This window comes from Homo sapiens, chromosome 1 (assembly GCF_000001405.40).
Source record: "Homo sapiens chromosome 1, GRCh38.p14 Primary Assembly".
Lineage (NCBI taxonomy): Eukaryota > Metazoa > Chordata > Mammalia > Primates > Hominidae > Homo > Homo sapiens.
The window spans coordinates 229,747,750-229,808,697 of record NC_000001.11 but is presented as its reverse complement, the minus strand read 5'-3'; the positions used below and the strand labels follow the sequence as shown (position 1 = coordinate 229,808,697).

Sequence of the window (60,948 nt, the reverse complement as noted above, 5' to 3'; positions counted from 1 at the left end):
AGAAGCCCAGGTGCCAGAGCAAAAACCCGTCTCAAAAAAAAGGGAGTTAGTTGTATGGTATGAAAATTATATCCCAATAAAGTTGTTTTTAAAAAGTAGTTTGCAAACTATAAAATAAAACACAAAAGTCAAATCTTTACTTATTATTAGTAAAACAGAATAAAAACATTAGGAATCATTTCAATTATTCTTAATAATTATTTATCATTCATTATTAATGATTAATTAATCATTATTTACATACAATTATTAATAATTATTATTTTACAATTATTTCTCAGCTGCTCTGAGAGGTTGCTGTTTAGAAACACAATTTCACAACAAAACCAGCTGCTCATTAGGAAGCTGCTTCAAACATTTTGGAGCTACCTAAACACGTAAACACTGTGATTGGGGTCAAGCTGATACTTTAGGATCACCTGTGTATGTAGTCCTCACACAAGGTCCTCTTGTTTGAACCAAATTTGATGTCTTCCATGGTCAAAGAAAACATTCTCTCGAATAGAACAGAGTTGCTTCACAACTCAGAAATCAAAGGCTCAACTTCCAATAAAAATGCTGTTCACAAAGCCACTTGACATTAAACTCTCAGCTCAATTTCCTGAAGAATCATCAGAGCCACAAGACGGAGAAAGTAATCACTCTTCTAGAGTCACTGCAATAATTGGCTAGAAACGTCTGCTGTTTTTAAATTGGCAAACATGAGCCCAAAAACATTCGGCAATTGAGTACCCACTTGCTGATTAGAATTTGATTATAAGCTTGAAGTGGGGTTGGGCAGAGGAAAGGAGAGGGCCCGGGTGTGGTGCCCTGAGGGGCCTCCTCCACTGCAACCTTATAGGAAATGCAGGTCAGCAAGACAAGAACATGGCCCCTTGCCTCATCCTTCTGATAACCACAGGTAACATCTGGTGCATATGCTTCCTGCAACACTGTGCGGTGTGTGTGTGTGTGTGTGTGTTGTGTGTGTGAAGTATTTATTTTACAAAAATGAAATAAGATTGTAAATACAGTTCTGTCACCTGTATTATTCACTTGGCAATATATTATGCAATCTATTAATATTTAAAATGAGTTTGGTAGTTGTCATGTATTCCATTGTATAATGTTACCTTAGGTTTACTCATCTCTTCTGGCTGGACATTTAAGATTTAAGTTTGGGTCATTTACTACAATAAACAAGTCTTCAGTGAAGCATTCTAATCTCTGTTCTGGATATATCTATGGCCTCTTCTGGCAGCTATTTTTACACTATAGGCTGAGGGGTACAAATTTTATAATTCTTAGCTGTGACAAAATTTTGTTCTGGAACCAGACATAGAAATATGAGCAGCTGATTGGTCAGGAATCTGGGCACGTGGTTTGAGAAATAGGCACCGGATAGCATTCTTTGAGAGCCAAGTATGTTTCAGATGTTTTCTAAGAGATAACATCCTAAATCCCCACATTACAGAAGAGGACACTGAGGCCAAGAGTACAGAGCAGAACTTATCTTGCTACCTCATAAAAAGAGGAAGAATGAAGTTGTGAGAGACTTGGGCAGGTGGGGATGGTTGAGGGGACTCAAGACCCAAGAACTAAGGGCCACAAGTGGCCGAGAAACATCCCCCATAGAAATGCCACCATATCCCACAGAGCACAGGCAGATTTCCTGAGGAGGTGGTGAATCCTAAGCGTCGGGCCCCTTCTGAGTGTGAAATAAAAATAAAATCTTGAGCCCTGCCAACAGAGCGAATGAACCCTGCTTGGCCAAGGATGCCCCAGAAAAAACTTGGAAAACTAAATTCCATGACAAGAAGGGAGGTCAGTGACACCTCAGTATACTTCCTTCCTTGTTAACTTATACTGGATTATTTCCTAAGAGTTAAACAGAAGCTAGCCCTGGAAAAACAAAAACAGAAGGTTTGCTCCATCGCTGACTTTAGCCAATCACCAGATGCCCCAGCCAGACTCCCGTCCCTTCTTGCAGCCTCGACATGGCAGCTCATCAGTTTCACAACACATTCTCCCTGATAAATAACCAGCGACCGTGGGCTGGTTCTGGCTGGTTTACAGAGGCTGCACACGAGATGCTTCTGTGTGCTTTGCTGCCCCTTTGATGTATAGAGCCTAACTTTAATGCATTTAAATGTTAAGTCTCCACCACAGAGTGATCATGGGGTATATGTAATATACATGTTTGCTTACCATGCATGTGTGCAACTTCCCCTCATGAATATGCATAGCTCCTCCTAAAACCTATTAAATATATATGTTTAGCCAACCCATTTGGCATAAATTCCTGTTCCATTCTTCCCTCCCTTAAAGTGCCTGCTTTCAGTCTCTGTTGGAGGTTCCACTTCTTAGCATGCAGAGTGGCCAGCCTGCAGGCCACAGTCCTGCTCTCCTCTCTAAATGTATGAATCTCACAATTTTTTTTTGACATGGAGTCTCGTTCTGTAACCCAGGCTGGAGTGCAGTGACGTGATCCTGGCTCACTGCAACCTCCATCTCCTGGGTTCAAGCGATTCTCCTGCCTCAACCTCCTGAGTCCCTGGGATTACAGGCATGCACCACCAAGCCCCACTAATTTTTGTATTTTCAGTAGAGACGAGGCTTCACCATGTTGGCCAGGCTGGTCTCAAACTCCTGACCTCAAGTGATTCACCCTCCTGGGCCTCCCAAAGTGCTGAGATTACAGGCATGAGCCACCACGCCCGGCCAAATCTCACAATTTTTTCAGTTGACACAAGGCTTCGGGATAAGCTCCTGCAATGTGTTTACATGGTTATATGCTTTGGTAAAATTTGCCAAAGTGAAATCACTTTTGTTCTTTTTCTTAAGGATGGCCCCATAAATGTATCTGCTTCATGCCCCACAAACCAGGGACTGATGATGCCAGAGGTCTGAGACAGAGCAAATGCAACTTTTCCCCTCCTCCCTCCAAGCACTTAGTTGGAGATATACAAAAAAGATTCCCAAGCTTGCTAAGTAAAGGAGTGAATGTGCAGAAAGCCAGATAAACTGAGGTGGCAGATGACACTTCATAGAGGAACTGGAGTCATATTCTTTACCCAATAGTGAGAGACCATGAGGCCCACAGGAGCTGGCAGGGCATGAAGAGGTCCTCTCAAAGAGGCAAGGTGTTCAAACCCTGCTCATCCACGTGGCAATCTTTGTACTTTAACAAAGGGCTAAAAACACCTTTGCAAAAATTATAGCAATGAGAAAATTATGACAGTGGAAGAGATCTGATCTAACCACCTCCATCTTGCCTGTAACCTCCAAACTGCACTGATCACTCCTGAGTGGACCAAACTAACTTAGGGAGAAACTTAGTTCATAGTTTAAACGATAATAGCCCTTTCCCAAAACTAAACCACATTAGTTAAACTAATGAAAGTCCACCAGGTTAGGAGAATGAGAGGGACCTGAATTCTGCTAAGATGTAGATGTAATTAAATGATAACAAGCCATAATTTTGGAGGTCACAAGATTTGCAACCTTCCTACTTCTGTAAATAACACCACTATTATGGAACCTAAGTTTGGCCTTTTGAGGTGTGTTTTCAGGCTTTTGCATTTCTGATGACCAGTGGCTCCACCTGGACCCGCAACTCTTGACTCAACCAGTCCTGTGGTCCCTACCCAGAAGTGGACTCAACACACAAGAACTGGTTTCCACACCCCTATGATTACCTCACCAACCAATCAGCAGCACCCATTCCCTAGCCCCCTGCAGGCCAAACTATCTTTGAAAACCCTTGCCTCCAAACATTCTGGAAGGATGATCTGAGTGATAATAAAACTCTGGTTTCCCATTTAGCCAGCTCTTTGTATATTAAACTCTTTCTCTGTTGCCACTCCCCTGTCTTGATAAATCAGCTTTATCTGGGCAGCTGGCAAGATGAACCCATTGGATGGTTACAGGGCTTTCACCAAACAATGCTGCTAACATTTATTTAGGTTCTGGCTTTTTATAGATTCTTTTTGTGATTCAGAACCAGATGTAAGGACAAATGACACATGCATTTAAAAAGAGCCCAAACTGCCACCACATCATATCTCCCAGAAGGACTGGGTCATTGTTCCTGCTTCTGAGTTCAATAACAAGTTATGACAGAGAAAAAGGTTGGGAGAGAAAAAAAAGTTATGTCACCAAAAGTCCAGCCTCCATGCTGTTGGGTGCTCGCAGGTAAAGTCAATTCAGGTGACCATCCCTGGGGGGGCTATTCTCCCTAGAGACACAGACATCTTGATAATATTCCTTAATTGGACATGACACAGTGGCTCTTTTAGCTTCCTGTAGCTGGAGGTTGTCATAGATTGTTTGAGAAAAGATTAAGCTGTGGTTAGGAAAGATTTCTGAGCCCAAATAAAAGTAATGATAATTGACCCTTTTGCAAACTTGGAGAGTTTATTTTTTAACCAAAAGTGCTTTCACTATATTTCAAGCCTGTTGGCTTCAATTGTAAAATTGCACCTACCTCTGACAATGACCCCTATTTCACCCCCATATTCCTGTTTGGCAAAGCAATATGGTTTAGTGTTCAAGAGCACTCTCCAAGCAAAGTTTTTCCCCTTACAGTTTTTGCAGCTTGCAGGCAGGTCTCAGTTGTAAGCACTTCTTGAATGTCACAGAGGCAAAGTGGCCCTGCCAGAAAAAAAAAAAAAAGTGTTTGTGAAAGGAGGAAGTCTGAGTCATCAGCTGCAGGTAGCTATTACCTATTGCAGCACAAGGATAATATCTTGGAGTCCAGGCAGACAAAACGAAGGCCTCATCCATCCTTGTCCTCTCATGGGACGTGGTGGCTGAACATAAGCCAGATAACTATGCACTGCATGAAGGCACAGCCTGGGAATGTCAGGGCCTTGGAGCTGAGCCACAGTCTACAGTAGGTTGTGCACCTGCTGTGGTCAGCAGAGGCAGGGCCATAGGGTCAGGCAGGCTGTGCATTGTAGCGATGGTGGTACTGAGAGGTGGCAGAGCAGGGTATCCCACCATGGGCCAAGAGAGGCATCTGGGATTCCAGGGTCAGGCAGAGCTGGTTGTTTATCCGGTGTGGTTGGCTTACAGCTGTTCTTACACATGAGGAAACTGAAGGTTCCAGAACTTGCTCCAGGTGACACAGCCAAGAAGTTGGCAGTCTAAGGGCTTCTACTATAATTGAGGCCACAAGGTAAATTTTCGTGAAGTGATGAGAGAACACTGAGGTCCACAAATGATGGGGCTAGGGGAAGGGAGAGCTGGGGCTGGAGCAGCCGTGGAAAGTTCCATCCACGAGAGTTTGAGTGAGCGGGAAAAACAGTGCCACAGATGCACCACAGCTGCAAGGGCACTGGCAGAATATGTTTGGTTTGATGTTTGGTGGCAAGAATAATAGACAGGAAGGAGAAGATTGTCAGCCTCTGTGTCTGAGTATGCTCAGGCTGCCATGACAAAGCACCACAGACCGAGAGGCTTAAACAGAAATGTATTTCCTCATGGTTCTGGAGGCTGGATGTCTGAGATCAAAATGTTGGCAGGGTTGGTTTCTCCTGAGGCCTCTCTCCTTGGCTGGCAGATGGCTGTCTTCTCCCTGTGTCCCCATGTGGTCTTCCTTCTGTGTGTGTCTGCGCCTTCATCTCCTCTTCTTATAAGGAGAGCAGTCCTTTGGATTAGGCCTCACCCTTACGACCTCATTTTAACTCAGTCACCTCTCTGAAGGCCTGTCTTCAAATACAGCCACATTCTGAGGTCCTGGGGGTTAGGATTTCAACATGTGAATTTAGGGAAGGGAGCAAGGGGGGACACACTTCAGCCCAAAACACTGACAGGGGACAAGTGAGCTCTGATAATGGCTGCCAAGTGCACAATTATGGCGGCCACCGTTGTGGTGGTTTCAAGGGCTGGAGCTCATCTCCTAATCCTTTCCTGCCAGGTTAGGAGGCATTTAAAGCTGTATCTTGTGTCCTGACCTCATGGGACTGTGTTGGGCAGCTTTGCAGAAGAAGCCTGGCCCTGGATGTAAACAACAGTGAGGTTTCATGTTCCAGCCCTTTCACACTCATCCCGACTCAGCCTTCACAGGCTCAGTTGGTGGCAGAGAAGTAACCTTGCCCTCAGTACACGGAGCATGGGCACTTCCAGCTGGACACACAGCAGACACTGTCTTCCATGAGAGCTGGTTTTCAAGGAGGTAGGAAGAAGTCCAGGCTTCCCGGGCCTCCAGCATGGTAGGTGTTTTCCCTCCAGTTTTCCCATTTGACCCCAAGCACAGCCCACAGTTAGAGATGACCCCTGTTTTTTTTTGTTTTTGTTTTGTTTTTTGTTGTTGTTGTTTGTTTTTTGTTTTTGTTTTTGTTTTTTTGAGACGGAGTCTTGCTCTTGTTTTTACAGATGGGCAAGCAAAGCTCAGTGAGGAAAATTAATGTCACAGAGCTTGCACATAACAGAGCAGAACTGTTCTGCTTTCTCTCTTTTAAAAAAAAAAAAATTTATTTCCATAGGTTATTGGGGGAACAGATGGTGTTTGGTTACCTGAGTAAGTTCTTTAGTGGTGATCTGTGAGATTTTGGTGCACCCATCACCAGAGCAGTGTACACTTTCATTAGCCCGACTATAACCCCATGTGTGCCCATTTGCCATGGAGTGAATGTTTTTGTCTACCCAAATTCCCATGCTGAATCCTAACCCCCAGTGTGATGGTGTTAGGAGCTGGCGCTGCTGAGGGTGATTAGGTCATGAGGGTAGAGCCTTCACGAATGGGGCTAGTGCCCTCATGAAGAAGCCTCAGAGAGCTCCTCCCCCTTCCACCATGTGGAGACTCAGCCAGAAGGTGCCACATATGAACCAGGAAGCAGGACCTCACCAGACACCAAATCTTCCTGTAACTTAATTTTAGACTTCCAAACTCTAGAACTGTAAGAAATAAATGTTTGTTGTTTATAAGCTACCCGGTCTATGGTATTTTGCATACAAACTAAAATGCCATTCTATTACAGCTACTTAGAGCAATTCCTCAAAAGATTTTATCGAATCTGACTTTTAGAATTTCCCCCTTCTCTTCCCCAAACACCAAGATCCACTCCCGCCCCCTGAGCTTCTCTCACCTTGCCTGCCATCCTGCACTTGACCTCGCCCCCCACCCCGTGCCCACTGTCCCTCCATCCACTCTGCCCCACCCCCCAACTCAACTCAGGCGCAGCCCCCTCATGAGGTTTCCCACACTCTGAGGGGTTTCCCCTCTTGTCCCGTGGCACCTGTTCCAGCTTCTTTGATGGCATTTATCACATTTTAATGAAACCTTTTGCTTATGACATCCTCACTACTAGACGGTTGTTTCTTAGGCTGACATGGAGTTTGGCTCCCTCTCAACCATCAGAGTATCAGCTCTCTAGCATCCAGCACATGGTCGGTGTTCACAGAGCTTCTAGAGTGAATGTTTGCACATAGGCTGCATGCCTTCCCAATTGTGGACCCCCTGCCTGATTTGACCCATAACCTTTCATGTCACCTGGCCTCGTATATGGTCTTGTAGAATTCCAAGCAATTCTCTCATAGCTCCATGCCCAGCCCACAACCCCAGACCTGCCATCTACCTTCTATCCCAGATGTGTCAGGCCATTCTTGTGTTGCTATAAAGGAATAACTGAGACTGGGTAATTTATAAAGAAAACAGGTGTAATTGGCTCATGGCTCTGCAGGCTGCACAAGCATGGTGCTGGCATCTGCCCAGCTTCTGAGGAGACTTCAGGGAGCTTTTACTCATGGCAGAAGGCAAAGTGGGAGCAGGCACATCACATGGCGAGAACAGGAGCAAGGGGCAGGGGGGGAGGTGCCACACCGTTTTAAACAACCAGATCTCACAAGAACTCACTCACTATGGCAAGGACAGCATCAAGCCAAGAGGGATCCACTGCCACAGCCCAAGGGCCTCCCAGCAGGTCCCACCTCCAGCAGTGGGGATTGCATTTCAACATGAGATTTGGAGGGGACACACATCCAAACCACATCATCAGGCTTGCCTTGATTTCACAGCCCCACTTCCCACTTTCGCCCTGTTCCTGCTGCCCCTCCAACTCCACCAGTCCAGAACTCATTGGATGGCTGGGAGAAACTGTGATTTCAGGTGTAGAAAGACGTCATGATTTGAGGCCTCCAAAGTAAACCTCCTTCCACAAGCTAAGCTCCAATAGCCACTGTATTAGAGAAACAATGAGGACTTTCCAGGTGGGCTTCCCTATCTGAGATGTCCAACAGAAAAATGCCGCACATCCAATACGTGATGCTGCGTAAGAATTCCATGGAAAGTGTTTATAATATAATGTTGTGATTAAAAAGTGGGTTACAATGAAGCATATGCAATATGATCCCATGTCCGTGCAGGCACACACACACATGTGTGCATGCCAGCACACACATACATACAATGATGGGAAAGCAACTACTAGAAAGTCTAATCACCATTACTTCTCAGTGTGGGATTTCTGTTCAGATTTAGCTTTTTAAAAACTTATCTGTGCTTCCTACATTTCCTACAGAAGACTGGTATTATTTTGCATTGAGTTGTAAAACAAACTTACTTTTTAAATCCCCAGATAAGATTATCTTAATGTATGCATTTTACAGATACTAAAATTTACTTACATGAGAAACTTGGTGTCACATTAGAACTTAAACAATCTGTCCAAACTCAATATTCCTATGACTCGACTTTAGATCTAGAAGGAGGAGGTGAAAGAAGTTAAAAGTTGACATGATTTGCATTGTTCTTCATCTGCTTTCTGATATTTCACTGGTTGCATAATGGAGAAGAGTAAAGGCGAGGTAAGTGTCTGGGCAGGTGCTGCGATAGACAATCTGGGGTGGCCCCTGCAGCTGGGGTTCGCACCGGCCCTGGGAGCCTCTTCATGGGCTCCAATGTCCAGCCATGTCGGCTCCTTGAAGTAACATTGGGCTTCCTCCCCCAGGAAAGAGAGCTGCACTGGCCTCAGCTTTCTAACTCTTCCAAGAGTCTACTCCTGGCCTTCTATCCTCCAGCCTCTTGGGGTAAGGACCTCTGCCCCGGCCAACAGCCCTCTGGCTGAGAGTATAGCAAAACAGCCTGGGCTCTGCCATGTTCTACAGTTTCCACTCAACCTGGGGGTGACAGATCCTGGCCACACTAGACTCAGCAAGCCAGCTGCCCCACAGCCATGCCCTCTCTCCTGCCATCCTTCTTTTCCAGCTCTCTTCTCCTCCACTCAAGCTGACCAACAAGCTCACTGCCTACACAAATGTCCAGCTGGCCATTCCAAGGCCTCCTGGGAGGTGGCCTTTAGCCCTGCACTTAGGAACAGGAGATGGTGCAAAGCACTGCCCTTTGGGACATGCTCATTGCTTTTACTAGGATCCCTTCAGACTTAGTTGCCCTGGGCTTGTATGCCCTTTAGGGAACACGCTGTCCTCTTCTCTTCTGACAGGAACCTCCAGCCTTGAGAAGTAACTCTGTTAAAGCCCCCTCATTTGGTTTCATGGGAAGAAGAGAATCACCTCTTAAACTGAGCACTGCACTTTCCACAGGGCACAGCCCCAGAGATCCTCTCCTGTCTGCTCTCCTCTTGGTCTTTTTCTTTGAGGTGGGGGGGTCCGTACTCTATTTTTTTTTAAATAATTTCAACTTTTATTTTAGATTGGGGGTTACGTGGGTATATTGTGTTATGCTAAGGTTTGGGGTATGACTGATCCGGTCACCCAGGTAGTTAGCATAGTTCCCAATAGGTAGTTTTGTAGCCCTTGCCTCCCTCCCACTCTCCCCTTTCTAGTAGTCCCTGGTGTCTACTGTTCCCGTCTTTATCACTACCCAGTGTTCAGCTCCCTTATGAGTAGAACATGCAGTCTTTGGTTTTCTGTTCCTGCACTAATTTACTTGGAAAAACAGCCTCCAGCTGCATCCATGTGCTGCAAAGGACATGATCGCATTCTTTTTCATGGCTGCATAGTATTCCACTGTGTATATGCAGCACATTTCCTTTATCCAGCCCACCTTTGATGGGTATGTAAGTCAATGCCCATATTGGTCTCTTCCTGTAGAAAGACAGGTGAGAAGTTGGCATGAGGGAGAGCCAGTGCTACTGCCCCTATTAAGCCCCGAGAGAGGTGCCCACCCAGGTTGTTGGCAGTCCCTGGCAGCTCTCTTGGGAATATGAGGCACTCTCAAGATTTGGCCCCTAGTTCCAGGACAAAAGGACACGGCCCAGCCCACAGTCTTGGGGAAATGGAGTGCTGCCTCTGGCAGGAAAGGCCAGGGAGGGACTGTGGGAAGACAACTGGGAGGAGGAAGTCCCTGAGTTCCCGCCCAGGGCAAGTGCAGGCAGCCATCTCCACAGAAAGGTTGGTGTCAGAGGGAAATGGAACACAAGGCTGTGGGTTTGTTTGTTTGTTTGTTTGTTTGTTTTGAGATGGAGTCTCGCTCTGTTGTCCAGGCTGGAGTGCAGTGGCGCAATCTTGGCTCACTGCAACCTCCACCTCCAGGGTTCAAGCGAGTCTCCTGCCTCAGCCTCCCGAGTAGCTGGGATTACAGGTGCCCACCACCACACCTGGCTAACTTTTGTATTTTTAGTAGAGATGGGGTTGGCCAGGCTGGTCTCGAGCTCCTGACCTCAAGTGATCCGCCTGCCTAGGCCTCCCAAATTGCTAGGATTACGGACATGGCCCACCGCGCCCGGCCCAAAGCCACGTTTTGTCTAGGGTCACACTGCAGGTGTCTCTCCGTGTCCCTCATCCTCTCTGTGTGTCTCGCCTACAGAAAGTGGCCCATCCACAGAGGCTCCATGGAGCGAGGGGAGGGTTGTCCTTCACGGATCAGGACAGGGCTGCTGAGGAAGCCGATTTCTGAGCCCAGGAACCCGCCCTCAACAGGAAAGGCAAATGGATGGTTTCAAAGCAGCAGCTCGAGCAGTCTGAGTTCTTGGCCCCTGCCCACCCCTCCAGCCCCACAGATAAGGGCAGCATCCAGAATGGCTGTAAATTGCTCTGAAAGTGCGAGGTGTGTATTAATAACCCTGCGGAGCTCTCTGGTGCTATATAAATGCTAAGTAGAACAGAAATTACTTTGGAGTGTTCTCGCACCTGAATGATCTCCCAGATATAACTGCTTTTGATCAGTCATCAACACAACTTTTAAAATAAAGCCGTCTCAGCCCTTTCAGTTCTGACCACAAGATGAAACATATCGAACCAAAGGTTAAACTCCAATTGATTAAGGTCTCTCTCCGGCTTTTTCCTCTTCTGGGTCCTCTTTATAGCAGTGAATCTAAGATTAGACACCAGGTTGCTTTTGTTGCTGTGGTTGCTGGTGCTGTTAGAACAGATATTCCCCTCCCCAGGTGAATAGACCAGAATTGGATTTTACATACATTATTTGAACTAAGGTGAACAAAATACATTTCTCACCCACTCAAGTTGCCCCTCATAATCTGAGGGACATGAAAGGTTTCAATCAGGTTTCCGGTGATCTTATTTTGATTAAATGTAAGAGTTTCATTTTCCCAGAGTTGCTTCAGGTTTTACTGTGTTTATATTGTAATTCTGTGTATTTAGAGATGGTTGTAGGCATGCATTTGACGTGGAGGGATTTCTATTTTCTTAGCCATCTTGATGTCTTGCCAAGCACTCCCACACACTTTTCATCTTTCTGTGGCCACAGGCAGAGCATGACAGGTGTCTGTATCAAACCCTCTAACCTCTAATCCTCCTAACACATCTCCCCCACCTTCATTTCCACCTTTAGGAATACTCCATCCTACATCTCATTCTCTGCATCTCATTCTCTGAGCCCTTCCTCTTATTCCGCTGTGGTTGTGTTTTGTTGCTGTTGTTGTTGTTTTAGAGACAGGGTCTTGCTCTGTTGCCCAGGCTGGAGTGTAGTGGCATGATCATAGCTCACTGCAGCCTTGAACTCCCGGCTCAAGCAATCCTCCCACCTCAGCATCCTGAGTAGCTAAGACTACAGGCGTGCAGGCGTGCGTGGAGTCACGCCTGACTCTACGAAGCCGTCTAACTCTGGGACTATGACTCCAAGGTATGCCTTATGTCTTGCTCTTCCTGCTCCTCATAAGCAGAACTGAGCCTTTTTAACATTTCTGCATTCTTACACTCATGTCGGACTCTGGGAAAAATGAGGTTTCCAGCTTATCTCTTTGTTTCCATCCATCTCTCTTTCTCTACTCTTCCCTACTTCCTATCCTGAATGGTAATATCATTAAACTGCATCAGCTTAAAAGAAGGACATTTGAAATCCCTTGGCTAATCTTGCTTGTGATTTAGTGTCTCAGGAAATTGAAGATGTACTTAGAAAAATTGCTATCAGAGGCCAAAATTTGACCAACAGAAAATAAAAAATGGATTGATGAAGTGGAAGTGGCAGGCATTTTTGGTCAAAATAGTGTCTTTATTGTTTGTATAAAATAAACGTCGAATCACTATTAAAAATCCAAACAATAAAGAAGAGAAGAAAATAACAAATTACTCAAAATCCTATCAGCGGTAACACTTGGTGACATCGCTCCAAACATCTTTCTTTGCCTACGTGTATAAAACATTTAGATGGATGGATTTAAAAATGGCTAGAAAATGCTGCTTCCAGGATGCTAGTTCTTGAAATATCCCATCATATTTAAGAAATAAGACTACAAGGCCAGGGGTGGTGGTTCATGCCTGTAATCCCAGCATTTTGGGAGGCTAAGGCGGGCGGATCACCTGAGGTCAGGAGTTCAAGACCAGCCTGGCTAACATGGTGAAACCCTGTCTCTACTAAAACTACAAAAAATTGGCTGGGCATGGTGGTGGGCACCTGTAATCCCAACTACTTGGGAGGCCAAGGCAGGAGGATCACTTGAACCTGAGAGGTGAGATTGCAGTGAGCTGAGATTGCACCACTGCACTCCAGCCTAGGTGAGAGTGAGACTCTGTTTCAGAAAAAGAAAGGAAAGGAAAGGAAGGGAAAGGAAAGGAGAGGAGAGGAAAGGAGGAAGAAAGAAAGGAAAGGAAAGGAAAGAAAGAAAGAAAGAAAGAAAGAAAGAAAGAAAGAAAGAAAGAAAGAAAGAAAGAAAGAACTACAAAAGTCATTGAAAAGTTGAAGTCATTTTTTAACTACATGTTTCAGCTTCCTTATTCTGACAATACTGATTACCTGCTCTGAAAGATGAGATATCTAGTATTCTTGAGACTTCCTTCAATACCCTCTTGTCCTGACTTCCCAATATTTTGTTCTGTGTATTATTATTACATTCAAAGGGTTCAAGATATTCATGTCCTATTGTGTGATTCTGACTCCCCAGTTGCTTAATCTTAATTCTGCAGTTAAATGAAGTCAATATTCAGTATCAGGGCTGGTTTCATAACCACAACTCAACTTTTCCATTCCTAAATTTTTTTTTTTTTTATACAAGGTCTCACTCTGTTGTCCAGGCTGGAGTGCAGGGCAGTGGCATGATCTCAGCTCACTGCAGCCTCTGCCTCCTGGGTTCAAGCAATTCTCCCACCTCAGCCTCCTGAATAGCTGGGGTTACAGGGGCATGCCACCACACCTGGTTGTTTAATTTTTTCATTTTTAGTGGAGACTAGGTTTTACCACATCAGCCAGGCTGGTCTTGAACTCCCGACCTCAGGTGATCCACCTGCCTCGGCCTCCCAAAGTGCTGGGATTACAGGAGTGAGCCACCTTACCTGGCCCCATTCTTAAATTCTTAATGTTGATTCACCTCTCAAGCAGTTGAATTTTATCACTGGGAAGTTTTTAATCAAGAAGCTTATGAGGCTTATATACTTAGACTTTTTTATGTTTGTGAATGGCCACCTGTTGTCTCTATACTTCACTGACAGCTGGGGATACTATTCTTGAGTAACTCTTTCTTTTAAAATTGAATGGGTATTGCTCCACTTCTTCTTTATGCTCTTTTAAAAAATGAGTTTATATTCCTAAGTTTGCCTATAATGCGAAATACTCATGGGGAATATGATTCTGGTCTAAGGATCATATTTTCTTCCAGACTGGATTCTTCTTCTGTATTTTGAATGCAATATAATGTTCCTTTCTTTTACTCACATGCGTGTTGAGGTGGTGGGGGAGGTTTGCAGACTTGCCACGCCATTTCTTTACATCTTGTTCATCCTTAACATGGACAGTTCTGTCCAAAGCTTCTAATATTTTGATACATTAAGAGTGACTTTTCCTTGATATACATCTCACCTTACCTTGAACCAGTTGGTTCCTTCTCCCTACCCCCACTTCACCCCCAAGAATTACCATTGTGGGTATTGCTTTCTACCCACTCTTCTGAAGTCTGAGAGTATGGGAGTTGGGGAGGGGGAGAGGTTGCCATCGGGGAAACTAGACTCTGCTTTCTCTCTTTTGAGATCTCATGAAATGCCCTGTATTAAATGCCCACTTCATCCAGCTGGAGAGATGTTCCCTTCCTTCCTTCCTTCCTTCTTTCCCTCCTTTCTTTCTTTGTTTCATTCTTTCTTTCGTCCTTTCTTCTGTTCTTTCTTCCTTTCTTTCTTTCGAGGTCAGAGTCTCACTCTGTCGCCCAGGCTGGAGTGCAGTGGCACAATCAGCTCACTGCAACCTCTGCCTCCCAAGCTCAAGCTGTCCTCCCATCTCACCTCCCGAGTAGCTGGGACCACAGACATGAGCCACCACACCTGGCTGACTTTTATACTTTTTGCAGAGATGGGGTGTCATCATGTTGTCCAGGCTGGTCTCAAACTCCCAAGTTTAAGGGATCTACCCACCTCAGCCTCCCAAAGTGCTGGGATTACAGGCATGAGCTACCATGGCCAGCTGAGATTTCCCATTTTTATGAGCTCCTGTTCATTCCTCCTACTCAGCCCAGATCTGTGGGAAATTTCTGAGCTCTGGCACTCTGACCATTTCACTTTACACTTTTAATAAGTGTAACATTTAAATGAGGATAATGCTAGGCATTTCCGACATGGACCCTAGACCTTTCAGTCTTATGTTTACACATTTCATAAACATTTACTCTATAAAAAACACTCAAGCAGGCGTGATAGAGGGTACTCTGTTTCTCTATTGCCTTCAACTCTTACCTCCTTTCCCTTTTCCCCCTTGCCTTCCCCAGCCTGTGAACCTTGACTAACCAACAAACTGCAAAGCTTTCAAAAGTCATTCGTGAAAGTACTGTTCTAACCGTTATCAGGATGAGACCGCACCACAATCCTGAGCAAGAAGTGTGAAAACCAGGACAGCCTCCACTGCAAGTTTCATAGCAGTTAAAGACAAAAGCTTTTCCTGGCCCAAATCACTAGGGCACATCTGCCTGCCTCCTCCTCACCCTATACAGCTACAGCCTTGCTTTGATTGGGAAATTACCTGGTCTTCAGAGGCTCCTTAATTGCATCAGCTAAATGAAGGCTTTGACCTCTATTTGAGTTGCCTCAATTATTTTCCTTGGGCTGGGGGCAGTGGCTCACACCTGTAATCTCAGCACTTTGAGAGGCCAAGGTGGGTGCATCACCTGAGGTCAGGAGTTCGAGACCAGCCTGGCCAACATGGTGAACCCCTATCTCTACTAAAAATATAAAAAATTAGCCGGGCATGGTGGCACGTGCCTGCAATCCCAGCTACTGGGGAGGCTGAGGCAGGAGAATCGCTTGAACCTGGGAGGCAGAGGTTGCAGTGAGCCAAGATTGCACCATTGCCCTCCAGCCTGGGGGAAAGAACGAAACTCAGTATCTATCTATCTATCTATCTATCTATCTATCTATCTATCTATATAATTTTCCTTGGACAACTTCCTGGAAGGCATAATGTCAGGCCCTGAGCATGCAAACGTGGATAAGACATGCTCTAGGTGAGGAAGACAAACATCAGTGAATAAATACAATGCAGAAATATGGAGATGATTCTTTCCCTTTCTGAAAGTGTTGACAGGTGAATAAAACAAATTACCAGGAAAATGTGACATCTTCACAAAAGAATTTCCACAAGCTCACAAACCTCAAGGGGCAAGACATCAGAGGCAAGACCTGGATTGTAGCTGGGACCTGGGCCAGATGCTAGGCCAGCTTATACACTGTCTGCATCAACCATGCATCCAGGCACAGGCCTAATTTCAAATTGGGTCCCCATCAGTGCTCTTGAATTTTGTACAACCATGTTTCCTTATCACTGGAACAGGAAATATGGTTCCCATATCTGTCACACACAGAATCTTTTGAGAGATTGCTTCTCTGTGAAGTATCATTTCTTCCTAAGTCCATTCACCTGCACTGTCCTCAGAAACTATTCCCAGCAGTGTGCTCCTCTGGAAGTCACCACTTGCAGTTCCAGTGGGGTAGGCTAGGGCAGCACGTACGGCTCTACATGCTACAGGAGTTGCGTATTGAACAAAAGAATGAGACAAGGATAAATTCTTCTAAATCCCTTGAGGCATCCCAGAAGTTTATTTATGGGTTGGCTGATTTGTTTTGATGGATGGCTCTGCGCAGTTGCGGCTCACTTAATCTGACACTGCTGAGATTTGTGAAAAGGAGTGATTGGCTCATAAGAGAAACATGGCCCAATTGTGTTTGTGTTGCCATTGATCTCAATAGCCAGATGCACTGAACAGGTTTAGAGGCACAGTTGCCTTGGGCAAAGGAACAGAATTTGATTTTCCTGTGAAGCAAGAAAATAGGCAAAATTTTACTCTAACCAACTCTCAACAAGCTCATAATAGAAGGTTCTGTAATTGCTGAAAGAGGAGGCTTAGAATTCCATGGTGCAACTAATCACTACTCCTGCAGAGAAGAGATGGGAGAGCAAATGCTGCTTTTCTCTTACAGGAATAATGACTTCAGACCAATTCCTCTGGCTTTCCTTAAAAAAAATGGCAGCCATCCTGGAAGTATTCGGAAAAGCTATCCTAACTAATCTGCTAATGTTGATTGTCAGATTGACCAAAAGAAAGAAACTTAGACACATGAGTAGAATTAGGACCGGTCAGCAGTTAGAGTTCACTTGGCTTCCTTTCAAAGCCAATCAAGAGCCTTTCAAATGCCACAGAACCCCATTAATGTGAAGCTCCTTCTGTGAAAAAATGAGCCCCCACTCAGGGGAGCCCACAAACTGAAGCTTTCTGCAAATGGCTTCCTGCTGTCATTTCCTTGGGTAACTGCTTGCAAAATACTATGTATGATGCCATATGGGTGGAAGGAAAATGCATGAATTTCTTCTCTGAAGGGACATGTGTTTTGGGGAGCTCAGCACTGTCCCAAGGCTTTTACACAGCTTCTCAACACCCGAGAGATTGCTTCGGGCTTCTCGACTCGCCTTCCTAGGAGTCTTCGTCATTTAGCAGAAACCCGCTGACTAATTCAAGTAAAAGGGGAAGGGGTGTTCTTGTAAAGAAAAAGAACAGGCTTGCTGGAATACACTTAATAGAAAGACTAGAGGAATGGCCGCATTTCCTCAGCCCTATGACTACAACAACAATCTATGAGGCACTAACAACATTTTGGAGTGTGGGTCCCCCACCTATTTGTGAGGTTATACTGCATTCTGTTTTATGGCACCTTGAGATCTGGTGCCTATGGTGGGAAGAAGGGGAGAGATGTAAGGAGTTGATATGTTTAGAGTGGAAGGATAAATATCCGATCTTCAGAGGGAATTTGTGGCTTGTTTTATGTGCTTTAGGGTAGAAGAGTGATCTTCAGTGTGTTAGGAATGCTTGTTCCCTGGTGCCGTAAAGAAATAGCACTTGAACATAAATTTAATTTCCTCAGCAAGGCCATTTTTTCACTTTCTGCAGAAAGGGTACACTCGCCAGCAGTTTTGCCACTAGAGAACACCAAACAAAGGAGACAGGGTCATTTATAACCTGACACGTCCACCCTACTGCTGTGTCCAGTTTCCATTGGCTAGAACGGTTCCTCACATTCTGTGTTTGTCCTGATTGGCTGGCAACTTAGAACTTTTTAAAAGAGGCAAAGGCAGAGGAGAACAAAAGAAGGAGGAAGTAACTTGCAGAATGCTGAGAAAGGTAAAAACATCTTCAAATAAGGAAGAGGAACAGGCTATGACCTAATGCTTGCTTGGACCAGTATAAGCATGCCAGGGCAAATATTTAGGCTAAATTGTGGGAGCTAAGAACATAAAATACATTGATTTCTTTATTACAGCTAGCAGATATTTAGGAATGTTAGCACAGGTCTTTGAATAAATTTTGCTTTCTAAGAGAAGTTACTATTTATTCCTAATTAGATGAGGAGGGAAGTCTTTGAAGAGGAACCTCTACTTTACTTTTTACAAGTGGGCTCCAACTTGGAAATCTATCTGGTATGCTCAGACGCAGGTATCATTAAAGAGTGCATTCTTCTAGGCCTCTCTTGGTTTTTCTTGTTTTCTCTCTACATCTCTACATCTCCACTGTCATGAGATATTTATTGAGGGCCTACTGCTTGCTCAGTTTCGTGTAAGATACCAAAATTAAGAGGATAATACAAGTTAATATGAGAGTGAATTATCAACTTTGGTGTTCAAATTTAAGTGCTACGGAATATCAGAAAAGGAAAATAGCACCAGAAATCTGGCTAGAGAAATCTGATCACATGACAGTGTGAAGACTGGAGATGGGCACCTGCTTCTTGAGCACTTCGCGTGTGCCATGGAAGGGGGACTCTGCCAGGTGCCAGATCATTGTTATTTATTTAAATGCATACAACAGCATTTTTTTCTTCAACTTTGTTTTAATTTCTGGGGTACAAGAACAGGATGTGCAGGTTTGTTACACAGGTAAACATGTGCCATGGTGGTTTGCTGCACAGATCAACCCATCACCCAGGTATTAAGCCCTGAATCCATTAGCTAATCTTCCTGATGCTCTCCCTCCTCCTGCCCTGCAAACAGGCCCCAGCATGTGTTATTTCCCTCCATGTGTCCATGTGTTCTCATCATTCAGCTCTCACTTTTAAGTGAGAACACGCGGTGTTTGTTTTCTGTTCCTATGTTAGTTTTCTGAGGATAACGGCTTCCAGCTCCATCCATGTCCCCGCAAAGGACATGATCTCATTCCCTTTTATGGCTACATAGTATTCCATGGTGTATATATACCACATTTTCTTTATCCAGTCTATCACTGATGGGCATTTGGGTTGATTCCATGTCTTTGCTGTTGTGAACAGTGCTGCAGTGAACATAAGCATGCATATATCTTTAAAATAGAATGGTTTACATTTCTTTGAGTATATACCCAGTAATGGGATTGCTGGATCAGATGATATTTCCTATTTCCGCCTCTAGGTATTTGAGGAATCACCACACTGTCTTCCACAATGGTTGAACTAATTTACACTCCCATCAACAGTGTAAAAGTGTTCCTTTTTCTCCGCAACCTTGCCAGCATCTGTTATCTCTTCACTTTTTAATAATTGCCATTCTGACTGGTGTGAGATGGTATCTCGTGGTTTTGATTTGCATTTCTCTAATGATCAGTGATGTTGAGCTTTTTTTCATATGTTTGTTGGCCACATGAATATCTTCTTGCAAGAAGTGTCTGTTCATGCCCTTTGCCCACTTTTTAATGGGATTGTTTGTTTTTTTCTTGTAAATTTGTTTAAGTTCCTTGTAGACTCTGGATATTAGACCTTTGTCAGATGAATAGATTGCAAGAATTTTCTCCCACTCTGTAGGTTGTCTGTTTACTCTGTTGATAGTTTCTTTTGCTGTACAGAAGCTCTTTAGTTTAATTGGATCCCATTTGTCAATTTTTGCTTTTGTTGCTATTGCTTTTGGTGTTTTCATCATGAAATCTTTGCCTATGCCTATGTCCTGAATGGTATTGCCTAGATTTTCTTCTAGGGTTTTTATAGTTTTGGGTTTTACATTTAAGTCTTTAATCTATCTTGAGTCAATTTTTGTATAAGGTGTAAGGAAGGGGTCCAGTTTCAATTTTCTGCATATGGCCAGCCAGTTCTCCCAGCACCATTTATTAAATAAATAACACTTTTCCCATTGCTTATTTTGTCAGGTTTGTCAGAGATCAGATGGTTGTAGGCATGTGGTCTTATTTCTGAGCTCTCTATTCCATTCCATACAACCACAGTTTTTTTCAGAGATGAGGCCTCGCTCTGTTGCCCAGGCTGGAGTGCAGTGGCTCGATCTTAGTTCACTGCAGCCTCTAACTCTTGGGCTCAAGTGACCTTCCCACCTCAGCCTCCTGAGTAACTGAAACGACAGGCATGAGCCACAACACCTGGCCTCACAACAGCATTTTGAAGTGAGTAGATAAATGAATATTGAGGCTCCTAGAGGTTAATCAACTTTCCCACAACAAATTTTGCCTGGGTAAGACAGAAAAAGGTAATCATTCCTAATGGGGAAAACTGAACACTGCAACTACACACGCATACACATGCACGCACACACACACACAAACTACACACACATACACATGCACACACACCCACACACAACTACACATGCATACACATGCACACACACACACAGACACACACACAACTACACACACATACACAGGCACGCACACACAGACACACACAACTACACATGCATACACAGGCATGCACACACAGACACACCCAACTACACACACATACACAGGCACGCATACACAGACACACACAACTACACACGCATACACAGGCATGCACACACAGACACACACACACAACTCCACATGCATACACAGGCATGCACACACAGACACACATGCACAACTACACACGCATACACAGGCACGCACACACACAACTACACACGCATACACAGGCATGCACACACAGACACACACACACAACTACACATGCATACACATGCACACACACAACTACACACACATACACATGCACACCACACACATACATATACACCCCACACACGTCACACACACATGCACACATCAACACTTACATACACACACCACACCTGCACTCAGAAATGCAGGTATTTAGCCTAGCAAGCTAGGACATTGTTTGGATCTCAGTGGGACTTAGTTAGAATGTTATATTCTGTTGGAAAGAATCAGAGAAAAGAAGCCAGAGTTAATCTCCAGAGAGTTAAGCCACCTGGGAATGCCAAGGTATACAGTTGAAGATCAGGGTCAGTTAATAAGGCCAATGGGTGAAAAACAGGAAGGGGGACATGACAGAGCAGGAGCATCGCCATCTTGGACAAACACTGCATTTTAAGTTCCTGTTGATTAAAAACCTCCTAAATCCAGCCCAAAAATATCAGCCTTATGGCTAATGTCAGCATGACCATAACCACAAGTGATATCTCTGACCAGAAACATTCCAACTCTGAGATAATCTCCCCTCTGACTAGAAACTTGCCAGCCCCAAGATTACCTTCCCTCCAACCAGAGACATTCCAATCCCACAATAAAACTCTCCTCCACACAGAACCATTCCAAGCCCATTATAAGCTCTCTCTCCCTAAGCCCTTAAATACCCTTAGTCTGTAAGGGAGAATGCTTCTGACCGAAATCGGCCAGAAGCCCCTCTCAGGTTTATTCTCCAGAATAAACCTGTCTTTGACTGTTGAGCTGCTTTTTGTGTTTCTTTCTTCTTTCTTTAACTCTTATAGGACAGAAACTGTAAATAAGCCAAAGAGGGGCCAGAGAAAACCAGAGTGAAACAAGAATAAAATTGTGGTGATGCTCTTCAAATAAGCCTAAAAGGGACAGTTGTTTACCATGATTGATCACTGGGGTGTAGTCTGCTTGTCTTGGACTTGAAGGTAGACAGCTGGAGTGGACCCAACAGGAACAAAGACATGGAAGCCAAGCTGGGCCTGACAGTGGACAGAATGGCCCAACTGAGGCAAGGTGCATGGCCACAGAGCATGTTGAATAAAAAGTTGAAGGCAAGGCCAGATGAGAAGGAGACTTGAATGCCAAGAATTTGGATTCAAAGCCACAGCTATAGGAAGCCAGCAAAGAGAAATATGTTTTTGAATTCTCAGCTTTAAATAATTCATCCCGGACCTATATTTTTAAGACATAACCCCTAAATGTGAAAGTGTTGCTAGTACTTCCAGAATTAAGTTAGCTTTGCAATTCAATCACTGAATGTGAAAGAGACCATTTCTGGGCATCAAAACCCAGTTTCCCCATGACTTGCACCTCCGGGTATTAAACAGAGGTAGATGACGTTTTGTATTCAGATGAGACTTCTGCAGCTAATCTCCTGTCACTCTAAAAGTAATTTACTTTCAAGTGGATAAAACTACATATGTTTTTGGATAAGAATTTAAACTGTCAAATTCTCTTCTTATGTAATCATTCAAACACTGCTCATTTCTAATTCCAGGATGTGGTCCCTACTTTAATGATTATATTTCACAGGTTTCCTCAACATCCTGCCCCATTGTCCACATAAATATACTCAACACAGGGTTATAGAAAATACTTAAATGATACTCTATCCAGGTCCTGGGGTACAAATTCTTGAAAAACAGGAACTACATCTCTGGCCCAATCAACTGATGTTGCTGAGAATTCAAGGCTATCTTTTTTATGGCGAGTCAAAAATCTATCCTAGATGTCCTTGTGAGGTATTCAATGGTATTGATAGTCATGCCTTTGATGGGGAGATTTTGGAAATGCATGCACTCTTTGAAAACTATCCATGTAGGCTTACTCAGAAGAGAAATACTTCTTTGCTTGTTTTTCCCCAAAAAGAGAACTATGAAAGTTTAGGCTTCATGATTAGAGCAGGCTCAGCTTGCTATTAAACAAACCAATAACAAAAGGCTTTGTGGCACTGCTTTTCTTGAGTGACTTTCTCCCTAGATCAAGTTCTGTTTTATATTCCAAAGCATTTCTTAAACAGTAGGCTTTTCACAAATCCCCCGTTTTCTCACCACGTCCCTTTGTATTAATTCTATTCAATCAGCTTTTTGCCCAGGACTCAACTGAGTCTGCTCCTATGAAACTCACTGTGACCTGTACTCACCACGTCCAGTGGGGTGTGCCACAGCCTCCTCCCTGACCTCCATCAGCATTGACTACTGCTCACGGCCTTCTCCTTCCTGAAGCTCTCTCCTCTCTTAGCTCCCTGCAGCTCCTGTCCCCAAGGGCTCTCCTTGATCTTCTAGAGCCCACCATCTATGATACTTCACTGACCTCCTTTCTTCTCCTGTCCCCATAATAAAGTTGTTGTCCCAAGGTTATCTCCTTGTCCTCCTTTCCTTAGTGTCCCAATATAAGTCTTTGAGTGATTTAATGTGGGCCCCTGCCTACAGTTACTTCCTTCCATGAGGATATCTCCCAAATCAATATAATTCAGTGTCCTCATTCTCTGTAGCTTCCTATTTCCTAACTGCCTGGCACATGTCTCAACCTAGATTGTCTTTGGAACCTCAAACTTATGACATTCAGCTTGATCCTGGCTGAAAGATGGGCTGGGAGCTTGCCTTCGGAAGAAGGCAGCAAGGACCGTTCTGTAGCAACCATGGAATGAAGGCTGGGAAAACTGACCAGGCCAGCATGGGCAGGTCCTCCTCCTCAGGGAAAGGCAGGTAATCCCAACTAAGTCAAAGCTGGCATAGAAAATTCAAGTCTGATGCACACTGGGATTCACAGTCCAGGAAGTTCTGATATAGCAGATCAATATTTGGTTCATCCACTTCATAAACCAGGCAGAATCATTTGAGATGAGGTGAAGGGTGCCAGGAGCAAAGTCCAGCTCAGAAGGCAAAGGGACTGGCAGGAACTCCACAAGAGGGCACAACAGAGAGCCAGGGCAGAAGAGCCTGGCTCTTAGGTATGCAGCGGGTGTGTTTAAAGAGGCTGAAGGTCTGCATTTGCCCAAGGGCCTGGCACACAGACCCTGGAAGGACTGCAGCTCAATCCTGCATACCACTAGAAAGGAGTGGGCTTCAAATGGACATCACTCCAGGTGCTGTCTTTTGAATGTTCCCTCCCTCCAAAGCTCATGTTGAAATTTAATCCTTAATATGACAGTACTGAGAGGTGGGACTTTTAAGAAGTTATTGGGTCGTGAGGTCCTCCCCAAATAAATGGATGCATCTATCCACAGATTAATAGATTAATGGGTTAATGGATTTATGGGTTATCACAGGAGTGTGACTAGTGGCTTTATCAGAAGAAGAAAAAAGATATGAGCTACTATGCTCAGCCTCCTCACCATGTGACCCTCTATACTGCCTTGGGACTCTGCAGAGAGTCCTCACCAGCAAGAAAACCCCCACCAGATGTAGTTCCTCAACTTTCTACTTCTCAACCTCCATAAATATAAGAAATAAATCCCTTTTCTTTATAAATTACCTAGCTTCATGGATTCTGTTATAAGCAATAGAAAACAGACTAAGACACATGGTCTGACTCTCATTTCTCCAGAGCCCGGGAAGAATTAAGCTTCAGAGAGCAGACATTGTTTGGGCAGCTGGGATTGGCGAAGTCTGGCAGAACTTTCCCTCCTAAAATGGAACTCATTTTGAGAATCATCCCTAGATCAGCCTGCTTCCAGATTTTCTTTTCTCCAGTGAAGACTTGGAATCAGCTTTGTCTCCAAAGTCATACCTGCCCTGCCATCAGTTGTCAAGTCCAGTTGGTTGCTAATCTGTCTACTCCACTTGCTTTCAAAGAGGACTTGAAGTAACTTGCAAAGATGCATACGTTAAAACAAGACTTAAAAACAGTTAGGTGAGGACAAGGGGAGAGAAAACAAGGACAAGAAAAATAAGATAAAGCCAGGGATATGACACAAACAAATCTACGTCACGATGCCCCTTGTTAAGGAGGAGCTCCAAGCTTGGTTTTGAGATGCTGAGCAGCCAACACAAAGAGGGAGGCATGCTCAGTGGCACTGGTCACAATGTTTCGAAGATACGAATCGCTGCTCAAAGAGAAGCACAGTTATTCCCGCTGCCAGAACTGAAATGAACATATGCATGTGAAGTTTCAGACAGAGCTTACGATGACATGGGGAAAATCCAAAGTATCATGTGGCTGCTTCTCACAATGCCCTCAGAGTAGGTGAGTGACCTAAGACAGAGGGGTGTTTGGTAAAAGTCCTCCTGTAGATTTGTTCTTGAAGTAGTCACTCACCTTCATCACTACTTTCCATGGCTGCTGCTCCTGACTTTCTTCCCTAGACTACCCCACGGCCTCCCTTACTCTGTCCCACACCAGCACTGGATCAGCCCCTGACTCACAGCACACTGCTCATCCTCTGTCTTCAGAAACCTGGCCCCGGGAGGCATGCCCTCCACCCTCATCCCTCTAGAGGGCCCAGCGCCCCCACCTGTCCCGTCTCTACCCCGCTACATGGATGTCTCACGTCTCTTCCCCCAAAACATCACATACTCTCTGCGATGGCTAATTTCATTTTATCTTATTTTTTAAGAGACAGGGCCTCACTCTGTCACCCAACTGGCTGCTACAGCTATGATTGCAGTGGTGCGATCATAGCTCATTGCAGCTTCAAACTCCTGTGCTCAAGCAATCCTCTCACCTCAGCCTCTCAAGTAGCTAGGACAACGGGCACGCATAACTGCACCTGGCTAATTTTTTTTCACCTTTTTTGAGGGGTCTCTCCACGTTGCTCAGGTTAGTCTTGAACACTGGATCATACTTGAATTTTCTATGCCAGCTTTGACTTGGTTTGGATTACCTGCTCCTCTCTGAGGAGGAGGACCTGCCCACGCTGGCCCAGTCAGTTTTCCCAGCCTTCATTCCATGGTTGGTGTAGAAGGGTCCTTGCTGCCTTCTTCCAAAGGCAAGCTCCCAGCTCATCTTTCAGCCAGGGACCAAGTTGAATGTCATAGGGTCTCCCTATGCTGCCCAGATTGCTCTTGAACTCCTGGCCTCAAGCAATCCTCCTGCCTTAGCCTCTTGAGTCTCTGGGATTACAGGCATGAGCCACTGCACCTAGCTGTGATGGCTAATTTCATATGCCGACTTGGCTAGGCTGTGGTGCCCAGTTGTTTGGACAAACATTATTCTAGATCTTGCTGTGAAGGTATCTTTTAGATGAGATAACATTTAAATCAGTGGATTTTGAGTAAAGCAGATTATCCTCCATAATGTGGGTGGGCCTCACCCAGTCAGTTGAAGGCCTTAAGAAAACCACAGACCTCTCCCAAGGGGAGGGAATTCTGCCAGCTGATGACCTTCAGACTCAAGCAAAAACTCTTCTTTTGGTCTCTAGCCTCTGGCTAGCTCTGGAAATTTGGAACTTGCCAGCCCCCATTATCTCATGATCCAATTCCTTAAAACCAATCTCACCCACCCACCCTGGCATGCACACTACCTATTGTTGTTGCTGTTTCTTTAGGGAACCCCGACTGATTTACTCTCCAGGTTCCTTCTTTCTTGGATGCCCTCTTCCCGCCACTCCTGTTTGTCAAACTCTGATCCATGCCATAAGGGACAGCCCAGTCATCTCTCTGTGGGGCACCTCCTCATTGCTTGCAATCTGGAGTGGGATCTGCCCCCTTCCCGTCTCTGAGCAGCGCTCATACCCTGCCTGTGTGGAGTTACTGGCTCCTGACTTAGCACACATCCTTACAGCATAAGCCTCTCAGGGCAGATTCTTGACCTAGAGTCAGGCACCCAATAAATATCTAAAGACACTCAGGGAATCCTCACAGCAAGAGTCACTCCGAAATGTACCTTCCCAGAACACCCACCAACTAGATCAGCTGCCAAGTCTCCATTTTGTAAAAGAAATTCAGAGCAAGACAGGCTTATGTGCATAGAGGGATTTAGTCATAAGAACAAATAAAGGGTCCAGAAGTTTCTGATGGCTTTTTCTTTAGCACTGAGTCACTAAATATGGGGGGCAAACTAGGATTTCTTTTTTCATGAATGAGTAAAAACCCATGTGGCAAGACAAAGAAAAGCCTGGACAACAGGCAGCTAAACATTCTCATGGGCAGCCAAGTCAAGGTCCCGGTGGAGTAATTCAACTTTCTCTGTGTGCAGCCACCTGTTGCTGTGACCGCCCAGGTAGGACATCAGGAGCCACCTGGTGGCTTGTCCGGCCATGCAAACCACATGCCAGTGTGCCTGCTGGAGGAAGGGGAGCCAAGGCAACACTCAGCACACAGAAATCCCGCCTGGCAGCAAGGCTGAGGCCCCAGGGGCTGCCAGATGGAGCCTGCCGGATTCCACGCAGCTGCAAGCTCGGTTTAAGAGCTCCTCTTGAAGCAATGATTCTGGCACCTTGCAGAGTGCATGGCCTGCCACCAAAGACATCAAATTAATAATTCATACTTAGCATTTAGGTACCACTGTCATGCTGGCCAAGTCATTAGTACATGCATTTTCTATTTCTGCCAGGGATTGCTTCCCAGAGACATTATTGCCGTGTTGCTGATAATAAAGCCAGCGCTGATGAGAACTGGCAAGGTGGAATTCACCTCAAGTTAGGGGAAGAGCAGGGCTCCAGAGTTTAGCCTCCAAAGATACACAAACATGGTGACCATCGATGAGCAGGGGAGGACAGGAAGGCCTGGCAGTCCCAGTCCCAGAGCCCACAATCCAGCATCTGTGGACTATTCATGTAGCCTAGCAAGGCCTCGGCTTCTCATCTGAAGATGAAGGGAGCGGGCCATGTAATCTCCAGTTTCCTTTCAGGTTGAACATCCTGCATCACGGGCTCATGGACGGTTCAGGCAGAGTCTTAAGGGGCTGTTTTCCATTCCTACCTCCTCTCTTGATGACAAACCTCTACAGTGGGACCGTCACTTCCTTCATGGAACATGTGTACCATATCTAGGCAAGCAGGGCCCTGGAGAAGGAGCATGTAGAATTCTCTTACAGACAGGTGCTTCTGCATCCTTTAATGTGCTATAAACTTACAAATCTTGGTAATAAACAAAAGTGAAACAAAAGCCTTTGGATGCTGGTCTAGTGGGTGGAATTCTAGTTTTTAAAATTCATTTCCTTATTTTCATTTATTTTAGAGCTGAGATCTAACTGTGCTACCCAGCCTGGAGTCCAGTGGCTTTTCACAGGTGCAAGCATGGCACACTACAGCCTCCTGGACTCAAGAGATCCTCCGAACTCAGCCTCCTGAGTAGCTTGGACTCCAGGCATACACCACTGCTCCCAGAAGATTCTGTTAATCCTTCATCCGGGTCACCGCTATCTGACCCAGCCCCCTGCTGCTGCCGTGCACAGACAGCACATTCACTGCTGGAGGCTACTGTAAGAGGTTTGTCTGAATGGCGTTAAGTTCTTTGCAGAGGGATCATCTGCACTCCCTGCCTGCCACCCAGTGCTCTGCACTCGCAGCCTGGAGGCTCCCACCACTCCCCAGTTTTTGGATAGAAACATTGAATGGCCCCTCTCCAGAAGGAAAAGCTTAAGCAATGTGTGCGAATACTCCCAGGAGCTCCAGCCTGTTGGGAGAAGTCTGAAGTCCACGACTGCCTTAGTTCCCTTGGGCTGCTATAACAAAATACTGTGGACTGGGTGGCTTGTAAACAACAGAAGTTTATTTCTCACAGTTCTGGAGGCTGGGAAGTCCAAGATCAAGGCACCTGCAGATTCAGTGTCTGGTGAGGGCTTTCTTCCTGGTGTATTGATAGCACCTTCTTGGGTCTCTTTTATGAAGGCACTAATCCTACTCATTAGGCTCTACCTTGATGACCTAATCACCTCCCAGAGGCCCCAACTCCTAATACCATCACTGTGGGGATAAGGATTTCAACATATGAGTTTGGGGGCAGTTTCAAACATTCAGACCACAGCACCCACACACATCTTTCCCATCTGCTGATGGGGAAGTGTGTGACAGTTCCTAGTCAACATGCATTCTCCCCTACAAAATCCTTGCATCATTGGAGGTGGCAAGGTGCCTGCTATAAAGCGTGTCTTCGCCAGGACTCCTTCATACCAGGTGCAGCCATGGGACTAAGTTTTAGGAAATTAGACATGGAAGTGTGTTGGGAAGGACTTCTGGAGGGGGCTCCTTAGAAGTGGGGACAGACTGATGAGGAGAGCTATTTTGCCCCACCACTTCACCTTCTCCTTGGAATGCAGATGAAATGGCTGGAAGTCCAGCAGGCAACCTGGGCCATCATGTTACCTTAAGAAGGGATGCCCCACACTGAGATGGTGGAGCCAAAGGTGGAAGGCACCTGATGTCCAGGTAAGACCTGCCACGCTAGCCTGGCTCTGTCTACCCCCTGAAAAAGAAACTGCCCTATTTGTGTAAATTCACTGTTCATTTAGTTTTCACTTAACTGTAGCCAAATTGGGTCCTAACTGATATGCAACCCCATACAATAATCACCGTTTTGGAGATGTGAATGTGAGTCGATCTGCCGCTCTCACTGACCAAACGGCAGTGGGACCCTAACACCTCCCACCAGGCATGCAGCTCTGCCCCTGGGGTGTCCATCGGTGCATCCGGAGCAGAGCCTGCTCCACACAGTTCGACTCCATCCCCTCCTCCTCGTTCACAGTTGAGCAGACACTGAGCTAGGTGGGTGTCAGGCTTCTGGGTTTTTTGTACTGTTTTGTTTTTTTTTCACCAGGAGGGATGAAGGCAACTCTGTCAGCCCCAGCAGTGGAGGCAACAAAAAAATGGCTTGGGAGTTGGAGCCAGATATAAAAGCTGCAGACACGGGCCCAACAGTCAGAGGGGTGGCAAACAACAGATGAAATGGATCAGGGAAGAACAGAGGCCCTGGAAGGAAAACACACTTCAAACACCAAGAGGTGGGAGAGTGTTACTATGGCAATGCAGGGCTTGGGGCTGGAGCGGCAGAGGGGCTGCTGAGAGCCAGTGATGAAAACAAAACACAAAGGGAGGAGATGCCCAATCTGGAGCTCTGCCAGAGCAGGGTGGGCACCAACTCTCTCTCCTCATCCCTGGCTTGCCGGCCGCTCCAGCCCCTCCAACTCCCAACGATAGAATGCAACTCTCAAAGCCACAGCAGAGCACAGAACAGCCCTGACCTGGCCTCCCCAGCCCTTTCAGCAAGTACAGCCCTGGCTTTCATTTATCTGGGAAGGAAAATCGTGCTCTCCTGCCTGCCTCTAGGACTTAGCTTCTTCCGAGCCCACCATTTGGAATTGTGTTTCCCTCCTCTGCTGCAGCATTGAGAAGAGACATTATCTTCTTCCTTCCTTCTTTTTTACTTCTTTTTATTATTATTAATTTTTAATTTTGAGACAAGGTCTCATTATGTTGCCCAGGCTGGCCTCAAACTCCTGGGCTCAAACAATCCTCCCGCCTCGGCCTCCCAAGTAGCTGGGATTAACAGGCGCACACCACACCCAGCTCCCTTTCTTCCTTGTTATCTTTCCATTTTTATTTTGTGCTAGAGCCCCAAATTACGGAAGATTATGTGACAGCAGTGAGAACGTATCACATCAAACTCAGATATGCAGGAAAAAAACTGGCACTCTTAATTTTCTCTAACTGCTTTGAATTTGCTCTGACACCCATATTCCTGTTCAGAATTGGGATTGCTGAGGGGCAAAGATAGAGAGAAGAGGACATAAATCCACCAAATAAAGGAAGCTCAACCTGGTGTCGTCTCAAGCCATCTTTCTTAGGGTAACCCCATTTCTTTGAGGTAAATACCCCACCTTTAGAGTTTCTTGCTCCTGCTGGCCAGTGACATCTGGGAGTCTGTTGGGGTCAGTGGATGCATCTGCAGGGTGCTGAGGACCCCTGGGCCCACAGGCCTGCCGTGTGTGTTTCCTGGGCCCTCCAGGCCTCCTCAGGAGCCTTCTTGGGCTCTACCACCAGACACTCCCCTGGTACTTGCTACTCTGGTCTCCCATGGGGAGGCGGTGGTCAGCCCCTCTCAGAGTCTGCACCTGGTGGGCCTTTCTCGTTGACCTAGCCCTATTTCTGCCACCTCTAAATATCAGGTGTACAGTCTAGCTAGCCCTGGCTTAGGCCATCACCCCACAATCTCTGCTATGGGGTCCCCCATGCCTTGCCATGGCAGCTCTTGGGCAGGCCCCTCAGCTGGCACTGCCTTAACACATGAACGATTTATTTGCTGCCAAGACTGCCCCATGTTGCCGTAGGGCACATTCTCTGAAATGGAGTCTGCCCGGTGTCCCATAGAAAAGACAGAGGAAAAGGCCCTCTTCCTGTTGCTTCCCCTTCGGGCCTGTCTAGGATAGCTACCTTAAACCTTGCATTAGTTTATTTTGCACTGCTATAAAGGAATACCTGAAACTGAGTAATTTATAAAGAGGTTTATTTGGTGTCTGATTCTGCAGGCTGTACAGGAAGCATGGTGCTGGCATCTGCTTCTGGGGAGGGTTTCAAGGAGCTTCCAATCATGACGGAAGAGGAAGAGGAGTAGGCATCACATGGCGAGAGAGAAGGAAAAAGAGGAGGAGTTGCCAGGCTCTTTTTAACAATCAGGTCTTGTGTAAACTGATAGAGCAAGAATTCATTCATTACCGCAGGGATGGCACCAAGCCATTTATCCAGGGATCTGCCCCATGACCCAAACACCTCCCTCCAGGCTCCATCTCCAGTATGGGGGATTACATTTTGACATGAGATTTGGAGAGAACAAATATCCAAACTATACCATACCATAGGCTCCCTTGGCTGCTTACCTCAATAAAAAGAGTCAGGATCCTCACACTTGACTGATTACTATCCCTTCTTTCCAAACCGAAAGGACTTCCCCTTCCCCTTACTCTCTGGTGAGACTGGGGATTTACTCTCCATCATGGCTTCCTTAGGAACTTCAGTGGTGCAGGTGGTACCAACCCCCTCATTCCTTAGAGAATTCCTTATAGTTTAGTCTAGATGGTGGAATGAGTGTGGTGAAGGAAACCATGTATACATCACAAAGCATTTTGAAAATATTGTACTCTATACAATTATTATTAGTTTTCTTTGAAATAATATTGAATTGCAACTATAACACATAGAAATAAAAGGATATATTAATTAGAAATCTTATCATCAATATTATTAATCACTTGAATGCTTTTATAAATGAGAAGGTCCATAAACAATTTCTCTGTAGATATATTTATATACCTATACATTTTTTATAAGACCAAAATCCTGTCTTCCTAAATGAGATGACTGGGCATATCAGTCAGGAAATCATTTTCTTATAACGGAAACAATTAAAAGGGCTTCAAAAACAGGTGTTGATTGTTCTCACATATCATGGAGTCTGAGTCTAGGCAGTCCAGAATTGGAGAGCTGCTCAATCATGCTGTCAGGGACCAAAAGTCATTCCTGCCTCACCATTCCCAGCATGATGGCATTCAGCCTGAACATTTGTTGCCTTCTAGCACAAAATGGCTGCAGCCCCTCCAGATCTCACTTCCATGTTTCAGACATAAATATGAAGGAAGAAGAGAAGAAAAAGGAGGGGACATCTGAGTCAAGGAAGCAAAATTTTCCCGGAAACCTCCATTTATGTGCTATTGGACGGAACTGTACTGCATGGCTCATCCTAACTACAAGGGATTCTGAGAAAGCCAGTATTTGCAGCCTGACACATTGGTGCCCCAAACATAACTGGGGCTCTGTAGTTTAATAAAGGGGATGGTGTCAGAATGGGAATGGCTATTGGGTAGGACACTAACATGTCTACCAGTCTGGGGGATTAGAACAAGACATTTCATCTGTTTGAGCCTCAGTTTCTTCAGTTATAAAATAAGTATGGATTAGACATATAAATTCTAAGATTTTTCATCCAAGAGTCCTAATAGTAGACAATAAGCCAACTCCTTTCCTTATTCTAAGATAAAACCAACAGAGCCCCACAAAATTTCACGAAAGTCTCATATTTAATCGTGAAAACTCATTCATTTTTCATTCTAGGTCGTAGTATGTTTGGTTTCGTATAAAAATATGTATATTTTAATCTGCAAGTTAAAATTGCAACATTTGTCATGTAACTTTGCGCACACACTCTCCTCAGAGCACATGCACTTCAATCTGAGAAACTCTTAAATTCTTAAAGCGATGCTAGGGCACGACAGGATTTTCCAGTCTCCACGCAGAAGAACTTGCCTTGAGGTCACTGGGGAGGTCAGTGGGAGATGGGAGAGGACCATTGGCTGGTCCTGCTGAGGGCTAGACTAGGGCTTCCTTTTCAAAACTAGACCAGTTGGTGTCTGTGGACATGCCAGATATACTGCAGCTGTCTCCTGCATCCTAGAACTCAGATTTCTGCCGTATAACCACTCATCATTTTGGCGATTGCTCTGTAGGCTGGGGACTTCATGATTTAACATTGCAAACACTGGTGGCCCTGTTCACAGGATGATGTAGGAGAGCCCAGGGTCACGAGTTCCTTCCCAAGCTCCACAGGCAATACCTGAGAAAGAGACTTTCTCGGTGTCCTTGACCAGTGTCAGATAAGCCTGAAGCAGCAGCTCCTCCTTGTCTCACTGTCCTTAGTTCCTTCGTTTTTCTCCACGTATCTAGGAAAAAGAGTGCTGGCAGGCAAGGGCTCAGAGCTATCTCAGGACAGGGGAGTGCCCCTCCCTACTGCGTTCCTCCCTTACCTGATGGCACGTCAGGCAGGGCTCACAGGGCATGGCTACACCAAATCTTATCCCTGGGATCAGGAACCATCTCTCCTCAAGGCTAAGAATTTTCAAAATCCTTCTTTTGTGCACTGATGATGATAAGAAACCTTTGATTTAGAGAAGTGTCAATAGATGCACATGCTCCAAGCATGTTGAAATGTGTTACACAGAACTCTCCGCAGATAACAGAATAGGGCAGTGGGGTGGGGTGGGGTGGGGTGAGGTAGCTCACGGAGACATACAGCATTGGTGGAACTCCCCATGCAGATTCACAATGCATTTGTGCATGTTAAGGCTCTGAGAAGTCCTGTAGCAAGGAGATGATATTTAGCTCCATGAAGTCCAGAATTTCCTAAATGCATGTAAATGCAAAACTCTTTTACCCTTTTGTTCACTTTTTAATTTTTTTTTTTTTTTTTGAGACAGAGTCTCGCTCTGTTGCCCAGGCTGGAGTGCAGTGGCACAATCTCGGCTCACTGCAAGCTCCGCCTCCCGGGTTCACACCGTTCTCCTGCCTCAGCCTCCCGAGTAGCTGGGACTACAGGCGCTCACCACCACGCCCGGCTAATTTTTTGTATTTTTAGTAGAGACAGGGTTTCACTGTGTTAGCCAGGATGGTCTCGATCTCCTGACCTCATGTTCCTCCTGCCTCAGCCTCCCAAAGTGCTGGGATTACAGACGTGAGCCACTATGCCCGGCCCACTTTTTAAAATTTTTTATAAATTTAGAGGATACAAGTGCAGATTTCTTACACGCACATATTGTGTAGTGGTGAAGTCTGGGCTTTTAGTGCACCCATCACCCAAATAGTGTATGTTGTACCCAATAGGTAATTTTTCAACCCTCACCCCCTTCCACCCTCCCAACTTTCGTCGTCTCTCATGTCTACTATTCCACTCTCTATGCCCATGTGTGCTCATTGTTTAGTCCTACTCATAAGGGAGTACATGCAATATTTGACTTTCTGAGTTATTTCACTTAAGATAATGGCCTTCAGTTCCATCCATGTCACTGAAAAAAACACATGATTTCCTGTTTTTTTTTTTTTTTTGGCTGAGTAGTATTCCATGGTGTATATGTACCACATTTTGTTATCCAGTTCTCCATTGATGGACACTTAGATTGATTCCATATCTTTGCTATTGTGAATAGTGCTGTGATAAACATACGAGTGCAGGTGTCCTTTTGATGTTATGATGTTATGATTTTTCCCTTTGGGGAGACACCCAGTGGTGAAATTTCTGGATCTAATGGTAGTTCTGGTTTTCAGTTCTTTGAGAAATCGCCATACTGTTTTGCATGAAGGTCGTATTAATTTACATTCCCACCAACAGTGTTATAAGCCTTCCCTTTTCTCCACATCCTCACCAACATCTGTTGTTTTTTAGACTTTTTAATAATAGCCATTCTAATTAACGTAAGGTGGTATTTCACTGTGGTTTTAATTTGCATTTCTCTGAGGATTAGTAATGTTGAGCATTTTTTCATATTTGTTGGCCACTTGAATGTCTTCTTTGGAAAAAGTCTCAGAAATCTCCTTTGCATTGCTCACCTGTTAACCACAGAAGGAATGGGTTTCACCCCATCATTCTAGGAGAGCAACACTTTGGGAGCTAGAACAGCAGCTGGCTGGATGTTAGTGGACATTAAACCGTAGTGTACACATTATGTGCGCTTCCACTAAGCCTAGTCTTCTCTACAATTTAAGAAATGATATTCTGATCACTTTTTCCTTGGATGGATTAGCTATCTCTTATTTTTCCCCAACTGCAAAGTGAGGACAGCAATACTTATCTTATAAGAACATGTGAAAATTACCTGTATTTTAAGAAGAAAATGCTGGTCATTAATCAAAAGGACATGTAGCACCTTGGTAGGGACAGGTCTTATTCCACTTAATTCCGTATTCTGGCTTGGGCTTGCACTGAAATGTAGAATGTTAAAACCTGCAAAGATTTGATCTTAAGTTATGTAAATTATGTAACTATGGAAATTAAATGTGTGATGAGAGTAAAGGGAAAGAAAAAGGAAACTAAAAGGATTGAAATTTAAAAAGAAGTGATCAAGCAGAGGATGGAAGGGAGAGCTGGAACAATATACTGGTGAAAGGCTTCAGCCAATGTGGATGCATTGCTTCCACTTTGTATAGTGTGTGTAAACCACGCTGTACGGTGGACAGCAAGGTATCCACTGTATTGGCCATTTGCTCCTGCCCTACAATTCAAGTTAGATGTGCATGGGTTGTAATGCCTTTGAAAAGAGAGAGAGAGACTGAAATTAATGCTGGATGCTACTCCTATTATCTCAGTAAACATTTCCCCCAACATAATCCAGTTTCATCAGATTGGATGAAGGATATTGTAAAAGCACTCGCAAGTGCCTGGCAGTGGGTTACTAACAAATGCATCATGCATCTGAATCTGGGGTGGGGAGAAGCAGGAAGCCATTGGGAGGTACAAGTGCCTGGAGAATGCGTAGGCAGACAGAGGAGAGAAGGGCCGTGCTGCTGGGGGGCACTGCTCACAGGAACCCCATTCTTCTTTTTCCTGATTTGAGGGAAAGAAAATAATAAGAAGCTCTATCTCATTGAATTTATGATAGCCATATTTACCTCTGAGCCATTTAAAATCCTTTTAAAAGAAAAAAGGTCAGTGATAAATATTAATAAGCAAGAGAAAAAAAGGAGATAGAATGAAAAGGGCACAGTCGGGGCACGGTGGCTCACACCTGTAATCCCAGCACTTTGGGAGACTGAGGTGGGAAGATTGTTTGAGCTCAGGAGTTCAAGACCAGCCTGGACAACAGATCGAGACCCCATCTCTACAAAAAAAAAAAAAAAGAGGGAAAATAAATCGAAAGAAAAGGGCACAGGATACCAAGTCAGACGATGTGTGTTCAAGTTCAAATCCTGGTAGCTAAATCTTTACATGCCTTGGATCACTGAGTTTCTCAGAGCTTTGATTTTCTCATCTATAAAATGAGGGTAATGACATGTCTCTCACAGCCTTGTGAGTAGCCCTGGAGATCACACACACATGCAAACTTACCATCCCCGCTCCAGGCTCTAAGTGGGGTCAGAGAGCGTTTGTCATCTTACGCACCTGTGGCTGCTCCTCAGCCAGATTGATGTGAAAAACTTGAAATGAAATTTAAAACATGATGATCTACCTGGAGGACTGTTTTAGATCATTTCGAACTGCTCTCAGCAACTGCATTCTGCTGCTAACGACTATAATCATCTCAATGCTTTTTCTGGTTTTAAACGTAAATATTTTAGAATAGAAAACATAGCAAGCAGCCAATTCTTTAGAATTGCCTATGTGAGGAATACAGCTAGGAAAGGAGGTTGATAATGCATGAACTTGCGCTAAAACATTAAAATGCAATAAAGTTACCAACAGCCTCCTAATCTTTCAGACTATCTTGGCTTCTGATTTTAATACTACCTTACAGATTTGTTGAATGATAGACTTAAAAAAAACTACACAGTTTCAGAGATAAACAAGGTTAGCATTTTGATGTATTTCCCTTTAACCATGAACCAAAGGAGAAGCCACCACTGTCCCATGGAACTAGGCTCCACCCCTCCCCAAGTCTCAAGAACAACCCTGCCCATCTAAGATCAGGGAGTGCATGTTAAACAGGTGAGCTCAACAGCAAGTATCACTCGAGACCAGTCCTTTTCCAGTGGGTCCTGGTCCCTGCCCACAGCCTTGCCCCCACTGGGGCCTGCCTCCCTCTGATGATATTCTCTTCCTGCCCCACTCTGCAGGCTATTTCTCCTCCTTGTCTGTATTTTACTTCATTTGTCCTGCTCCAGTGAAGTTCCCCTGCCCTCCAGCCTTCTCCTGCCTTCCACACTAAACCCCAGGTTAGTCCTTGGGCCACATTGTCCCTCCAGATGCCTGCCTGTCAGACTCAGCCTGGGACCTGGACCTGCCCCACCAGGCATATCCTGACCCCAACATGGGCCAAGCCATGCCAGGCACTCAAAACACCTGTAGACCTGATCAGAGAGCAGACCTTTCTTAGGACTGTCAGAAAACACATTAAGGAGTATCGAGCATTTCATTTGGAAGGAAGTTAGAAGATGCAGAGGCAATTTTATGCATGACTAGAGTTAAAGAACAAGCATGATGCAGTCCCTTCCTTAAGAAAATCAGATTCCCTTTCTTTGGTCCTCCCTCAATTGTTTTCTCCTACCTGTTCCTTTCCCTCCCTCTCTTTAACCTATCCTGCCTTTTCCCCTCCAAAGTCTAAGCAATGGCAAGAGAAATTAATTCACTGCAAACCATCTGCAAGTCTGAACGGAAGTTTTGGAGACTATCCTGCACATGCTCACACATGCAGAGGCACACACAGACACACACACAGAGCAGAAGTGATAAGACAAAGAACAGCAAGCATGGTGGCTCCCACAGAACAGCAGGCATGGTGGCTCACACCTGTAGTTCTAGCTACTAGGGAGGCTGAGGTGGGAGGATTGTTTGAGCCTAGGAGTTTGAGGCAGTGGTGAGCTATGATCGCTCCACTGCACTTTACTTTAGCCTGGGTGACAGAGGGAGACCCTGTCTCTTAAAAAAATAATCATCCAGCTGTGTGCAGTGGCTCATGCCTGTAATCCCAGCACTTTGGGCAACCAAAGCCAGCAGGTCACTTAAGCTCAGGAGTTCAACAGCAGCCTAGGCAACATGGCGAAACCCCATCTCTACAAAAAATACAAAAATTAGCTGGGCATGGTGGCATGCACCTGTAGTCCCAGCTACTCAGGAGGCTGAGGTGGGAGCATCACTTGAGCCCAGGAGTTCAAGTCTTCAAGTGAGCCGTGATTGTACCACTGCACTCCAGCCTGGGTGACACAGTGAGACCCTGTTTCAAAAAAAATAAATAAATCCACAGAATACATATACACCATGAAATACTATGCATCCATAAAAAGAGTGAAATCGTGTCCTTTGCAGCAACATGGGTGCGGCTGGAGGCCATCATCCTAAGCCAATTAACACAGAAACAGAAAATCAAATGCTGCATGTTCTCACTTATAAGTGAGAGCTAAATAATGAGTACACATGGACATAAAGATGAAAACAATAGGCGCTGGGGTCTCCGAAGGGGAGATGGAGGGAGGGAGGCAAGGGCTGAGAAACTACCTATTGGGTCCTGTATTCATTGTTTCGGTGATGGGTTCAGTAGAAGCCCAAACCCCAGGATTATGCAATACATCCATGTAACAAACCTGCACATGTACCTCCGAACAAAAATTTTTAAATAAGTAAATAATTTGTTTATTTTAAAAATAAAAATAAACAAAAAGGATGCACAGAAGTCAGGAGCTAGGACCAGAATTAGCTGAAAGCCATAGCACACCTATGGGCTTCAGTTACCACCACTGACCAGGAGCTCTACGAGTTTATCTCTCAGGTCCCTCCTCTAAGTGCACAGCTGTCTCCCCAGCTGCTGCTTGGCACCACCATGATCTCTAAGTCAATGTGCTTCGAGTTATGATTATGTTCTTTCACCCAAAACCCAACCCTCCTTCTCGGTGTCCATTCCCAATTCAACCTGCTGTACAGGCCAGGAATACGAAAGTACTTTTGGACTCCTTATTTTCTTTCTTTTTTTTTTTTTTTTTCTGAGATGAAGTCTTTCTCTGTCGCCCAGGCTGGAGTACAGTGGCTCAGTCTCGACTCACTGCAACCTCCGCCTCCCAGGTTCAAGTGATTCTCCTGCCTCAGCTTCCCAAGCAGCTGGGATTACAGGCACCCACCACCACGCCCGGCTAATTTTTGTATTTTTGGTAAAGACAGGGTTTCGCCGTGTTGGCCAGGCTGGTCTCAAACTCCTGACCACAGGTGATCTGCCCACCTCGGCTTTCCAAAGTGCTGGGATTACAGGTGTGAGCCACCACACCCGGCCTGGACTCCTTCCTTTCTTTCCATGCAAAGCATGCTCAATCCATAACCAAGTCCTGTTGAGTTTGTTACATAAATAGCCCTTGACTTAATCCTCTTCTCTCCACTCACACAGTCACCCCCCCCGGTCCAAGTGGCAATGGTTTCTTGCCTGGACTGTTATAAATGCCTCCTTCACTTGCCTTTCTGCATCCAGCAGGGCTTCCCTCTTCTCTGCAGTGGATGACATAGCCAGAGTAATCTTTTCAAAACATAAATCTGATCACATTTTACACACATACATACACACACACACCCTTAAGAGCCTTCTTTATTCTAGTAACAATAGCTTCCTAATACTCCTAGGATAAAGATGAAAATTCCTAACTGGGCCTGGGGATCCCAGACCTCAGGGGGAACAGCACCCCACCTCCCAGCCCTGCCACCTGTCCTCATTTCACACAATGCTCCCTCACTCTGCACTCCAAGCAAACTGGGCTTCTTTTGGTCTCTCACCAGGCCCAGCCCTTCCCACTTGCCTAGAACAGGGCTCTCCCCACCTGCCTTCCCTTGGCCCAGGTGACTCTTCTCTGAGCTCAGGTCAATCCCCACTGCCTCGGAAAAGGCAACTCTTCATCTCTTGCTCAAGGTCAACTATCCCATTTTATGCTCTCCCAGTTTCTTGAATTGCCATTGTTAACCATTCTTGGTTGTAGTTCTACATTTTTGATGAATGCCCCTCTTCCCACTAGACCGTGAACTCCGTGAAGACAGAAATCATGTCCTCTTTTTTTCTGCCTTACATAATATTGCTAGCACTTGTGCAGTATTAACAGCAGGTGTTTCCAAAGAGGTTTCATGGCCTTGGGAAGATTCCTGTGGCTGCTGTCCCCTGGGGCTGAGTTTTCTTCTATCAAATGGGCACGGTTACAGTGTTTCCCTGAGGACTATAATTATAAGAGATACGATCTGTTGTTCATATTTGCCTTCACTAAAATTCAAACAATTAAACTTAGCCCTTTAAATATATTGTTCTATCCCACACTGGGGCCTGTCGGGGTGGGGGTGGTGAGGGGCAAGAGGAGGGAGAGCATTAGGACAAATACCTAATGCATGCAGGGCTTAAAACCTAGATGACGAGTTGATAGGTGCAGCAAATCACCATGGCACGTGTATACCTACATAACAAACCTGCACGTTCTGCACATATATCCCAGAACTTAAAGTAAAATTTTTAAAAAAGAATAAAATAAAATGAATAAACAAATATATTGTTGTTGATCTCTGTATACAATGTTTTAACTGTATTTTTTTAGCCTTATCAATATTTCTAAGTATTAATAATACACCCAGAGTTGTCCAAGATATAAAGTCCATGGTTTGTGTCCAGGGAACTTACAATTGTGTATAACTGATATTAATCCTGATATAGTCAAATCACAATATTTAGGTCTTCTGAGGGGCATACAACAATTTATTACTTCTCATGTTGAAGTCCCGACCTGGATGAACAGTCTCTATTGTCTCCACTTCACAGATAAAGAACTGGAAGCAAGTAGATATGACATGACTTGCCCAAGGTCATAGTCAGGAGCAGTGGAGGGAATGACAATCATAATAATTTGCATTTGTAAAGTGATTTTGAAGAATCCAAAGCTCTTAGCAAGCATAATTTAATTCGTCATTGCAACAATGCTGTGAAGTAAGACATAAAATATTTATTTCAATAAGGAGGAAAAGTTTTAAAATATATTTGGGTAACTTATATCATAATCAGCCAGCCAGACTGGATGAAAAAGGCATGTTTTGCATCACACTCCAAAATGGAATATTGGGAACTTCGTTAGAGTTCTGAGGAAGAGTGACTTACTCAAGTCAGGATTCTCTTGGTTGTATCTCTTGCTTCCTGCTCCCCAAGTTAAACCAGAGCAATAGATAGAGGAGAGGCATTGAAGGGAATCCATGTGAATTTGGAGTCAGCCAAACGAGATTCTTATCTACACTCAGCACTGTCACCTTTGGTAAGAAACTTAACTTTGAATAAGCCTGTTTTCTCATTAGTATAGTAGAAATAATAACTGAACTACACACGTGAATATGAAAAAGAAATCAGGTGTTTAGCATGGGGTCTGGTCCAAATAGCTATTTAATAAATGGTCAATATTAATATTTATATTAGTTAATAATAATGAATGGTTCCTTCAGTTTTTTGAAATTATAAACAAATGGCCAAGTTAATTAAGCAAGAAATTCTAGAAGCCAAACATATGCATGGAGTTTAGTTAAAGGTGGGGAAGGGGTCAGTTGAGACTGCCTAGTAAGGTCCATCCTCCTACTGGAGTCCCAAGTTTTCATTCAAGGGGACCCCTCTCCCCAAACTCCAGGCTCAGTAAGACTCATGCATGATGAACCTGGGGCCAGAGCTGAAGAAGGCTTTCCCCAGATGGGATCTTGGGATAGGAAGCAAATATGGAGAAAGATGGTCCCTGGGAGAATTTCTCCACCCAATCCCAAGACCAGATTAAAGAACAAAGCAAGAGTAAAATGAGTTTCAGCCTTAGGGATCTGCAGGAGATACACCTGAGGAAATATTCCTGGGAACCAACTGATTAAGGAGACAAGAAGCTGAGGAAAAATAGTTTTCTGAGAACACTAAAACCAAACAACCTGGCAGAGAACCAGGAAGCTTCCATGCTGCCTGAAATGTAACACACTGTCCTCACGTGTGAGGGAAAACTGTTAGAGAAACTTCTATTATGCAACCAGAATGCCTCTTTAAAACATGAATGGCTTTGATAGGCGAAGTTTGCTGTGTACTGTCCAATGGCTCAATCCCATTCTCTGGTCCTAACGTCTAGCAGAGATAGAAGTCTCAGGAGAATCACTCTGAAAGCAACAGCACTATTTGGCAGGAGCCCATGTAGCCCGTACTTGGGCATGAAAGAGGGAGGCAGTGAAAACCCAGCACGTTGCATCTTCTGCAGCGCATGAAAGATGTTCCACATATTATATATGCTGGAAATCATTTTCTTCCAGAGCAATTAGACAAGAAAAAATAAAAAGCATCTAAATTTTCAATAAAGAAGTAAAATTGTCTCTGTTCGCAGATGATATAATCTTACGCGTAGCAAAGCCTAAAGATTCCAAAAGAAAAAAAAACTGTTAGAACTAATAAACAAAGTAGCAAGATACAAAATCAGTACTCAAAATTAGTTGTTTCTATACACTAACAATGAACAATTTGAGCAGGGTAGCAAAAAAAAATTCCATTTACAATAGCATCAAACAGAATAAAATACTTAAATATAAATTTAACCAAGGAGGCAAAAGACTTGTACACAAAAAACTACAAAATGTTGCTACAATAAATTAAAGAAAATACAAATAAATGGAAACATTCAATGTTCATGGATTGAACGACAATATTACCCAAAACAATCTACAGATTAAATGCAATCCCTATCAAAATTCCAATAGCTTTTTTGGCAGAAACAGAAAAATCCATCCTAAAACTCATGTGGAATCCTAAGGGACCCCAAATAGCCAAAGTATGTTGAAAAAGAAGAGCAGAGTTGGAAGTTTCACACTTCCTAATTTCAAGACTCATAGAACAATGGAATGAAACAGAGATCCCAGAAATAAATCCTTGCATACATAGTCAAATAATCTATGACTGCTTAATGGGGAAAGGACAGCCTTTTCAACAAGTGGTATTGGAAAACTGAATATTCATGTGCAAATGAATGAAGTCGTACTCATACTTATACTATATACAAAAATTAACATGAAATGAACCAAAGGTCTAAACTCAAGGACTAAAACTATAAAACCCTTAGAAGAAAACATAGGGGAAAAGCTTTATGACATTGGCTTTGGCAAAGATTTTTTTTGGTTATGATACTGAAAGCAGAGTCAACAGAAGAAAAAGTAGACAAATTGCACTACATCAAAATTAAAATTTTTTTATACATCAAAAGACACAAAGTAGTGAAAAAGCAATCCAATAAATGAAACAAAATATTTTCAAATTATATATTTCATAAGGAGTAAATATCCAGAATATATAAAGAACTCTTACAACTCAACAACAAAAGAACAAACAGCCCGATTTTTAAATGGTCAAAGGACTTGAACAGACATTTCCTCAAAGAAAATATGCAAATAACCAATAAACACATGAAGATGCCCAATGCCACTAATCATTAAGGAAATGCAAATCAAAACCACAATTAGATACTACTTCATTCCCATTAGAATTACTAATATTTAAGAAAAAAATCATAAAATAACAAGCATTGACAAGGATCTGGAGAAATTGGAACCTTTGTGCACTGCTGATACGAATGTAAAATGGTCCAGCCACCATGGAAAACAGTTTGGTGATTCTCAAAAAGTTAAACATAGAATTACCATTTGATCCAGCAATTCCACTCTGGGTGTATACCCAAAAGAAGTAAAAGCAGGGACTCAAACAGATATCTGCACACCTTTGTTCATAACAGCATTACACAAAAGAGCCAAAGGGTGGAAGCAATCCAGGTGTCCATCAATGTATAAACAGGTGAATGAAATGTGACATATACATACAATGGAATATTATTCAGCCCAGGAAGGAAAGAAATTTTCACACATACCACAACATGGATAAACTTGGAGGACATTATGCTAAGTTAAATAAGCCAGTCACAAAAAGACAAGTATTATATGATTCCACTTACATGAGGTACCTAGAGACAGAATTCATAAAGACTGAAAGAGACAGAAAGTGCCATGGTGGTCGCCAGGGCTGGAGAGAGGAGGAAATGGGGCACTATTGTTTAATTGGCACAGTTTTTCAGTTTGGGAAGACGAAAAATTTCTTGCAATTTGTAAAGATAATAGTTACACAATGTTGTGAATACACTTTATGCCAATGAATTGTATACTTAAAATGATATATTTTATGTTATGTATATTTTATCACAATTTCAGAAAAATTTTTTAAATGAAACAGGTCTATATCTAACAAAATATTATAGGACTTATATGCTAAAAGCTACAAAAGACTGAGGAAAGAAATTTTTTAAATCTAAGAAAGTGGAGAGATTTCTTGTGTTCATAGATTGGAGGAATCAATGTAGTAAAGACATCAGTTCTCCTCAGATACATAGATTTGTCAAAATTCCTTTTAAAATTTCTGCAAGATTTTTTGTAAATATAGATAACTGTGTTCTAAACTTTATAAGAAAGGCAAACAAACTTGGAGAGCTAACCCAATTTTGCAAAAGAAGAATAGAGGCGAAGGAATCAGCCTACCCAATTTCCACACCTCTAGTTACAGTAACCAAGACTGTGTGGTATTGGCAGAAGGGTAGACTTACAGATCAACAGAGCAGAACAGAGAACCCAGAAATAGACCTGTACAAATATGCCCAATGATTTTGACAAAGGTGCAAACGCAATTCAGCGAGGAAAGATAGCCTTTTCAGCAAATGGTGCTGGAGCATATGGACATCCATAATTAAAAACATGAACCTCCATCTCAATCTCATATCTTATACAAAGTTAACTCAAAATAAATCACAGACTTCAATACATAAAACTTTTAGAAAAATAGGAGAAAACTTTTAGGATCTAGGGCTAGGCAAAGTGTTCTTACATTTGACACCAAAAGCATGATCCATAAAAGGAAAAATTGATCAATTGGGCTTGATCAAAACAAAAAACTTCTGCTCTATCAAAGACCCTGTCAAGAGGGTGAAAAGACAAGCCATAGGCTGGGAAAGAAAAATTTGCAAACCACACATCTGATGAATAACTAGAGTCTAGAACATATTTTTTTAAACTCTCAAACTCAATAGTGAAAAAACAAATGAATAAGAAAATGGGCCAAAGGAAAAAAAAAGCTAGAAATATTTCACCAAAGAGGATGGATAGGTGGCAAATAAGCATCTATGGCAAATGCAAATTAAATCACAGTGTACTATCACTCCATACCTGTTAGAATGGCTTTTTAAAATGGTGATAACACCAAATGCTGGTGAGGATATGGAGAAGCTGTGTCACTCATGCATTGCTAGTGGGAATGCAAAATGGGGCACCTAGGGGAAAATAGTTTGGACACTTCTCAACGTCCCAATAAGAAAGGATAAATACTAATTGGATATTGTGTTAGTCAAGGTAGGCTGGGTTAGGCTGCAGTAACAAACCACACAAAAATGTCAGCGGCTTAAACAACAGAATAGGTCATGTTGTTGGAAGTAACCCAGCAACAGAGGCTGATGGAAGTTCTGTGTCAACGTGCTTTCTAGTCACCACGGCAGGACAATGAGAATTTGGCAAACCCTGTGGAAAGTTTCTGCCCAAAAGTGGCACACTTTGCTTCTGCTCACAATTCATTGGCTAAACAGGGATGTAGGCACCTCACGCAGGAAGGGGCACAGAAATGTTGGGATCAGAAATACAGTTCACCATGTGTCAAGGTGCACAACCACCCCAGTTATAAAGGAGGAAGCAGGTCTCAAAACAGCCATCATGGCAGGCACACAGAGCTGAAACCTGGACCACCAAATCATTGAGAGCTCACCTTCATACAAGACAGTCTCTCCACCATTTGGCCATGTCAGTCAAAAGGAAAGAACGCTTACCTGCAAAGAGCTAAGGAGCTAGTATAGCTAATATATGATTACTACTCATGCTTGTCTTGAGCAGAAAATAAAAGGAAACTTGGGAAAATTTGTTTGCCTAATGCTTCTCTTATATTTCTAAATTTTGGGCTCCCTGCTTTATAAAATGACTAATAAATTAGTTAGGGCCTGGCAAAGAGAAAGGAGTCTCTTCTGATCAGCATTTTTTAGAACAGGCTGCACTCAAACACAGTAAAAGACCTCAATTCTTTCTGTAAAAAACTATCCAGCACCACTTGCAGGTGCTTGGAAAGCATTTTCTGATGAAGTCAGTGATCAGAAAAAAATGCCGTGGAGGATCTTGCTATATGGCTATACACAAGAAAACTAGCAATTTCCTCCTTTTTCTCACTTTTTTTTTTGTTGTTGACAGAGACGCACTCCATTGCCCAGGCTGAAATGCAGTGGCGCGATCACTGCTCACTGCAGCCTCCACCTCCCCGGGCCCAGGTGATCCTCCTGAGCCTCCCGAGTAGCTGGGACCACAGGCACACACCACCACGCCTGGCTAATTTTTGCATTTTTTGTAGAGACAGGGTTTTGCCATGTTGCCCAGGCTGGTCTTGAACTCCTGAGCTCAAGTGATCCTCCCACCTCGGCCTCCCAAAGTGCTGGGATTTATAGGCATGAGCCACTGCACCCATCCAAACTAGCAATTTCTTAAACAATTGAATCCAAGACAATAGAAGACTAGTTTCAGCTTGGCCGTATACTAAAAACAGTAGTCATGGGGACCGTTCATCCTCTTTCAGGATGTTTGTCCTTCCTGTCACTATGTTTTCCCACACGGCTCCCTCTCACTCTGTGGACCATTGCTGAAAAGACCAAGTGGGCACCCACCCAATGACAGCAGTTCTTTAGGCCGATCATCTACTCATGATCTGATTTTTAAAATAAACTGGGGCCATGCATGAAGGCTTATGCCCATAATCCCAGCACTTCAGGTGGCTGAGGCAGGAAAACTGCTTGAGGCCAAGAGTTCAAGACCAGCCTGGGCAACATAGGGAGATCTCATTTCTACAAAAGAAAAGTGTTTTTGGTTTTTTGTTTGCTTGTTTGTTTTAAGTGAGCCAGGCATGGTGGTGTGTGCCTATAGTCCCAGCTACTCAGGGGGCTGAGGTGGGAGAATCGCTTGAGCCCAGGAGTTCAAGGCTACAGTGGGCCATGATGACATCACTCTACTCCAGCCTGGGTAACAGAGCAAGATCCTATGAGAAAAAAAAAAAAAAGATAAACTCATTCCTTCGAATCTGAATTAAGGAATCTGAATTAAGAAATGCTTAGGATGAGAAATAAAGGGCAGAGGGAACAGAAACTGGAAGGTCACAATCACAGAAGAGACCTGGGTGGGCAGTCACAGTGGGCCATGAGTGAGCCAGAGTTACAGAAGAATAAAACTCAGACTGAGCAGAGGAAGCAGGGACACAGAGAGGGGAGAGTGGAGCAGATGGCAGAGAGAGGCAGAGGCACCAAGAGGTTGCCTGGATCCCCAAGAAGAGGGGACACAGGTAAGCTCTGGGGCAGCCAGGGGCAGCCCAGTTGCTAACCCCCAGCTTCTGGTTCACCTTCCACTCTAGTGGCTTATCACCACCTTTTCCTAAACCTAGTTCTCTCCCTAAGACAGATTCTGATGCCTGCTGCTAACATGCCTCTTTCCTACCCTATTACAAATTAAAGCACAGCCTTCCCTATATCTCCAAGACTCTCAAAGGGAATAGAAATCTGCTCCTCTCACTTAAAAAAAAAAATTACATAAACAGTCAGAGTCAATTCAGCATGATCTCAGCTCTCCCAGCCCCCGTCAATAAAGAATGATGGCCTTCTGTGAGACACAGAAAGATCTCCATCATGTGTGGCCATGTACTGACAGGCTGTGTCAGCTCATCATTAGAGCCTCACTCGTCTCAGATCTCTGCCCCTGTGAGTCCCATTAACTTCAACACCACACACACCGCCAAGGATGAAACAGGCCCACCTCCAGCCTCTGCCCAGGTCATGCCTCCCTGGGCCTCCGTATTCTTATCAGCAAAACAAGGGAATTGGGCTAGAATCGCTCATTCAAAAGAGACACCAGAGAGTCCAAGGAGTTCTGCAGAGGTAGCTGGAAGCCCGCACAGAAGACGAGAGGGAGCAGAGCTGAGCTCCAGGCCCAACTGACCCCCATGTTTCAGAGGCAGTTTGATGTTGACCCTTCGTTGTACTGGGCCATGTTCAGAACGCAATTAAGGAAATGCTCCCACTGCTAAAAATGCTTGAAAGCCATTGGCCTACCTCTTCGCTGCAGTCCACATCAGCAGCATCTATTTGTCTACAGCAAACCATTTGTTATTCTAAGACCAACTGTTTCAAACAGTTAGCAGCCTCATATGACTTTAGTCAAAATTGATTTCCAGGGGGATTTGATCCAGGAAGTGGAGAGCTGTGGAAGGGATTTTCAGACCCAGGCAAGACGCAGGTCCAGGTCCATAGCAGCCTGTGCCCTACATGGTCCTTCTGCTGAGGGTGAGGCCCAGCCTATGCTTGTGAGAAGAGGGGTTGAATCGAATATGGGGCTGGTCTTACTCCTTAGACTAAGCACTAGTTGCCTCTCAATATCTAGTCTCTTCTTCAGTAATAGAATCCCATATGTAGCTCAGCACAGGATAGAATATCTATCACAGCCCCCTTGCAGCCAAGTGTCGCCAAGTGACCAAATTCTAGATAATGAGATGTGAGCAGAAGTGCTGTCTGGGATTCTGGGAAACTTCTTTCATAACAGGGACAATGTCTAATGCTCATCAGTCATTCTTAACTAGGAAGACCCAAGATAGCAAGAGACAGCAACATAGCGGGAGCCTGGGTCCCCTGAAGACCTTTGAGCCCCCCTCTCAGCCCCAGACTGCATACTTCTAGATTCTCAGTGTGACAGAAACCCTGAGTCTTATTTAAACCATTGTTATTTTGAGTTCAAGGTCACATGCAGTTTGATCCAACCCAGTAAATAAATAATTTATACCCAGAAGTGTCATGCTGCAAGAGACAGAGCCTATTATTGGAGGAGGTCAGATGGCAGGTGATAAGGGGATAAGGGCCTCGTAATGCAGCAGCAAACTGCATTATACATTGACAACACTGTTGCCTGTTGTTTCTTGGAAGAGAGACCATAAGCTGACATCTGGGCATAGAAGGATTGGTGGGAAGAAGTCAGAATGTTGGCAGATGGTGACTGTGGTGGCTTCATAATGTATCAACTGGCCCACCCTGAGCTCTATCCCCAGAATGTCCTTTCCAATAGGCTTCCACTGGGGTGGGCCACAAGAGAGATTCTCGGGAGATTTGCAGGGCAGCAAGAGCAGCAGCTGTCTTGTGGCTCACACACACACACACACACACACACACATCATCATCATCATCATCATGATCACCACCATCACCATCACGGATCAGCTGACTCATCTCCTTGGAGTGAAGCAGCAGCTGGATCGGAAATGGCTCCACTTGCCACTGGATCCTCCTTCTGCCAGGCATGCCACCCGTGCAGTTGCATAGGAACAGGGAGCTCTGCATTTTCACTCTGCACCGGGTCCAGCATATTATGTAGCTGGTTCTGCCCAGTTCTTCTGTGTCTCTGATTAAACTCTGATATGGTTTTCTTCTTTCCCTCTTAACTTTTTAACAAAATCCTATGGGGAAAGAGAGAGAGAGATTGAGCTCAGGCCACAGCCATCCTGCCTGGAGCAGAGAGAGGAAGAAGACAGCAATGCTGAGGAAGGGATGCCTGTCTGCAGCCCTGCTTCTGTGCCCCCAACAGAAGCATGATAGGTGGTAGCTGGAAAACTGCCCTTTCGAGGAGAGGTGATGGTGTACTCCACTTAAAGGTAGCTGGCTGGCAAGGACATTAACCATCATGCCAAAGCCCTCTGCTTCAGGCAGCCTCAAAACAGAGACATTAAGTTGGAGGGCAGAGCAAAAAGTAAAAGGCAAGGCTGAAAACTATGTAGACAAGATCTTTGGTTGCTTACTCGCATGTGAAACTGATTGGAAGAAGATAAGCTAAAAGGCTATGAGATTTTTCAGAGAAATGTCATTCTAAAAAAATTCCAACCTGACTGGAAATAGCCTGGGCAGTTTAAAACCTCAAAGCAGAGCCTCGGGCCACAGAAGAGAGATGACTAGGAAGACCTCCCAAAAAGGCAAAACTCGGTGCCTAAGAACAGAAGGTGGGCTGTGAGAGAGGCCGACAAAGGAGGTCCTGGATCCTCTCCAGCAGGGCTGCACAATGCCAACGAACCTCAAGTGCAAGATAGCTGCTGAGACCACTGTGTGTTTCCCACTCTACCCGCTGCTGACTACACATTTGATTTTTGTTTCTCTTGTTCGGCAACGGGAAACCATCAGGGAAACAGTCAAACCACCATTACTGGTTTGACAAAGGCATACACTCATCTTTTTTTTGTGGGCAATATCTCGACTGAACAGCACTTCAAGCCTCAGAGTGAGGTGCTGGACGCGTCCATTGGACAGTGCTCCTCCGGGAAACCCACGCACTCAGCACAGGGGAAGGAGGGCCCGCAGGCAGTCAGTTAGCCAAAGGCACCAGGTGCCCTCCTATACCCAATCTTCCATGCCATTTTCATAGTAAAATCCCAGTGCTGGTATAGCATACTGGCCCCAGAATAAAGGAGTGTGGCCCTATGACTAAGCTTTTCCAATGATATGTAAATGGAAGAGTTGCGAGGGGCTTCAAGAAAATCTCCAGAAAAGGTACAGGGGATGTGCCTTTCATATTCCTCTTTTCCTTCTTCCAGCTACTGGAATAGGAGGGTGGCATCTGATGTTCAAGCAGACACTTCAGCTCATGAGGACAGATGCTAGATTGATGGAAAGACCGTAGAGGACACATACAGTAGGGGTCTGGGTCCCTGGAGGCTGTGGAGCCACTTTACCAGACCTGGACTGCTGAAATCCAGACCTCTTTTATATGAAAGAAAAGTGAAGCTCCAGGTTACTCAAGTTACTATTAGCTGGGGTCCTCTTCCACAAGAAGCCTGGCCTAATCCTAGCTCATACAGTCCCAGTTGCCTGGAATTCTAGCTGTTCACCAGAATCCAACCTTTTCCTGTTTATCTGAACACATAGCCAGCCTACATTTCCTACCTTCCTTGCAGTTGAGATGGCCATGGGTGATAAAATTCTAGCCATGGAATGTGAGTGGCTTTTAGGGTGTGACAATGATGACTCCATCCTCTTTGTCTCCTTCCTCCAGCTGGATAGAGAAACCAATAATGCCCTAGGTGACAGTGGAACCACAAGCTAAAAGGAGCCAGAATCCCTGAATCACTGCATGGAGCAGAATTCCCTATCAACCAGAGACAGCCACTGGTCTATACTTACATGAAGGAGAAGTAAACTTCTAATGTGCTTGAACAATTACACATTTGAAACCACAAGCTAAAAGGAGCCAGAATCCCTGAATCACTGCATGGAGCAGAATTCTCTATCAACCAGAGACAGCCACTGGTCTATACTTACATGAAGGAGAAGTAAACTTCTAATGTGCTTGAACAATTACACATTTGGAGTCTATTTATTAAAGAGTGTAGTCTACCCTGACTATCATAGATGTAAAGGGAAAAAACTAAGAAGCACAAGATAGGGTATGTCGGGTCTCAGTCATGGTAACTTCAGTTCTGAGTTCTAGTCCCAGCAAGGGAAGCACTAATCAGGAAATTCGACCCAAAAACCTGTCATGCAGACATAACAATCACCCGGGCTGGGAGGATTACAGTCCAATGAGTCACTCCATGCTCACTGAACAGCAAAATTAACTCCAGACCACATTTGCTGATGGGTCTGAGCCCTCTAATGTGGGTGCTGCTTGGTCAGCAGTGACCAAGGGACTTGACAGAGCCCAGTATTGAAAGCTGAGAGAGCCTCAAGGAGCTGAGGACCGGAAATTCAAGTTTATTTGGGGGTTAAGCTAGAATTAACCTATACCTACAGGCAGGTCCCTCAAGTTACTACTGGGATAAGCTAATCACATGAGCACCAACATGGTTAATAAGCCAAATAAATACAGAAACTCTACTTACAACTTCAATTTAGAAACTTTTGTACCTCCGATGAAAGCATAACGTAGTGGTTGTGTCTCCAAACACTGATGTAAACGTGCCTCCATTCAAATTCTGACCCTGCAACTTACCAGCAGCTGAGTAACCTAGGGACCATCACTTAAATTCTCTCTGACCTTCAGGTTCCTCATCTATAAAATGAAAGTTATGTTAGTATCTTACTCAGAAGGTTGTTGGTTTAAGGACTTTATACACTTTAAGGACAGCAGAAAACACATCACCTCCACTGCCACTATTAGATGTCATTAACATTGTTTATACAATCTCCTTTTGGTCAAGAGTCCTGCAAATAGCTTTTTTGAACCCGACCTTTTGTAAATAGAGTAGTCTCTGTAATCTATTTAGCACATATATGTAATAATATTTCAGATAAATATGTATACTATTGTAATATACTAAATGCAAGTCCTTTAAAAATTTTAAGTGAATTTATGATCACTTGGCATTATACTATTTCCTCAATCAGTATTCATTCACCAATTCAACAGGTATTTGCTAGGGATTCATTCTATGCCAGCGTTATGGATTGAATATCTATGTTCCTCTCAAATTCACATGTAAAATCTAATCCCCAATGTGATGGTATTAGGAGGTGGGACCTTTGGGAGGTGGTTAGGTCATGAGGGTGGAGCCCTCATGAATGGGATGAGTGCCCTTATAACTGGCTCTGTTTCTGCCATTCAAGGATAGAATGAGAAGTTGGCAGTCTGCACCTGGAAGAGGGCTCTCACAAGAACATGACCATGCTGGCACCTTGACCTTGAACTTCCAGCCTCCAGAATTGTGAGGAATAAATTTCCCTTGTTGATAAGCCACTCAGCCTGTGGTATTTTGTTATAGCAGCCTCAACTAAGACAGCTAGGCACTGAGCTAGTCACTGGGTCTGGCTCTGGAAATACAATGGAGAACAAATCAGACTGGGGCCTTATCTACCCAGAATTTGCATTGGTGGGACCACTCCTACTGTCCTGAGCAGTCAGCAATGCCTCTGGATAATGTGTAGCAATCCTGATGTTCAGAAATGTCAGGATCCCGGGGTTACACAGCTGCTAAATTTTTCCTAGCCCCATGACTCTATTTTCCTGTCACTCACTAACTAGTAATGACCTTTTGGCTCCTAAGACCACCTTTAATATCACTTTCTTTGCTTGAATCTAAATATGGACACTTCCTCCAAGGTCCTCATAAGTCCTGGTATGAGGGAAACTTACCTCTCAGGCCCCCGAGAGTTCGCCTTTCCCTACTGATGTTTGCTCACTGGGAAATACCTCTTCCAAAAAATGAGAAATTAGAATTATTTAGACGCCTGTCTACATCCTGTTGGTTTCTATAACTGTTGATATTTCCACATTCCCCTCCTTTCAGACGACAGTCTTCTGGGGGTGCATACACATTCTGAGGTTGTGTCAATCACAGGGCCGAATACTCACTGGACTGGATGAAACCACAGGAAGCAGGCCTACAATGTGGAAAATGGCTTTTCATCTGTCAAAGCCAAGCAAAGCTGGAGCCAGCTACAGTGGTTGACAATCAAAGCCTTGTCATTGTGCCCTGAGTGACCAGAACCAGGTCAACAATTTAGCCAAGATGTGACAATGAGGATGCCGGTTCAGAAGTAGATAAACTTAATGACCCCTTAGCCCTGAGATTCTGGCCTTAGAACTCCTGCCTAGCAGGTGGGGTGCAGGTCTCCACAAAGCCAATCTAGATCATACAATTAATGGAAGCCAAAGGGTCACTGATGATTTGCGTTGGCAAAACGCAGAGTGTTGCCTCCCCACTGGTCACAAGGTCACTGTCCCTCTTCGAGGTAGACCTTTGCTGTTTGTCGGCCCATGGCAGAATTGGCGAGGTGAGAGCAGAGCCTCTGTGGATCCTACTGTTCCTGAAACTCTTGGCATCTCCCCTTTCCAACCTCGAGAGTCAGTGCTACTATTATATATCTTCTACTGTGATGATTGATTGGGGGGGGTGTGTGTATGTGTGTATCTGTGTGTGTGTGTGACATGAACAAGCATCCACCTAATCTCTCAACTGACCTAAATCACGGATGATCAGAATCTTCAGGGAGCTGTCTCATTCCTTTCTGAGTTTGCAGTGCTTGGCACTATGTTGCCATTCAATAAATGCCCAGCTTTAGCATGGCTCTCTTTCTCTATCATATCTGCTCCTCTTCCCCTTTGTGCAGAAGGCATAATGAGCATCTCAGTCAGGACAAAGACAGATTTCTGTGTTCTGAAAGTGAAACTAAGAGTGAGTTATTTTCCTCTAGTTGAGAGAGCTCTTGTAGAGAGAACATGGACCCACTAGTAAATAAAAGCAAATTTAGTGTCTTTTGCTGCCATCTTAGACACAGTGGGGAGGAAAGAGTCAATTTCTAGCCAGAGGAGATGAAAGGTTACAGACTGGTCCACTCCAGGTAGGGCACAGCCCCTGCAGGTGGCATTTGGGGTTGGTGGGGATCTGGCAGTCGGCAGGGTCTCCCCTTCTTGTCAGGAGAGGGTCAGCATCTCCAATAGCGGATCCAGCTTCTGTCGGCACAGTGGCGTGGTCTACATCTTGTCTGGAGAGAGGCCTTCTCTCCCTGCTATCTGGGTATGGCTGGCTCTTATCAACAGCAGCCAGGCAGCCTCAAGCTAGGCCACTCCCATCCGCTGGGAAACTGCAGCACCTGCTATAAAGCAATCATACTTTTTGTAATTCAAACATCACAGTTGTGCCTACATTTAAATTACCGTGCTATAACTTACTTGCATCATCTTGTAATGACTTAAAGCCTACAACTTCAACTAATTAAAAAGACAATCTGGTGAGCTGAGGAGTCTTGCCACGTGGTTAACTTTTGTGCAGGGGGCCCAAATTCATGCTTTCTCAGCAATGCCTGTGGACAACGCAAGAGTCTGCCGTGCCAGGGTCCATATTAGTAGTTACCAGTAATTTTAGGTCAATATTGAGTAGTTGCATTTGAGGAAAATAAAGGTCTTTTCCCTAACACCAAATGTCTCCTCACCTACTATGTATGTATCCAGCACAGTGCAGAATAGGGAGTCCTAAGATGTGGGCCTTTCTCTAAAGAAGCATGTAGACTACCTCAAGGGACAAATACACATGCAACAATATCAGCACTGAAATACATAATAATGACAATAAACGTAGTCAAAGATGAGACAGATGAAAAACAGTGCTTCATGGAAAGATATGGAAGGCAAGCCCCCCTTTCCCCATTCTTAGTGGGAAAGATATAATTCCAACTAACATCTCTTTGGCAAATGGAGAAATTGAAGTCCAGTACTGAACAAAAGACCACACAGCCAGGATTCAAATTCAGGTCTGCCAGCTCTAAGATCTCTGGGCTTTCTACTGTGCTTTATGATTTATGAATTTAAACGATTGCTCCTCATTCTGTTTGGGGGGAAAAAAGTGTCAGCCTTCCTTAACAGGATAGTTTACAGAATCCACACTTATTGACCACAAAGAGTGGGCAAAACTGGATTCGTCACCTTCTGTGAGTCAAGGTCTTTGTCCACTGTGCAAACCGCACAGTCCCTGAAGCATCATTTCACTCACGTTCAGCCTTGGGGTCTGTCCTGAAGAGGAAGCCCCTCTGCCATTTTAGCCTCTTCTGAAATTCTCTTCTCCCCAGAGGTAACCTCCCTGAGTCATGCGGTCCAGGCTCCATCTTGTGTGTCCCACTGAGCCAGTGACCATATTTCTGGTCTCTCTCTCAGTTCTGATTGGTGTTTTGTTCTCATCTACCAAATGATGTTTAGATTACAAATGGCAAGTGTTGCATGCTCAGCAGTGGAATGGGAATAGTTGGGGAAGCTGGCTGATTCATTTGGGTCTGGCTGAAAATAGCGTGAACCCATTTTCCAAACCTACGGTGGAGGGTGCCCTGTTTTATCCCAGTATGTTTCACCTTATGACAGCTAAAACCTTTCTTTGCACTTGAAGTTTAAATAGGAGCTCTAATCAAAACTGTTCCTGCCATACTGTCAGCCTTCCAATGGATTAACTTTTACAAAAGCCTGGATCCAAGGGGCAATTCAAGATGCTGTGTTGGCATCGACTCAAGTGTCTGAGGCTGTCTTCTTACCCGCATGTGTGCGATAAAAACTTTCACACTGCACTTTCAGAAGGGGAAAAAATAAGTTACTCATAATAGGAAATTAAGAGGAATTGCTATGGAGTTGCCATCATAAATTAGATAGGCCATCAGGAAAATATGATGGAATGAGCTGCTATGGAAAAGCTTATTTCTCTGAGCACATTTATTTTTCATGAGTTTTTATTATTCAGTAGCTTTAGATTCAATCGACAGGCCTCCATCTGTCATAGGTGGCCAGGGTCTTTTTCAGGGAAGAGGAGGGGGAGGCCCCACACACATACTTTTCCTGAGACCATGAAGGGATTTGAAGAGGAATGTTTTAAGAAACCCAAAAAGCATTTACCTCCAAAAAACTGGTGCAAAGGCATTTTAATGAACTTCCCAATGGGCCAAGATGAAATTTTAAAACTTAAAGAACTAAAGCATGAAGTAAGCCTGTCAAAACAGTAACTTTTGTTAGACCTTTCACCCAAGATGTTCCAGGTACTTCACATCTCTAGATTATTTCAGATACTTTTTTCTAGGTTGTTCTAGAATATTATTCTAGAGTATTCCAGGTACTTTGGAATTTAAACAATACCATCATCATGCTGTTAAACCAGGATCTTAAAAAAACCTGCCAAGCTAGATAAATTCTCCTGAGTGAGCCATGTTACCCTTAGCAACCACAGCCTGTGCCTCAAAGCCTGGAGAAGGCAGAGGGAGGGGTCTTCTTTCCCTGGCCTGGGCTAGATTCTAGCCCATTTCTTCCTGTCTCTGAAAAAGTCTGTGCTGCCTTGGGAGACACAGTCCCCACTGCATTTCTCATTACAATTCTGCCTCTCCTGGAGTGGATGTCCAAGACACTGAGTGGCTTCTCCACTCTGTCTTGTAGAACATCTATGGTGAATTCCAGGTCAGAAGAATAAAAGCAGAACGCTAAAGGGGAAACATGGGTTCTAGGTGTCAACACTTCCTCCTTCTGTGGAAGTTGTCTGAATTACAGAGCTCAGGGGAAAGGTTCTTTTCAGGTGACCTAACACTGATTTTCAGAGAAATTGTTTTAAGGGGCAGGACGTTGTACTTGGTGTTATTGGATCAAAAATGACAATGTTGTCACTGCTTTTTGTACAGAAAAATATTTTATTCTTTTGCACTGAAGCATGTTTTTATTTATTTTTTACTTATTGATACATCATAGATGTACATATTTTCAGACTACATGTGATCATTTAACACATTCACATAATTTCTAAAGATCAAATCAGTACAATTAGGATATCTATCACCTTAAATATTTGTCTTTGCTTTATACTACAAACACTCAAATTATTCTCTTCTATTTATATTTCTAAATATAAAAAAATACAACATTTACATATAAATGCAATATATAAATATAAATATAATAGATTATTATAAACTGTAATCACCCTACTGATCTATCAGTGTCTTAGTTCTTCCATCAAAGTGTATATTTGTAACCATTAATCAACCTCTCAGAAAAAAATTTTAGAGAAAATTCTACTGTTTAATAAGCTGGGAAATAAGCATGAAAATACTCAGTTTTGCAATTCACCAACACCACTCACTTCCCACTCCTCTTCATCTGGCTCCTGGCCCTGGGGCTAAAGCCTGGAAGAATTATTTGATGACACTACACAGAGTAAATGGGTGGAAAGAGACTGGGTTTAGGAAGCTGGAGGCTGGGGACCTAGTTCCAGATGCACTCATCACCGGCTTCCAGGTCCTGGCCAAGTCATCCAACAGCCCTGAGCCTAGTGGTAGAAATTTTTCAGTCTGCAACTCAGGGATAATTTCTGTGAGGATGTATCTTCCTCATACATAATTGTCAAACCCACTGTTGTCTTGGGCCCTGTCTCATAGGCCTACCCATTCCACTTTTAGTATATATGCTGCTGAGGTGAACACAAACTTATTCATTCATTCATTCATTCATCTATTCTTTCATTCAACAAGTGTTTTTTAAGCACATATTAAAATCTTTTCAATTGGAATAAAAGGAAAAGGAAGGCAGCAGCTATTAAGCTATTATCATCATTCAAAGATCATCTGCCACCATATGTCAGAATTTGTAGCTGCAATATTCACTGAGTCTTAATGAAAACAAAGGGATGTATCAATAGATGTAAGGGGCTTACACGCAGTCTGTAGCCAGGAGTGGGCCTGACCACCTGGAAGGGCTGCTCCAGCGGAAACTCCCCCCATCCTCTGGAAGCTCCCACTCCTCAACCGGCTCCAATGCCACAGCCTGGGCTGCTGGAGCTTGGTCCTGGTGCCAGCAGCTACCCAGAAAGGCACTCTCCTCTTGCCCGGCACTTCTGTGTCTGCCTGTCATGGGCCCCAGGCCTGCTCACCAGCTGCAAAGGAGGCCAGAATGTTAAGTCCTGACTTTGCCTTTGGAGAACTGGGACTCATAATGTGGGATTTTCCCTAAAATAGAAAAGATATTCAAGAGAGGCTGACCAGTAACCTAAAAAACAAACAAAACAAATCAATAAATCAATCAGACAAATGTGTGTGGAATTGTCTTGGAAAATCTTTTATTAAGAGCTGCTCACCAATTTATTTGAAAGTCAACTTCTGTTAGAAATTTGTGACACAGTCACAATTTTTAAATTATTCATTCATTATTTTTAATTGACAATTAAAATTTATAAAATTAATAAAATTAAAAATTATATATTATGTGCAACATGTTTTGAAATATGTATAAATTGTGGAATGGCTAAATACAGCTCAAAATAAGAACTATCTCACATACTTATCATTTTTTATGGTGAAAACACTTAAAATATACTCTCCTAGCGATTTTCAAGAATACAATACATTAACTATAGTCATCATATTATACAGTACATATCTTGAACTTATTTCTCCTACCTAACTGAAATTTTGTATCTTTTTTTTTTTTTTTTTTTGAGATGGAGTCTCACTCTGTCACCAGGCTGGAGTGCAGTGGCGCAATCTCAGCTCACTGCAAGCTCCGCCTCCCAGGTTCAAGTGATTCTCCTGCCTCAGCCTCCCGAGTAGCTGGGACTACAGGTGCCCACCACCACACTCAGCTAATTTTTGTGTTTTTAGCAGAGACGGAGTTTCACCATGTTGGCCAGGATGGTCTTGATCTCTTGAACTCGTGATCCGCCCACCTTGGCCTCCCAAAGTGCTGGAATTACAAGCATGAGCCACCCTGCCTGGCCTGAAATTTTGTATCTTTTGACCATCATCTCCCCAAGCCTCCCACCTCCAGTTTCTGGTAACCACCATTCTACTCTCTACTTCTGTGAGTTTGACTTTTTTAAATTCCACATATAAGTGCAGCATTTGTCTTTCTGTGCCTGACTTATTACACTTAGCATAACATCCTCCAGGTTCATCCATGTTGTTGCAAATGGCAGGATTTCCTTCTTTTTAGGGCTTAATAGTATTCCATTGTGTGTATATATCACATTTTCTTTATCCATTCATTCATTAATGGACACTGAGGTTGATTCCATATCTTGGCTATTGTGGATAATGCTGCAATGAACATAGGAGTGCAGACATCTCTTTGACATGCTGATTCATTTCCTTTGGATATATACCAAGTAGTGAGATTGCTGGATCATATGGTACTCCCATCCCATTTTTAAGTGTTTTTTTGTTTGTTTGTTTGTTTGTTTGTTTGAGACAGAGTTTCACTCTTGTTGCCCAGGCTGGAGTGCAATGGCACGGTCTCAGCTCACTGCAACCTCCGCCTCCTGAGTTCAAACGATTCTCTTGCCTTAGCCTCCTGAGTAGCTGGGATTACAGGTGCCTGCCATCACACTGGATAATTTTTGTATTTTTAGTAGAAACAGGGTTTTGCCGTGTTGGCCAGGCTGGTCTCAAACTCCTGACCTCAGGCCCGCCTCAGCCTCCCAAACTGCTGGGATTACAGGTGTAAGCCACCGTGCCCAGCTCATTTTTAAGTTTTTGAGGTGTCTCCATACTGTTTTCCATAATGGCTATACTGATTCCCAGCAACAGTGTGGAAGGGTTCCCTTTTCTCCTCATCATCACCAATTCTTGCTATCTTTCATCTTTTTGATAATAGCCATTCTAACAGGTGCAAAATGATACCTCACTGTGGTTTTAATTTGCATTTCTCTAAAGATTAGCAATGTTGAGCATTTTTTCATATCTGTCTAGTGGTCATTACTATGCCTTCTTTTGAGAAATGTTTATTCTGATCCTTTGCTTCTTTTTCCATAAGGTTATTTGTTTTCTAACTATTGAGCTGCATGAGTTTCTTACATATTTTGGATATTAACCCCTTACCAGATGTACAGTTTGAAAATTTCTTTCATTGTGTAGGTTGTTTCTTCACTCTGTTGGTTGTTTCTTTGGCTGTGCAAAAGCTTCTTAGTTTTATGTAATCTCATTTGTCTATTTTGGGGGGCTTATATCCAAAAAAATCATTGCTCAGACCAATGTTGTAAAGTTTTTCCCTTAAGTTTTCTTCTAGTGGTTTTATAAGTTCAAGTCTTACATTTAAGCCTTTAATTTTGAGTTGATTTTTATATAGGGTGTGAGATAAAGGTGTAATTTCAAACTTTAACTTTTTAAAAAAGTAATTACTATAAAAAGAAAAGAGGCTGCTGCCTCCACGCAAGCACATGAAGGAACACCGCCGCCCCACTCCAGCCAGTGCCCCTCCCCAGCCAACATGCATGCACC

At 44.0% G+C, this 60,948-nt stretch overlaps 1 long non-coding RNA gene across 1 annotated transcript; it reads left to right on the top strand.

Moving 5' to 3' along the window:
• The first annotated feature begins 849 nt into the window (after window positions 1-849).
• On the top strand, window positions 850-30,084 carry LOC105373161 (uncharacterized). The gene is made up of 4 exons (XR_949247.1): window positions 850-901; window positions 27,899-28,149; window positions 28,980-29,088; window positions 29,477-30,084. It is a non-coding gene; the product is annotated as an uncharacterized LOC105373161 (long non-coding RNA).
• Window positions 30,085-60,948: the final 30,864 nt, after the last annotated feature.